The sequence below is a fragment of the Mus caroli genome, unplaced genomic scaffold (assembly GCF_978045245.1).
Source record: "Mus caroli unplaced genomic scaffold, Mus_caroli_1 scaffold_1, whole genome shotgun sequence".
Taxonomy (NCBI): domain Eukaryota; kingdom Metazoa; phylum Chordata; class Mammalia; order Rodentia; family Muridae; genus Mus; species Mus caroli.
The window spans coordinates 169,781,199-169,853,287 of NW_028227256.1; the positions used below are offsets into that span (position 1 = coordinate 169,781,199).

Genomic DNA, 72,089 nt, shown 5'->3' on the forward strand with positions numbered 1-72,089 from the left:
GGTAAACGTAATAATCTTACTAACAGAAACCAAGACCACTCACCATCATCAGAACCCAGCACCCCCACTTCGCCCAGTCCAGGGCACCCCAACACACCGGAAAAGCTAGACACGGATCTAAAAGCATATCTCATGATGATGGTAGAGGACATCAAGAAGGACTTTAATAACTCACTTAAAGAATTACAGGAGAACATGGCTAAAGAGTTACAAGTCCTTAAAGAAAAACAGGATAACACAATCAAACAGGTAGAAGTCCTTAAAGAAAAACAGGATAACACAATCAAACAGGTAGAAGTCCTTAAAGAAAAACAGGAAAACACATCCAAACATATGATGGAAATGAACAAAACCATACTAGACCTAAAAAGGGAAGTAGACACAATAAAGAAAACCCAAAATGAGGCAACACTGGAGATAGAAACCCTAGGAAAGAAATCTGGAACCATAGATACGAGCATCAGCAACAGAATACAAGAGATGGAAGAGAGAATCTCAGGTGCAGAAGATTCCATAGAGAATATCGGCACAACAATCAAGGAAAATGTAAAATGCAAAAAGATCCTAACTCAAAACATCCAAGAAATATAGGACACAATGAGAAGACCAAACCTACGGATAATAGGAGTGGATGAGAATGAAGATTTTCAACTCAAAGGACCAGCAAACATCTTCAACAAAATTATAGAAGAAAACTTCCCAAATCTAAAGAAAGAGATGCCCATGAACATACAAGAAGCCTACAGAACTCCAAATAGACTGGACCAGAAAAGAAATACCTCCCGACACATAATAATCAGAACAACAGATGCTCTAAATAAAGATAGAATACTAAAAGCAGTAAGAGAAAAAGGCCAAGTAACATATAAAGGCAAGCCTATCAGAATTACACCAGATTTTTCACCAGAGACTATGAAAGCCAGAAGATCCTGGACGGATGTTATACAGACACTAAAAGAACACAAATTCCAGCCCAGGCTACTATACCCAGCCAAACTCTCAATTAACATAGATGGAGAAACCAAAGTATTCCACGACAAAACCAAATTCACACATTATCTCTCCACGAATCCAGCCCTTCAAAGGATAATAACAGAAAAAAACCAATACAAGGACAGGAACCACGCCCTAGAAACAACAAGAAGGTAATCCCTCAACAAACCTAAAAGAAGACAGCCACAAGAACAGAATGCCAACTTTAACAACAAAAATAACAGGAAACAACAATTACTTTTTCTTAATATCTCTTAATATCAATGGACTCAACTCCCCGATAAAAAGACATAGACTAACAAACTGGCTACACAAACAAGACCCAACATTTTGCTGCTTATAGGAAACTCATCTCAGAGAAAAAGATAGACACTACCTCAGAATGAAAGGCTGGAAAACAATTTTCCAAGCAAATGGTATGAAGAAACAAGCTGGAGTAGCCATTCTAATATCTGATAAGATTGACTTCCAACCCAAAGTCATTAAAAAAGACAGGGAGGGACACTTCATACTCATCAAAGGTAAAATCCTCCAAGAGGAACTATCAATCCTGAATATCTATGCTCCAAATACAAAGGCAGCCACATTCATTAAAGAAACTTTAGTAAATCTCAAAGCACACATTGCACCTCATACAATAATAGTGGGAGACTTCAACACACCACTTTCACCAATGGACAGATCATGGAAACAGAAACTAAACAGGGACACAGAGAAACTAAGAGAAATTATGAATCAAATGGATCTGGCAGATATCTACAGAACATTCTATCCTAAAACAAAAGGATATACCTTCTTCTCAGCACCTCATGGCACCTTCTCCAAAACTGACCACATAATTGGTCACAAAACAGGCCTCAACAGATACAAAAATATTGAAATTGTCCCATGCATCCTATCAGATCACCATGGACTAAAGCTGATCTTCAATAACAAAATAAATAATAGAAAGCCAACCTTCACGTGGAAACTGAACAACACTCTTCTCAATGATACCTTGGTCAAGGAAGGAATAAAGAAAGAAATTAAGGACTTTTTAGAGTTCAATGAAAATGAAGCCACAACATACCCAAACTTATGGGACGCAATGAAAGCATTTCTAAGAGGAAAACTCATAGCTCTGAGTGCCTCCAAAAGGAAACTAGAGAGACCACACATTAGCAGCTTGACAACACACCTAAAAGCACTAGAACAAAAGGAAGCAAATTCACCCAAGAGGAGTAGACGGCAGGAAATAATCAAACTCAGGGGTGAAATCAACCAAGTGGAAACAAGAAAAACTATTCAAAGAATCAACCAATCAAGGAGCTGGTTCTTTGAGAAAATCAACAAGATAGATAAACCCTTAGCCAGACTCACTAGAGGGCACAGGGAAAGCATCCTAATTAACAAAATCAGAAATGAAAAAGGAGACATAACAACAGATCCTGAAGACATCCAAAACACCATCAGATCCTTCTACCAAAGGCTATACTCAACAAAACTGGAGAACCTGGATGAAATGGAGAAGTTCCTAGACAGATACCAGGTACCAAAGTTGAATCAAGATCAGGTTAATGATCTAAACAGCCCTATATCCCCCAAAGAAATAGAAGCAGTCATTAATAGTCTCCCAACTAAAAAAAGCCCAGGACCAGATGGGTTTAGTGCAGAGTTCTATCAGACCTTCAAAGAAGATCTAATCCCAGTTCTTCACAAACTATTCCACAAAATAGAAACAGAAGGTACTCTACCCAACTCATTCTATGAAGCCACAATTACTCTGATACCTAAACCACAAAAAGACCCAACAAAGATAGAAAACTTCAGACCAATATCCCTTATGAATATTGATGCAAAAATCCTCAATAAAGTTCTTGCTAACCGAATCCAAGAACACATCAAAACAATCATCCATCCTGACCAAGTAGGTTTCATCCCAGGGATGCAGGGATGGTTCAATATACGGAAATCCATCAACGTAATCCAGTATATAAACAAACTCAAAGACAAAAACCACATGGTCATCTCCTTAGATGCGGAAAAAGCATTTGACAAGATCCAACACCCATTCATGATAAAAGTCTTGGAAAGATCAGGAATTCAAGGCCCATACCTAAACATGATAAAAGCAATCTACAGCAAACCAGTAGCCAACATCAAAGTAAATGGTCAGAAGCTTGAAGCAATCCCTCTAAAATCAGGGACTAGACAAGGCTGTCCACTTTCTCCATACCTATTCAACATTGTACTTGAAGTCCTAGCCAGAGCAATTCGACAACAAAAGGAGATCAAAGGGATACAAATTGGAAAAGATGAAGTCAAAATATCACTTTTTGCAGATGATATGATAGTATATATAAGTGACCCTAAAAATTCCACCAGAGAACTCCTAAGCCTGATAAACAGCTTCGGTGAAGTAGCTGGATATAAAATTAACTCAAACAAATCAATGGCCTTTCTCTACACAAAGAAGAAACAGGCTGAGAAAGAAATTAAGGAAACAACACCCTTCTCAATAGTCACAAATAATATAAAATATCTTGGCGTGACTCTAACTAAGGAAGTGAAAGATCTGTATAATAAAAACTTCAAGTCTCTGAAGAAAGAAATTATAGAAGATCTCAGAAGATGGAAAGATCTCCCATGCTCATGGATTGGCAGGATCAACATTTTAAAAATGGCTATCTTGCCAAAAGCAATCTACAGATTCAATGCAATCCCCATCAAAATTCCAAATCAATTCTTCAACGAATTAGAAAGTGCAATCTGCAAATTCATCTGGAATAACAAAAAACCTAGGATAGCAAAAACTCTTCTCAAGGATAAAAGAACCTCTGGTGGAATCACCATGCCGGACCTAAAGCTCTACTACAGAGCAATTGTGATAAAAACTGCATGGTACTGGTATAGTGACAGCCAAATAGACCAATGGAATAGAATTGAAGACCCAGAAATGAACCCACACACCTATGGTCACTTGATCTTCGACAAGGGAGCTAAAAACATCCAGTGGAAGAAAGACAGCATTTTCAACAAATGGTGCTGGCACAACTGGTTGTTAACATGTAGAAGAATGCGAATTGATCCATTCCTATCTCCTTGTACTAAGGTCAAGTCTAAGTGGATCAAGGAACTTCACATAAAACCAGAGACACTGAAACTTATAGAGGAGAAAGTGGGGAAAAGCCTTGAAGATATGGGCACAGGGGGAAAATTCCTGAATAGAACAGTAATGGCTTGTGCTGTAAGATCGAGAATTGACAAGTGGGACCTCATGAAACTACAAAGCTTCTGCAAGGCTAAAGACACCATCAATAAGACAAAAAAACCACCAACAGATTGGGAAAGGATCTTCACCTATCCTAAATCAGATAAGGGACTAATATCCAATATATATATAAAGAACTCAAGAAGGTGGACTCCAGAAAGTCAAATAACCCCATTAAAAAATGGGACTCAGAACTGAACAAAGAATCCTCACCTGAGGAATACCGAATGGCAGAGAAACACCTGAAAAAATGTTCAACATCCTTAATCATCAGGGAAATGCAAATCAAAACAACCCTGAGATTCCACCTCACACCAGTCAGAATGGCTAAGATCAAAAATTCAGGTGACAGCAGATGCTGGCGAGGATGTGGAGAAAGAGGAACACTCCTCCATTGTTGGTGGGATTGCAAGCTTGTACAACCACTCTAGAAATCAGTCTGGCGGTTCCTCAGAAAATTGGACATAGTACTACTGGAGGATCCAGCAATACCTCTCCTGGGCATATATCCAGAAGATGTCCCAACCGGTAAAAAGGACACATGCTCCACTATGTTCATAGCAGCCCTATTTATAATAGCCAGAAGCTGGAAAGAACCCAGATGTCCCTCAACAGAGGAATGGATACAGAAATTATGGTACATTTACACAATGGAGTACTACTCAGCTATTAAAAAGAATGAATTTATGAAATTCCTAGCCAAATGGATGGACCTGGAGGGCATCATCTTGAGTGAAGTAACACAATCACAAAAGAACTCACACAATATGTATTCACTGATAAGTGGATATTAGCCCAAAACTTAGGATACCCAAGATATAAGATACAATTTGATAAACGCATGAAACTCAAGAAGAATGAAGACCAAAGTGTGGACACTGTGCACCTTCTTAGAATTGGGAACAAAACACCCAGGGAAGGAGTTACAGAGACAAAGTTCGTAGCTGTGATGAAAGGATGGACCATTTAGAGACTGCCATATCCAGGGATCCATCCCATAATCAGCTTCTAAACGCTGACACCATTGCATACACTAGCAAGATTTTGCTGAAAGGACCCAAATATAGCTGTCTCTTGTGAGACTATGCAGGGGCCTAGCAAACACAGGAGTGGATGTTCACAGTCAGCTATTGGATGTATCACAGGGCTCCCAATGGAGAAGCTAGAGAAAGTACCCAAGGAGCTAAAGGGATCTGCAACCCTATTGTTGGAACAACATGATGTACTAACCAGAACCCCGGAGCTCTTGTCTCTAGCTGCATATGTATCGAAAGATGGCCTAGTCGGCCATCACTGGAAAGAGAGGCCCATTGGACTTGCAAACTTTATATGCCCCAATATAGGGGAATGCCAGGGCCAAAAGAATGGGAATGGGTGGGTAGGGAAGTGGGGGGCGCTATGGGGGACTTTTGGGATAGCATTGGAAATGTAATTGAGGAAAATATGTAATAAAAATATTTAAAAAAAGAAAAAAGAATATTTGAGCCCAGGCCTGTCTGGCTATGGAGCCAGATGCTGGCTCAATCCACTCACTGTCTTATAAACAAAGATTTAGAGGATGTTTGCAAATGTGGAAACACACTGTGACAAAGCTAGGAAACTATGAAAATGATATTTTCTTTAAAAATTTTTCTTCTAAATTAGATTGTATTTTTAGTTTGAAAAGAAGTAGTCTCCATCGGGACTCTCCAGAGTCATACAACATGCTATAGAAATATATATATATATATATATATATATATATATATATATATATATATATATATAAGACAGATTCACTGGCTTTTGTTATTTTGGAAGCTGAGAATTCCTGTGATCTCAGTCTACAAAGTGGTGACCTGTTGGCAGTGGGTGTGGGGGAAAGAGGGAGTGGGAGAAAACCTGAGTTTTGGTGCTCTGGGTGGGCGGACATGGAAGACTGCCACACGCTTTCCACGTGGCCCTGGGTGGGCCTCTGGCTGAGTGAAGCCACTGGACTCCAGCTCAGCGGGTAGTGGACGAGGGCAGTCTTGGGTACCAGGTTCTCAGCCTTAGGCATCCCAGGCACCTCTTGACACCTCAGAAGAGCTGAGAACAGAATGGGGGCTTAGGGGAGGCTCAGTCAGCCCTGGGACCAAAGGGAGGAGGGGGCAGAGGGAGAGGGGACGCTGGGTGGTTCCCACTGGGTGAGAGTCCGTGGCTGGAGCGCAGGAAGGCCTTCGGGCCAGAGGTTAAAAGCGGCTCGTAAGGGGAAAGACTATCCCATCGTTCAAGCACAGCAGGCCTTGATGAGCAGAGACAGTCTATGGTTTTAGAGCTTTATTGCAGAAAGGCAGGGAGAAAGAGAGAAGGTAGAAAGAGGGAGAGAGGCCGATCATGACCACGTTGCGGGAGGGGAGGAGGGAGGGAGAGAGGGAGGGCTAGAGAAGTGAGTAAGAAATGTGAGAGTTTAAAAAGAGAGAGGAGGGGCCAAGCAGCTCCTTTTATAGTGGGCTGGGCTATCAGGTAACTGTGGGGAGGAGCATACCTGGGTATAGTCTGGTAACTGTGGGTGTGGAGTCCAGCCAGAATGCCAGGAGCTTGGGACATTGTCTGATAGTCACACACCTCTCCTGTGGGGGCTGTGGGAGCAGTAACTTTGACAGGAGCCAGGGGTCCAGGAGACGTGATCGAACACCTTCTGTCACATGTAGGTGGAAATCACCACCCATCGGTTCCCCGGGTTTCAGACCTTTGCTCGACTGGAGATGAGGCTGTCTGTACACAGCCCACTGCCCCACAATTGACCCAGCAAAGCCAGTGGTGTAGTTCAGTTTTGACCTGAGAGTCTGATGGTAGAAATCCAGTCTGAGAGCTCGAAAGGAAAGCATATGTCCCACATCAAGCAGCCAGTCAGGAAGCTACAGGGCTCAATCCCTGTTTGCTCCACCTTTTATCCCCTAGCGTACTCTGCAATGATTGTCATATCCACCACTTGGCTACAGGAGGCATTCTGCTCGGAAATGGCCTGCAGCTGGTGAGTCAGGGTGTGTCCCTGGTTCCTGACTGCCACTCTTTCCTAGAAGGAGTACCATGACACAGGCATTTCCCCTTCTCTAAGGATTCTTTCCAGTACAAGGAGGCCAGGAAACTCTGTGGTAAGGAGCAGTAGGAAGCACCGAAGCCCTCATAAGAACGATTCTAAAAGTGCCATGGGAGGAGTCTGTGAGGTAGTGGCTCTCAGCCAAGTGTTCTTTGATGAACAGAGAGAGGCCAGTCAGTCCAGGCTGTTCCTCCTCTGTCCCCCCTCCCCGCCCCCCACCCCAGAGGGGAAGATTTTTCACACCACATTGGCTCTGGGGTCTGCTGGCTGAAGCATCAGTGAAAATGAAAGATGTCTTAGAGAGGAAGTCCACAGTGTCTCTCCATCCCCATACGTCAGTGCTCTGACCTGAGTTTGAGGTACACTGATGTGAGAAACTGTGGTGAGGAGCATGTAGTGAGCTATCTTAGTCCCCACAGATGACATAAAGGCTGTGGAATGCTTGGGCCTGGATCTAAGCCACGGCTCCTCTCATCCAGGGTCTTTATCAGCTCTCTCTTTATCACAATCCTCTCCTGAGCCACCCTCTACCCCATATACACACAGCCCAACAAGGAGGGTTTCTGACTGACTGATCCTGTGTCAGATACATGGCCCCCTCTACCCATTGACAGCTTCCCCATCTTACCCAGCAGGGCAGACACAGGGGTATTTTTTCCCAGTGTTTTCCCCAGGCCAGTTTTAGACTCTGCAATTAGGTCTCCTAGGAGATGTTCAGAATTTGGGGAAATTTTGTACTTTCATTTTGCCTTTGTGGGTTTTTTTTCTCATCCAGATAAATGTGTTCATTGTGAGCCCCACGTGGCTAGGTAATCTGGTCCATCCTTCAGTGACTCTTTATTTGCCAGAATAGTTTGTGTAATAGAGGACTTTTACTTAGAAGTCATGTTGAAGATGGTCATTGGTTGGAAAACCAACATGGTCAGAGGCATCAGCCCCAGAAACTGGCAGGCAGGCAACTTGGCCACTTGTAGTTATGCATCAAGAGAAGGAAAGGATAGCAAATCTTAGAAGACAGCATACCATGGATTTCAAGAGCCCGAGATTGAGAAGATGGCTCAGACAGTAAAGTGTCTGCTCCTCAAGCTTGGGGGCCTGAGCTTGAGTCCCTGATGCCCACATAAAAGCCACATGCATACACAACACATTCATATACACACATGATACAGACATTACTAGTTAAAAAAAAAGAATTGGATATGGGTTCACTGCAAAGCCCATGTGAGTTTGGGAGAGGTTGTTCTTTGTATAGTCCTCCTCACTCTCAGAGTGAGGCACTGTGTACCCAAAGGGAGGAAGTGGTACTGTGCCACAGATGATGGAGGCTAGGAACGAGAAACCACACATATCTAGGATTCTTTCGCTGCTCGTACTAGAAGACATGTTCTATAGATAGTAAGCTATTGGCCATCATGAGTCTAAAGACTGGCAAATCCCTCCCCACTCTGTGTGTGTGTGTGTGTGTGTGTGACAACTCTTACACATCCATCAGTAAAATAGGGAAATCATACCAGCATCTTATTGTTTCAAAGATTTATGGAATAATGTATATGAAAAGCCTGACCTGCAGGGTCTACCGTTAATGACACTCCTTTCTTTCCAATTTCTGGATTCTTCAAGGAATTATAAGTGTCTTCCTGGAAAAGGGGAAACACCCTTTACTTAGAGGCTGGATTCCCAGGTTTGGCCTAGGGTCAGTTTTATACTCCTATGAGCCCTGTCTGCTCCTGGGCTGCTGTGAGGATAAAACAACATAGTAAATGGGTTGGCTTCAGAAAAATGGCTTTGTCAATACAAAATGTGCTCAACTGTGTCGTTCCACATTGGTCTGATCTGTCAGCATCCGCTCTCTACATTGAAGGAACAGCTCTGCCAAGAGCTGTATAAATTCTGAAAACTGAATTAGCCACATGGCCTGTCTTAGGGTTTCTATTGCTCTGAAGAGACACCATGACCGTGGCAACCCTTATAAAGGAAAATATTTAACTGGGACTGGTTCAGAGGTTTAGTCCATTATTGTTATGGTGAGAATCTTGGCAGTGTGCAGGCAGACATAGCGCAGAAGGAGCTGAGAGTTCTTTGTTCAGCTCAGTAGGCAGCTGAAAGAGATTGTAAGCCACTGGGCCTGGCTTGAACTACTAAAACCTCAAAATCCAAAGAATGCCACTCTCTATGAACCTGTGAGACCCATTCCCGTTTAAACCACTAAACTCTCAGGCTCCCATAGGCTTGTAGCCATATAATAATGCAAAATGCATTTAGTTCAACTTCTAAAGTCCTCATAGTCTATCACAGTCTCAACACTGTTTAAAAAGCCACAGTTCAAAGTCTGTGAGGCTTGTGGACAATCTCTTAACTAGAACCCACTGTAAAATCAAAATGAAGCAGATCACATATTTCCAACATACAACAACACAGGATATACATTATCACTCCAAAAGGAAAGAACGGGAGCATAGTGAGGAAATACTGGACCACATCAAGACAGAAAACTAGCTGGGCAAACTCCAATTCTGTATCTCTATGTCTAATGTCAAAGTGTTCCTCAGATCTCCAACGCCTTTCAGCTTTGTGGACTGCAACACACTTCTTCCTCTCTTGGGCTGGTCCCAGTCCCTGTTAGCAGCTTTTCTAATGGCTCTGGCACCTCCAGCCTCTTGTGGTTCCAAGGCAATCCAGGCTTCACCTTCACAGCTTCACACAATTGCCTCTGTAGGCCCCCATGCAGAGACACCCACAGCTTTCCTTAGCCATGGAGGGGGATTCTGCAACCCCTTTCTTTTATCTTTTACTATAAAGCCAGAGCCATGTAGCTAAAATTACCAAGTTCTGCTACTTGCTGGGGTTAGAACACACACACACACACACACACACACACACACACAATCATTCGGTTATATCTGCATCAGCTTTCTGGTTTTGATGGTTTTCTTCACTGCCTAAGCTTGGCTGTCCCGGAACTCCATCTGTAGATGAGACTGGCCTTGAACTCAGAAATCCACCCGTCTCTGCCTCTGGAGTGCTGGGATTAAAGCTTTTCTTTAATTCCTTCTCACAGTTCATTAATTGCTTTTCACAAATCAGAAGCTTAGCTGGCTCCAGTCCTGTCCTGAGGTCACCGCTCCCTCTATTCCACTTAGCATTAGGCTTTTCTTTAAACTTTTTATCTTCTTGAGCACTGGACTTGACTCTATTGCAATTTTTGGTGCTATTTTCTACTCCCCCCAACTGTACATTTTGCATTTTTCCTTTGCTCAGCTTGCTCCTTTTCATTATAGATCTGCATTCTCATGGAACATCTATACTGGGCCCCCTTATCCCAAGAGTGGGGTGGAGAGAATGTAAGAGCCAGAGGTGGTGGGCGACTACAGGGAATCAGTGTCTTCCAGACACAGCGGGGCACATATGAATTCAAGAACATAGTCCTTGGTAAGTGAGCCAGGCTCTGGTGGAAGGTCACACATCCAGGAATATTGGGGCAGCACATTTTGATGGGCTAAGGAGGAAAAGACACAAAGCTGGGTGGATGTCCTTGGAAGATTAGGGGGCATGAATATAATAGAATTTTCAAAGAACTAATAAAACTATTATTTTTTTTTAAGTAAAGAGTTCATTCTAGAAGAATAAAGTGACATGAGTCTAAGTCTTTGAAGAGAGGGCGAGGCCTGACCTAAGCACAAAGGATGGAGCGTGCATTCCAGGAGTTGTGTGACTCAAGGGCATGCATTATTCTTGAAAACTCTGATTCAATAGCCAGGTGTGGTGGTACACACTTTTAATCTCAGCACTTGGGAAGCAGAACCAGGTGAATTTGAGACCAGTTGAGTCTTCATAGTGAGTTCCAGGCCAGCAAGAACTACATAGTGAGACCCTATCTCAAAAAACAAAACACAATAAAACCATCAGACAAACAAACAAACAAAAAGGGAAAAGGAAGGAAGGGAGGGAGGGAGGAAGGGAGGGAGGGAGGGAGGGAGGGAGGAAGGAAGGAAGGAAGGAAGGAAGGAAGGAAGGAAGGAAGGAAGGAAGGAAGGAAGGAAACTCCAATTTATATCATGTGTGAATTTCTCTGATGTTAACCCCTTATGTGGAGTTAATTCCTAGCTACCACAGTGAGGACACATCTAGGAACACACCATGCCTAATACATCATTATGAAGTTGGATACAGGAGGCAGGAGAAGAGAAAACAAAGAGAACTACGGACCAGTTTTCCTCTAACACCAGCTCTTTCTACCCCATGACCTTTGGGGTCAAGAGGAGATTATCTGTGATTATGACAATGGATTCTAAAAGCATTAGCCTGGGGACTAGTAAGATAGCTTGGTGGATAAGAACACTTGCTGCATAGGCCTGGCAACGTGAGTTTAATTACTTGATCCCACATGATGGAAGAACAAAGCTGATTCCTAGGGGTTGTTCTTCGACTTTCACACACGCTCGCGAGCGCGCGCACACACACACACACACACACACATACACACACCCTCACCTTTCAAAGTCTCCTTGTGAGCTCCGATTCTAGTGTTCTATTCGTAGAAGTTCTTTCTTCCATCCTTTCTCCATAGCAAACCTTATAAACAAGTTCTAAATTGAAGGCAACAGAGAGCTAGCTTGATTCTGCCCCACTGTGCCTGTCAGGAAAATGGGCTGTTGGTCAGAGATGTCTATGCCTGTCTACTTTATCAGTTTGTGACTATAGCTCCAGGTCTGACTTGCACAGGTATTCAATGAGATTATGGAACGAATCAGAAGTAACAGTCCTGTCATCTCATGCCAGGTAAGTTACAAACAGAAGTTGAGCTCTAGATTCCCTAATTTATAGGTGGTCTACCCAATGTCCACTTTTTTCTTAGGACCCAAAAAGAGTTTACCAGACAGATCTGCTCAGAGAACTTGTGACACCCATTTCCTGGAAACAGCTTAGAAAAAAAGAGGGGTGGGGGGTGGTGTGTGGGGGGGGGGAATCACACTTCTTCCCCAAGCCCGGGTTTGATTGATGTGACATCACAGCCCCTTTCCCAACTCCCATGGGTCTGAACACCTGACTTTGGCTTCTCAAGAACAACGAAGTGATAAAGTGATTTAAGCCTGATCATAAATGAGCAATCCTGGAGGCTCAAGTAGAAAAAAAAAAACCCCACTTGAGACAGGAAGCTGGTTCAGGAACTTGTCAGCAGAGGCAGCACTTCGATGATCAGAGCTTCTTCCTTGGGGGTAACAGTAAGCAGCTGCCCTGCGGAGCTGAGCTGAGCTCGCAGCTGGGGACCCTGTCTGCGATTGCTGGCTAATGGATCCCAAAGGATCCCTTTCCTGGAGAATACTTCTGTTTCTCTCCCTGGCTTTTGAGTTGAGCTATGGAACAGGTGAGTGTCCATTTGATTTGAAGGATTTGAGTCTTATGTTTAGCAGTTTGGAATCAGCAGAGCCTCATGGATGGAGAAGCCAAAGGCTGGGAGGTGCTGTTCAGTTGCCTCTCCTTTAAGGAGAGTGCCTCTGGGTTTCCACTGTGCCTTTCAAAGAGGAAGAAACCTGTTGAGTTCCCTGAGCCTCTGGTTCCAGGGATTTGTCCCATCTACACTAGTTTCTATGGAAACCAGAAGCTAAAGGCACCTGCTATGTCCATAGTCAGCTTCCTGAGGGATGGACTCAGGCTAAAATTCTGAGTAGCTGGTTTATGTGGCTACCCTTCTGGCAAAGACGCACGCTAGGGACCAAAGCTCTGGGAACCTTGACCTACACTTCTGCTGAGGAAAATGACTCTCACACATACATTGTACATTGGCAGACAAAGAACACCGGTCCAGTGAAAAGCAAGGGTGATAGGAGCAACAGGTAGAAGTGGGAAACCTCAGACCTTAGGCTCACACCAGACAGTGGCTGGCGGTGTGGTCATGCTTTCTTATAAGAGATGACTCCAAAGCACCAAGAAGGGGAAACGTTGGTATTTTGGAGCCCAGGGTTGCTTACAGAATGTGGAAAGTGCAATCAGGAAACTTCAAGGCTCTGCAGTGGGCTCGTGATGGCAAAGGGTTAAAGGAGCAGGACTTCTCTCCCATCCCTCTGGTTCTTCTCTTTTCCAAGGCAAGCTGTTGTTTTCTACTTAGTGGGCGGGAACTGTAAGGAAAGGTATTGGAGAGCAACCGTGCTAAGCAGTGCATGCTGGGCTAACCATGTGAATGAATGGTCAACTCCATTGTAGGGTTTAATTAGATTGTGGGAGACAGCCTGGCAGAGATGACTCTAGGAAGCGGATCGGGGAAATCCTGAGAGCCAGAGCATTTTGGTCGTGGGGGATTCATGACTGTAAATCCATTATGGACTTTTCTAAGAAAAACCCTGAAATGTGCCAGGGATTGGGGGTGGGGGGCTGTACCTAGAATCTCTTATTCAAGTCTCAGATGAGGAGACCCTTGTCTAGGTCCACTTTGAGATAATCAGACTGAGCATCTTTGGAGGTAGAGCTAAGCCCTTCTTGTTGTATACCATTTGAACCCACCATTGCTGGCTTACTTGGTGACTGTAGTAACTATGGAATGAACGTTTGGTTTTCTCCTTGTCTAACCTTGTCTGTGGCAGCTCAGATGTAGCTAGCAAATGTTCTGCTTAAGAGTAGGAGGTCACTGGCTAGTGAGCGACAGCCCAGCCCCAGGATACATACATGTCTCCCCACTTGGCAACTATTCTTTCCTTGCATTCCGCGTTCTAAAATAAGCTCAATTTTTGTCAGTGTTTCTATTTATAAATGTGTACTCTTTTGTGAAACCCCATTAAAACCCAAATAGAAATACTTTGCAAATGAGACTTATCAGTCGTGTCAGGGCAACCCAGAGGAGCTTGATTCTTGTAAAAAGAAGTCTGCACCTTCCCATTTCTGTTCGATTTTCAGTTCCTACTCAGAACTATAAGATGCGAAAAGTGCACACGTCCCTTCCCAAGAAAAGCAAAGGCTCCTAAAGGACAGTTGATATCTTTATTTACAGTGAACTTCACATGTGAGTGTGTGATGTTCAAGAAGCTATGCAGCTTCTATACGGCATCTTGACTTTAATCCAAGAGGCAGAATAAAGAGTTGCTATCTTTGGGTAAATAACTGCAAGGCAAACTTTTATCTCTTTTTCCTTTAAAGTTTACTGGGGGAGAGGTGTCATCTTTAATTTCTTGCAGACATATTGTGGCTTATGTTAACATTTATTAGGCTATTTATTATTATTTATTATTTATTTGTTATTTATCAGGAAGATTTATTGTCTTTACAATAGATACACCCTAGGCTGGGGTTCCTGCAAAGCCAGCCTCAGTTTTTTTTTTTCAGTTTATTATGTGTATTAATTTGTGTGACAATATTAATTTTTTTATCTTTAATACTGCTCTTTCCCTCATTACTCCTGCCAGAACATTATGATTCTCATCTACATAGACTATTAACTCCAATTCACAGATATTTCATAACATGTGCCTAGTGTTTCCTTGAATGCTTGAGTTAGATATAAAGTGCCAAGTTCACATCCTGAAAAATCCACACTAAAGACCAAAGATGATGCTGCATTATGTCTAGATGTCAGTTAGATCCTTCAATTTATCAAGAATCTTTTACACTAGACTTTATTTCTAGAGCAACTTTGGGGTCATAGCCGTGTTGAGTAGGGCTTGCTTACATTCCCTTTGCATAGCCTCATTGTCAGTACTGACCATCACAGGGACATACGCATTATGATTGATGACTCTTACCAAATGGAGTTGTTCCTCCATGTAGGTCCTCCCCACCTCTTTCATCCATGTCGAATAAAGTGAGGGGCAAATTCTTGGGTCATAGGCTCGGACCAACCTAATGCAGCCGTTGGCCCATCCTCTCAAGCTCTCTTTGATCTCTCCATCCTCTTACCTCACCCTCCCTAGTGCTGGATTATAGCTGTCTGCCTGCAAGTCTGACTGTACTTGTTGATCTGAGTGAGTCCAGAAGTTTACACCCAAGTGTGTCCATACTGTGTCCTGTGAATCTGAGAGCAGATCTAAATGGTGGGAAGGAAGCATTTGGCAGACCTCTTTTTAAACAGCTTATGGAACAGTGTTTCCTGACTTCTTCCATCATCAGCAGCCAATATACTGATCTAAATATGTCATCAAAAAATTTAATATTATGATATGAAACCTCACTTTTCTCTATCTGCAGCATTGGAAGAGAGTTCAAAGCATCAGGGATTTGGGGGTATTTATAGACTGACTTTCAAAGATTCCATTCAGCATTGATTTACTGAATGTATTTGAGTGTATAAGGCCAAGCGACATGTAAGGTTAGAGAGCAAAAGTAGCAAGCATAAGCCCCTGAAAAGCATCTGGTATAATGTCTGGTATATGTGAGCTCACTTAAAAATTAATGTTGAATAAATAATAACATAAAATACCATATATTTGCTTTATAGAAGGCATTGTGTTAAGTGTTTTATCTTTCAAATTCTCATACCAGCCCTATGAGATTGGTGCCACCATTGCTAGAACTTTGTCACTGAAGAAAGATAAGCAGACTAGATTAACTGTTTCTCTGTACTCATGAGGCTGGATGCTAGACATTTCAGTGAATGAAACTTGATATGCTCTGTTTGAGGACTGGGAAGAATGATCCAATGTGTTTCTCAGTCCCATGAGGAAAACTAGGCTACGATGTCTGTGATTAAGGTGTATATGTTGAATTAAATTGAAACTAATTGAGTATGGGATTTTCCAAAAGGAGAGAGGCCTCGCTGAAAGGAAGGAAAATGTAAGAGGCACGTAGGGAGCATTTGATGGGGAGCTGGGAAGTAGAGACTTTGTTGTCATAGTGGTTTTTGCTTAACCTTTTTTGTTTATTAGAGGAAAGTTGCATGTGCATTTCTGAAACTTCAACAAAACAAAACAGATTAGAATGAAGACTTGCCTTCTTCCTATAACCCTTGCTATAGATGACACTCTGTCCGTGTTTCGAGTATCCTTCACCAAGTAGGTTGGAGTCTACTAGAGTTGGGAAGGAGAACTTTAGATGGAGATACATCCCAGGCTTCAGTGATGTGAGTGTTTGGGTGGAATGGCAAGGGGTCTGTTGCAATAAAACACCCATGGTTTGTGGCTGAGGAACTTGTAAATCTTCACCAGGAAAGTGGGAGGAACACTCTCTCATCCCACATTGAGGATGTTATAGAAAGAAAATGGAATTCATCTTGATTGTGGGAAGGGAGGAATTTAGATTCATGGTGACATTCATTTATTCATTCAACCCATTTAATTTCATTTATTGACTTTGATAAGAAGGATTTCTTGGGCTCCCATTGAGCCCCAGATACCAGTTAGAACAGTAGTTCTCAACCTGTGGGTCACATCTTCTCGGAGGGTCACACATCAGATACCCTGCATATCAGATATTTACGTTACAGCTCATAACAGTAGCAAAATTACAGTTAGGAAGTAGCAGTGAAATAGTTTTATGGTGGCTACAACCTGAGGAATGAAGTGTCACCAGATTAAGAAGGCTGAGAACCACTGTGTTAGAATACCACAGTGAATAAAAGATACAATCCCTCTTCTTGAAAGCTTCTGACTCTGTGAGCACAACAAGTGCTACTGTAGATAAAAATTGTGCTGAGAAGCACAAAGGAGGGATGGAGAGATAGAGGAGGGAGGGAGGCGGCAGGAAGCCTACCCTAAACCTGAAGTCTGGAAAGTCTTTCCTCATCAGAAGACCTGGAGGGTGGAAGGAACTGGACAGGCAAAGGGTGGGCCAGGCTTTCAGGCTGGGGAATGAGGAGTGCAAGCAGTGTGAGCAATGAACACCCAGCCCTCTCAACCTTGGACTAGGCATCTTAGTAGGTTATCTAGGTTTAAAAACAATCCTTAGACCAGTTGTTTTTTTCCTTCCTGAGTCTGCATTTACCTCTAGAACTGTGAGACCCATGAGACCTGTCTCTTTTCTTTTCTTTCTTTCCTTCTCTTTTCTTTTCTTTCCTTTTCTTTTTAAAGATTTATTTATTTATTATATGTAAGTACACTGTAGCTGTCTTCAGACACTGTAGAAGACAGTGTCAGATCTTGTTACAAATGGTTGTGAACCATCATTTGGTTGCTGGGATTTGAACTCAGAACCTTCAGAAGAGCGGTCAGTGTTCTTAACCGCTGAGCCATCTCTCCAGCCCCCTGTCTCTTTTCTAAAAAAAAAATAAAAAAGAAAAGAAAAAGAAAGAGAGAAAGAAAAGAAAAAAGAAAGAAGTAAGAAAGAAAAGAAAGAAGAAAGAGAAGAAAAAAGAGAAAAGAAGAATGTAGCGAGATAATAAAAGAATATGTAAAATATCATAATGGAGCCAAAAATAAGGTCCTGAGGTAGAACCCCACTTTGTCAAAGGCTTAGCTAAACCCTGAATGTATCAGGCCACTGTTCACCTGCCCGAATGAATCACTCCACCATCAAAGCAGAAATACTCGTGAAGGAAAGTGAGTTGGTGTGAAGTATAGAAATGTTCCTTCCCAGTCTCTTCTAGTAAACAGGGCTAAACTGAATCACAGGCTCGCTGGAAAACCCTCATCAGGCAGGAGGATGTTTCAGGAAAAGAGACTCCACTTGAAGGCTTTTACAGCCCCGCATGTGTTTCCATTTGAGCACCCTCCAGACTCAGAGGTCATGGGAGCAATGACGTCATCTTTCTTCTCCTGTGTTTGGGTGTTAGGGTCTCCTTCTGGTGAAACTTTGACTCCAGTCCTTATGTGTGGACTGTCTTCATCTGCCCCATCAGTTTCCTTTCATCCTTTCTCCTCTCGACTTCTATCATTTGTTTGTTTGTTTGGCTACTTCCTACCCTACCTTTCTCTTCCTTGTACCAATTCTGTACTCTGAAAGTACAAAAACAAACAACAGCAGCAACAACAACAACAAGCCTGCAGCGTCTGGTGACAGGAAAAGGTGTGGGAGACGTGTGGGAGAGTGAAAAAGAGTTAACAGTCTTAGAAAGGGTTAATGTCCCCATTTCCCCCTTCTTCTTCATATCAAAATTAGTTTAAAATGTCAACAGTGTGAGAGTGATTCTGTTTTTAAATGTTCAGCTCTCTTTGAGAAATGGTGTTTATGGAAGTGGTCCCCGAAATGTATGTTCAGGGGTCCATGGGTGGCTCTCAGTCTTCCCTGTTTCTTTTACATAGAGAAACTTGGGTTCAGGACCCAAAAGGCCAAACTGTATCTTGGGCACATTGTTACAATTCAGGTGTAAAGCCATCAGAGGAGGTGTGGAACTGTCAGGCATTCCTGAGTGTGGCTGGAAAAGAAAGGCCCAGTGTTCTTCCCAGGGTACCACTGGGAAAATTGCACCAGACAACCACAGGAAAACCAAGCGTCGCCACCTTAACCGAGAACTGGCTGAGCACTGTGTTTTCAGGGAAAATATTAGCAACGCCCCAAAGACCTAGTTCCTTAACACCTACCGTACTTTCCTGTAACAGCCAAGCACCAATGAGTACAGTCAAGTACTCATCTTGACTGTAGCCGGTGTAGAAAGCATTTTTCCCCCAAAATCACTAGTATTTCATTAATCTGGGCCGGGTCATTTAGTAGACAGTATAGGGATTTCAGAGCACATTGATGTCAAGAATATTTTGGCCATTTTACCCAATTTCCAGCAGCTCGTTTTTACCACAGTTGAAATGGGGTCTTTTCTAGACAGACCTGTTGCAGAAGCAGGTGGTTTTCTACCCTTTCGAATCTCTTATCAGCTAGAGCAATCTATGCTCATAGAGTCATGTGTTCCTAACATGAACATTAACTTAGGGTTCCTAACATGAACATTAACTTAGGGTTAAATTCGGTTGTATACATGTCAGGCTAAGGTAAACAGGAGCTTGCCGAGGGTAATATGGCTTTCAGTGCCTGCTAATTGAACAGATATTTATTTCAGAGCCTGTCTGTGCCAAACACTGTATCAGGACATCAGACACAAACACTGGTATGACATTTGTTCATTTGTTCTCTAGAGAAGGACTGTATTCAAGTGGGACAGACATCAATACAAATGAATAACTGTGCATTTAACACCAGATAGTGACAGCAAGGGCAATGGGCAGGAGGTATGTCCTGGGAAATCTGTCAGAGGAGGCACCTAAAATAAAGTAAGGCACTGAGAAGTTCAGGTTCATAAGGAAAGAACTCTCCAGGGTCAGGAAAGTTCTTGATGAGGTTCTGGAGCAGGGAAGTTCTGTGGCCATAATGCAGTGAAAGCCAGAGAGTGGGCAAGGAATGGATTTGGAGCAAAGCTAAGTTCGCAGTGAGCAGATTCAAAGACTGTGAAGTTTGTAAGGGCTAGAAAGCCCAGGAAGATTAAAAGCAATTGAAAGAAAAACCTAAATCAGACATGGTTTAAAGGATCACTGTGTCCGAGGTATAAAGGCTGGGCGATTAGCTGGCAGAGTGGTAGCAGGTAGGCCTGTGGTGACGGTGTCAGGAAGGAATAGGTGGCAAGGACTTCTGTGTCAGATCAACTTGGGAATTAGAGCCAGCAGGATTTTCTGTCAAGACGAAATGTGGAGTAGGAGAAAGGACAGGTTCAAGGATCCTCCAGTGTTCTTGGCCTGAGAAACTGGATGATCTGTCATGCCTGAGCAGAGTTCTTTGCTAACAACATTGGACGCTGTTTAAACTTCCAAGTGCCCTTCTATGTAGGTGGTGGAGTCTACAGTGAGAGGATTAGCGATGGCCTACAACTGTAAATACTGCAGTTATGTCACACTGTGGAGCTAAGTGAGAAATGAGGTGTAGATAAGGAAGAGAAGGAAACCCGAGCCCAGGCATTCTCTGATACTTAGAGATCTCAAAGAACACAAGTTTCCCCCAAGGAAACTAAGAACGATAAAAGAAAAAAAAAAAAAGCAAGTCATGGAAGTGTAGTATCTTGGTGACCAAATGCAGACTGTGTTTAACGGAGGGGTGATGAACTATGTCATGGGTTCCTGAGAAACACAAAAGGCAACGATGGAGAATTAACGGACTTGGCTCAGTGTGACAGACTGACAAGTGTGATTCCATGAGAATTTGGAAGAAGAATTGTCTGGAGTGGATACAGGGAAAATTGGGTCAGGAAGCAAACGGAGAAAACATAAACAGACGTGCAAGAACCTTCCAAAAAGAAAATGAAAATAACCAAGTGACTAAGGATAGACCTGGGGTGGGAGAATTTCTCTCTCTCTCTCTCTCTCTCTCTCTCTCTCTCTCTCTCTCTCTCTCAGATAAGGGCAATTAACTGTTTGTATGTATGTGTGTGTCGGTGAAAGAATTCCAGGAGGCATCAGGGCATCCGGTAGTGCAGGGCTTGGCTCCGGAGGCAAAGCCTGAAAGCCTGAGAGTACTCCTCTAGAAGACACTAGTCTTGGATGGGAGCACGGGCCAGTCCTCCAGGTAGATTGGCTGATTAGGATCTCCATAGATTGAAATCTGCCTTTTGTTTCTTGTCTATTTTTTTCTTTTCAGTGAATCCGAAAGGGAGGTAACCCCTGGGAGAGGAGGCAGAAGGGTTTAGGGTTAGGCTGCGGCTTTGAGAGAAGAGGAGGTATTAAATACTCAGCACTAGAATCCCTGAGAGTGGTTTGAAAGAGCTTTGAGTTTTCGTTGGGGTTTTCCCCCTCTGTTCTTGTTGGTTCAGCATTTTTAAACAAGGGAAAGAAAATAATCTCTTGTCCTTACCATTATTAACAATCGGGGATTGTTGGGGAAGCAAAATTCCAGTTTGGGCACAAAGAGCATCTCCGTCCTAGTTCTCACAAGTCTCAGACCCTTCTCTGCTTCTTCTCACCTGACTTGATGCTTCTAGGCTCCTCCTCACTGTCACTGCTCTTCACCCTGCATATTGAACCTTGGCAGAGAATTTACAGCCTAAGGTTCTAGTCTTTGACTGTGGCGCTCACTACTGTCACATTAAGGAAGTCATTTACTTTGCTTCTGTTGTCTGTGCCTTCGCTGTTCAGTCTGAGTTGAGAGAACCCTGGTATTCGTGATTTGAGGATTTCCACTGGATGCTCTGAGATGTTGAAGTTTACAGTTGGGATCCTAGTGGGAATCCTGGTAGACCACCACCTGATAATATGATATCGTTCAGGAAGTGAGGAGAGTCTCAGCCTGTCTTTCTCTATCCTCAACATAACACATGTCTCCAGTTCTTCCATCATAAGTAATTATCTTCCCGTCCTTCCCTCAGGTGGAGGTGTGATGGATTGCCCAGTGATTCTCCAGAAGCTGGGACAGGACACGTGGCTGTCCCTGACAAATGAACATCAGATAGATAAGAGCGTGAACAAAAGTGTCCGCATCCTCGTCACCATGGCAACGTCCCCAGGAAGCAAATCCAACAAGAAAATTGTGTCTTTTGATCTCTCTAAAGGGAGCTATCCAGATCACCTGGAGGATGGCTACCACTTTCAATCGAAAAACCTGAGCCTGAAGATCCTCGGGAACAGGCGGGAGAGTGAAGGATGGTACTTGGTGAGCGTGGAGGAGAACGTGTCTGTTCAGCAATTCTGCAAGCAGCTGAAGCTTTATGGTAAAAATGGGAATTTTTGTACTTAGCACAGGAGGGCCTAGAAGGTTCTCAGTCCCAGAGTTCAGGCCGTTCCCAGAAGTAGGATGTCTGGAATTGGAAGCAACTTGAAAGACATGGTCCAACAGGTATTTAAGTTTAAGGGAAGCACTTTGACAAACAGATCTTTATGGTTTTTTTCTTCCCATTGGTGGAAGCTGATTTGATTACTGTTTTGAAAGAGAGGGAGCCTGTTGTGTGGGGACCAAAGGACTGGCTTAGTTTGCATATTAATTTTTAAATAAACACACACACACATATATTTATTTATCAAACTTGACTTTTACAAAGTTTGACTACAACTGAACAGACCCACCTCCTCTTACATTTGCCAGGGAGCCAGACTCCAGTGGCAAGCGATTTCACGTGTGCTTGCTCACACATGTGTGGGATGTTTGCTACAGCAGAGGTTCTGGGTAGAGAGCTGATAGTCCACCCACAGTCACTTCACCAAGCCCCAGAGCCTTGGAGGGGGGGGGGGTAGGGGTTCCACCTACACGGCGAAAGAAACACCTCTCTTCTCACTTGAACCAGGATCTGCTTACGTAGTTATTTAGTTGTGGCCCGGTAGAACCTACATTTTGGCTGAATTCAGTACTTGTCTGACCCCCTTTAACCTCCATGCCTGTCCTTGAAGACACCTACAGTTCCTGCCCCTTAGGCCCTGAGGCCTGTCTGCTTTCCAAGGCTTCCTGACAGCTGTGTGGGGACTTCTTTCAAAAGGATGTTTTACATCTCCAAGGATGGGATGGGAGTCCACAGCCAGCACATTATTGGAAGCTGCAGCTTTCTAGGAGAGAAAGAGGAACATCTTGGCTCTCTCCTGCCCCAGCAACCAGAGAATGCAGAGCTCCCATAGCCATCTGCTGAGTGTGCATGGAGGCCGCACATCATGTGTTTTTTAAATAACGTAAATATTATATAATCTGTCCTTTTGTTCTTATGAGTTTACTGATTTCGTCACACCTTATATAATCAGCTGGATGTGTTGGGAAGTGCTGTCTCTGCAACCAGGACTTTCTTTGAGGAAAGAGAGAAACAGAGAGAGGCAAAAAGAGACAGAGAGAGAGAAAGGGAGACAGAGACAGACAGACAGAGAGAGACAGAGACAGAGAAACAGAGACAGAGGCTGATTTCTGAATCAGACTAAGGTATTTATCTTAGCCTGGCCACTTAGAAGTTACATAGTCATTCAAGTCATGCTGTTTCTCTGAAGACTCAGTTTTCTCACCTACAAAATGGGAATAATTACTTTTAGTTGTAATAGTTGAGAGAAGTAATACCAATGATGTGCTGATTCTGTAGTAGTTGAATTAAACATATAAACGGCTCCTCCCTTTTTACCTTACCTGTCTCATGGCATTGGAATTGTATAATTGATAGGACTTGTAGCTAAGATTAAAAACCCTACCACTGCTTTAGACCCAGAAAGCCCCTGCCTCCCCCCCCCCATGCACATGCAGGCAGGCACGCACGTGCACACACACACAAGCACGCACTCAAGTTAACACACAAACATACAGGCATGCATGCATACACGCACACACATGCCTGATGAAAGCCGACCATTGAAAGCTCGTGCTTCTAGCTCATCGTCTAGGATGTTGTACTTACTCATAAGCCAGTCAAAACCTATCTTATTCCTGATAGAGTGAGGCAGAGCAATCTAGATGGTGAACATCAGGAGAGGCATGCAGTATCCTGACAGTATTAGCAGAAAGGAACTATCTATCAGCCAGATGCGTCTCTGTTCTATCTGAAGAGGCTCCTGGAATGAGCAGTGCAGCGACAACTCACACTTAATGTTTCTAGTGAGGGGAAAGTGACATTTGGCTAGACTTTCTTTGCACAAATAAGTCAGTCAACAGTTCCGGGACCTTTGTTTCAGTGATGGTTCCCTTGCTCCTCCTCCTGACAGAGCAGGTCTCCACTCCAGAGATTAAAGTGCTAAACAAAACCCAGGAGAACGAGAATGGGACCTGCAGCTTGCTGTTGGCCTGCACAGTGAAGAAAGGGGATCATGTGACTTACAGCTGGAGTGATGAGGCAGGCACCCACCTGCTGAGCCGAGCCAACCGCTCCCACCTCCTGCACATCACTCTTGGCAACCAGCATCAAGACAGCATCTACATCTGCACCGCAAGCAACCCTGTCAGCAGTCGCTCTAGGATCTTCAACCTGTCATCGCAAGCATGCAAGCAGGAATCCTCCTCAGGTGAGCACTGGGTTACCTCATCAATGGCAAATCCACTGCTAACTAGTCCATTAGCTCTGCTCCAACAGCTAAGCCTTGCCCATGATATTTTACGTTGGCTTTATATTGTCAAAGCCTCCAGGTACATTCAACAAGGGTGCTTCCATGATGGCCCTAGGTGGCATTATATTACATTTGATTCACAGATAAGGAACAAACAGGGAAGGAGGGGGGACCCAGAATTTGAGCCAGACTCAGGTCTCCAAGGGCAAGACTCTCTGTACCTTCTGCCTTGGATCCAGTGTTCAAGGATATGTAGGAAAGGGACTGCAGGTTGCAGGTCCGAAGTCCTACATCCATGCTCGGTTATGATGAGCTACTTCTTTGCCATCAGTACATACTTCTGTATTGCTGTTCTGGACTGCCAATAAGTACTTATGCTGCAAGAGAGGGGAGTCTGATCTCTGCACCTCGGCAATGCATTGTAAATATAAGATATGAGACCTTTGCTCAATAATGATGTACAGGCTATAAGGGAGGGGCTCGTGCTATGAATGGACTGTGAATCTGAGAGCCAGTTAGAAGACCGGAGAAATCAGAGCGATACTGGCAAGGCCTCGTTGGTTCACAATAAATTTGCCAGGCAGGCACTACTACCCGCTTCATTTTAAAGATGAGGAACTTGAAGTTCACAGAACTTAAGTATCTCTTCAAGCTTCTTTAATTTCAACTAATGGCATGAATACCTAAACCTAAATATTGTAAGTAGGTTTTCTCCTTTCCGGGGTAGAAAGCATCGTTGCTCTGTTAGAGGAAAATGCTGATTACATAAGCCAGTCTAACCACAAAGATACAGAATAGACCACTGCTCTCTTGTGCCAGGCTGTGTGATTCTGTACAAGAAGGTTCAGGGAGAGCCCCAAAAGGCATTTCTTACACCCTGACCTTGTCCTTTCTGGGGAATGGAGCAAGAATCACCCCAAGGAGACTCCAACTGGAATAGCGAATTCCATGGGGATGGGTGGGGAGAGAGGAGCGGGGACTGTAGCTACAGTATGTCTTCAGCATAGCACTTCCTGTGACAGAGACTTCCCACTGCCTCCCTCCCCCAGAAGACTCTCAGATAGGAAATACCCCTGCTGTACCCCAGGATATTCCTTTGAATTCTGTCATGAACCTAATGTGGCCAAATGTGGCCATGTCATGGAAATAGTCAATCATCTCTTTACTTTCTAAATGTGGCCTACAGACCTTGTGTAGGCTCTTCTATCCAGGCCCCCGCTACCCACAGTCATTCAGAGCATCCTGGAAAAACCAAGCAAACAGTGCTGTAGAGTGGCAAGCTTCCAGAATATGATCCTAGGGGTCTCTTTCTAATTACAGTTATGAAAAAGCTCAGCTTTCTCGGAGACGTTTATTCTTCATCAATAACAGACAGCAGACAGGCTTTGATTGTTCCCTACATACTACCTGCACGTCCAACCCTCACAGAAATCAAATACTATAGTTAGTGTGAACATCTTCATACTATGAATGAAGTAAAAGAAAACAAGAAAACCAATGAAAGGCTTGAGTAAGATCATACACAGAGCCAGAGGGAGAACCTAGATCTCTGGTACTGAAATCCTCATAGGTAGCCCTAGAAGAGTTGTTGGGAACTAAAAAGGGGGGCCCTGGGGGCAAGGGGGGAGGAAAAGACCCACACTCCACCAGAGTTTTACCTATTCTCTGGCCTGAGTGGGCATTCAAGCCTCTGACCCATTCTTCAGGGGGTGGCCAAGGGGCAGCCCTACCTGGGAACCCTGGAGCTACTTTGCTAAAGCCACTGGGGGTTATAGGAGAGAGGGATGAGGGAAGAGAGGTTCCTAACACCTGCAAGAGTGAGCGCAGTGGATCTTGACTGGAGCACAGGAAGGCCTTCTACAAGGCTCATTAGGAGAAAGCCTGTCCCATCCTCCAAGCGCAGTGGGCCTTGATGAACATTCTATAGTTTTAGAGCTTTATTATAGAAAGGCAGGGAGAAAGAGAGAAAGAGAGAAAGAGAGAAAGAGAGAGAGAGGGAGAGAGGGAGAGAGAGAGAGAGAGAGAGAGAGAGAGAGAGAGAGAGAGAGAGAGAGACACTGCGCTTGGAGAATGGGGCAGGCTTTCTCCTAATGAGCCTTTCCTAATCTCCCCTTAGAAGGCCTTCCTCTGCTCCAGTCAAGATCCGCTGCGCTCATTCTCGCAGGTGTTGGGAACCTCTCTTCCCTCATCCCTCTCTCCTATAACCCCAGTGGCTTTAGCAAAGTAGTTCTGGGGTTCCCAGGTAGGGCTGCCCACATCCCTGAAGAAGTGGGTCAGAGCTTGAATGACCACCCAGGGGGCTGAGTAGAAAGTGTATGGCAGCCCTCCCTCACCCAACAGACCTGAGAATAGGTAAAACTCTGGCAGGGCATGGGTCTTTCCTCCCTCTTCTTCCCCAGGCCCCCCTTTTTAGTTCCCAACAAAGAGTGTCTACATTTAAAATACCTTAGAAATTATGGTGAAAAAAAAAACTAGTTATTTTCCTTGGAGACAAAGGAAAAAAATACCCATTGTGCCAGCTAGCTCCCTTTCATTGTAAAAGCCTGTTTAGGGACAGGGGAGCAAAAATTTTACATTAACCTATCTAAAAATGGAGATGAATACTCCTTCCATGCTTCCAGATAGCTTAACAAGAACATAACTAATGCATAATAAAATAAGCCATAAAGATTATGCTTGAGGGCATTTGGCTCAGGACATCCTAAGCTAACACCGAAGATGACTTTACTCATTTAAGCCATATGGAGGATGACTCATATACTAGTGTGTGTACATACATACGTATGTATGTATGTATGTACATATGTGTGTATGTGTTATGCATTATGTGTTATGTATGTATTATGAAGCAGGCTGCTGTACTGTATGGAGGGACACTAAGGGGACAAACATGGTGCTCTGAGTAGAAGTCTATGGAGACCTCGTCCAGTCAGGAAAGCTACTAGAGAGAACTTTCCTCTCGTGGGCCTCTGTTTTGCCATCTCGAAGAGGAAAAGGGTAAATGGTTAATGTTCCTGCTGGAGGAGGTGACATTTATGATTCAGTTCCTGAGTATGTCAACAAGAACGGTTAATAAGGGATGCTAGGGTGTTTAGTTTGCTGAGGGTTTCAATGTCATATGCTGGATGCTTTAAACTATTGGAAATCATTGTCTCAATGTTCTGGAGTCTAGAAGTTCAAGATCAAGATGTTGTCAGGTTGGATTTCTCCTAAGACCTCTCTTTGACCAGCAGATGACTTTTCTCCTCTGTGCATCTCTGTGTCTCCTTTCCCTCTTTGATACGGATACCTATCAGGTTAGATAAGGGCCATGCTAGTGACCTCATTTGAATTTAATTATCTTCATAGCAACCTGTTCCCAAATACCATTCTGGTAAGGCTTAGAACTTCAACATATGGGTTGGTAGGTGTAGTAATTAAGCCACAGTACTACACTAACACCCCCGTTTTAATTTGATTATTTTTGTAAAGCTCCCATCTTTAATTGAAGCCACATCCTAAAGACTTCCAAATATGGGTTTTAAGAGAATGCCAGTTAACTTGCAGTTCAAGTAAAGAAGGAGGAGGCTCTCACCACATCAAGTCAGACCCACGGGCACTTTGCAGTATGACCTTTCCTCCACACAGGGCTGTAAAGGAAATCACCTAAATTACTGAAAATCCACTTCTATTCATATATCACAGTGGCTGTCAACCTTCCTAATATTAAGACCCTTTGATACAATTCCTCATGTTGTGGTGACCCCCAATCATAAAGTTATTTTCGTTGAAACTTCCTATCTGTAATTTTGCTGTTATGAGCTGTAATGTAAATATCTGTGTTTTCCAAAGGTCTTAGGCAACCCCCATGAAGCGGTCAAGACCTACAGGCTGAGAACCACTGGTTTCTCACTTTGTAGTTGCAAATGGAAGTTGCGAACTTTTAAGGCATTGCTTTTACATTGATGAAACAGCTATTGAGGTTTTACCGTGTAGAGAATAGACTGGGGTCAGCAAGAGACAAAAGAAAAAGAAATTAGTTATAGGAGAACATTATGACAACAGTCCATCCATACGTGCTGGGACCTGGGTCAAAGCAGCAACAGTTAGTCTAACAAAGACTAAGAATAGGCAGTGTGCTCCAAGGGAGACCTCCGCCCTGGAATGAAACTGCAGGGTAGGCTGACTGTTCATCAGGCATTGCAATCAGTAAGTCAGGAGAGTTGGTTTTGAGGACATTTTCAATTTAATGAAAGAAAACCTCAAAGTCACTCATGATACTCTGAGAACAAATATAGTGTGATATTGGCACACCCTTTTGATGTGAGGCTGAGCTGTGCATGGGCACGTTTGTTCCTTGGGAAGAAGTTTCAATGACATTTATCTAGGCCCACAGACAGATGATATAATCATTCCTGATCCAGTGGCCACTTAGAAATTGTGTACATCGTCAATGTCCATTATAATATAGTCTCTTATGCCAAGGCCTACATCCCTGGGCTTTACCTTTATGTGAAGCATGCAAACATGGGTTGACAGTGTGTGGGACTGTGTGGGGCTTGCTGCTGTCCTTAATCAGTATGTTTTGAAAGTATTATGTCTGTGTGAGGATGATTGATTCAAAATCTTAAATATTCAGCTAGAAGGGAATGCCCCTGGAGGCCCACACTAAAAGGAAGACCTTTTTTCAAGAAATTATCAAAACACTGGCTCAGTGGAAGAAAAGGCTGACACTGGGGCTCCACAGTGTCCCCCACCCCAGTCTAGCAAAGTCTCATTTCCATAGTCGCCTAGACATTCCATGGCCATGGTTATGTCCTCTGCAATATCAGCCCCATCAAGCAAACCTGACAATAGTAGTGAAAGGTGAAGGCGGGACACTTCGAGTCAGTTACAGCCTCATTATGTGGCCATACCTCTTACCAGGAAAGCTAAGCAGTACAGTTATTAGCTGGGCAACTGTGTGTCCAGAGCTGACTCATTCTGCCAGGAAAGGACAGGAGAAATGGTTGGCTGGTATCCTTTGCAACATTATCTAGGTAGAACAGGCTGCTGTGGAGGGTGTTTCCAGAAGGTTTGGGTTCTATATAATAACTTTCTTAGATGTTCCCAGACTTGAAATTGGTATCCTCCCCCATCCCCCAATTCTCACTGGAAACTACCACTAAGAAGGCATCTCTTAAAGAGTGTCAACTTCTTCAAGGAGCTGTGCTCCATGCCAGAAACCTTGCTGAGAAAAACCACATGAAAGGCCGGAAAGAGATCCGGTACTCTCAGACCGTTATGTGAGCATCTCAGAGGCTCCTGGGATGAACTACATTCGTTTCTTGGGTTCTGTTTTGTTTTCTTTTTCTCTTCCTTAAATAATATGATTTAAGGACTTGAAGGGAGAGAAGCTTTTGTGTTGCTGTGACAACCAATTTTCAAAGACAAAAAGGAAAAGAAGATTGCTAGCATTTCCTTGGAGGGAGGTGTGGCTCTGTGCAGGTTTTCTTGTTCAACTCGCATCTAATGCCGCAGAAGGACTACAGGGTAGAGATTCATGTAAAGTACTTGCTCCTCTAAATAGCACAGGTGTTTTCAGTCAGCCCACTTAGCTGACTCTGAGGGGTTTCTGCAGGGAGAAAGGCATCATACTGTTGGTAGAAAGAAAGAAAGAAAGAAAGAAAGAAAGAAAGAAAGAAAGAAAGAAAGAAAGAAAGAAAGAAAGAAAGAAAGAAAGAAAGAAAGAAAGAAAGAAAGAGAAAGAGAGAGAGAAAGTTAGTTGAGATACTGTTTCTTTGTGGATGAAGGGCCTGTAGAGCCAAGGACTTTTATCAGATTTCTGAGAACCACCATCCTGAGAGGCCTCACTATATGAATGAGCAACAGGAGAGAGAGAGAGAGAGAGAGAGAGAGAGAGAGAGAGAGAGAGAGAGAGAGAGAGAGAGAGATCTTCTGGTTTGGAAATGGGAGCATAAGTCATGTGTTGTGGGTGCCTCCAAAAAGCACATTTTTCCAGATTCATGTTGTTATTACAAAGCTATGTCAGATAGGTCATTGGTACTTCCTTTGTCTCAGAGCATTCAGAAAGTAACCCAGCATGCCTTCTGAGACCTTCATGTATTTAGCACTCTGATAATTTTTAACAAAAGAATACGTGTCAATTCTCTATGATCCATTTGTATTCAGTCATTTAAGTTCGTCAAATGTGTATAGAGTGTCTTCATATTCTATATCTGATGAAATGAGAGAGTGTATTTTAAAAAAGGACTAGACCCAGAGACTCCCTTTAAAGATTTTTTTTATCTAAGTGGGAGTTTGGTGACAAAGTGCATTTTACTAGATGAAAAACCATTATTTTAAAGAGACTACTACTAAAATTTCTAACTGGAAGGTTTACAGTACTTAAGACATAGGAATATAGATGTGGCCTGGATGATCTGAGAAATGGGAAGATACTGTTCATACAGAAGATGAGCAGCAGCTAAGGGAACAGGCACCTGCCTCTTATACCCTCACTGGGGAGGCTGAGATAGGATGCTTGCAAGGCTACGCAGCACATTCTAGGCCAGCCTAGCCTCAAAGAAAAAGCCCTCTCAGCAACAATGACAAAAAGAAAGAGGAAGGAGGGAAAGAAGGAAGGAAGGGAGGGAGGGAGGGAGGAAGAAGAGAGGGAGGGAAGGAGGGAAAGAAGGAAGGAAGGGAGGGAGGGAGGGAGGAAGAAGAGAGGGAGGGAAGGAGGAAGGGAAGATGAAAGAGAAAAAAGACAGAGAGAGAGACAGAAAGAAATAAAGAGAGAGAGAGAGAGAGAGAAAGAAAGAAAGAAAGAAAGAAAGAAAGAAAGAAAGAAAGAAAGAAAGAAAGAAAGAAAGGGAAAGGAAGAGAGAAAGGTCTGAGTCTATCAGGTGATGGATGGGAGCTTTTTCCGAGTTCACAGTAGAATTTGCTCCTTGAGACGTTTCGGATCTTCTGCAGATGGCTGAAACACAGATTCTTGGTGTAGAGTTCTTCCATTTTGCCTTTGTTTAGTGTAGAAATAGATGGAAGGATCAATCCTTGCACAAGAACAGCACAGAGAAAGGCAAGCAGTGCAATAGGAACAAGCCTCAGGAAAGCATTTCCAGAATTGGCAACTGTGAGCAGTCCAACCCAAACAACCTACAGAAGCAGCACAGTGTCCTTATGTGTCTGAGCTTCTCAGGGCTTATCTCATGGTCAATGAATAGCACCACGTGGGTGAACATTAAGTATAGGCACCTGGGGGCCTGCTACACAGATGGGAAGACTTTCTGGTAGTGACAGAGATGATCTCCAGCCTCCTAGCAGTTTGCTGGAGAACCAAGTCTGGCAAAAGCAGGAACATTCATTGATCACGTGATGGATTCTGAACACTTTATATACATTATTGTGGTTCATCAGAACAAGCTCGTGAACTAAATAATTTTATCCTCACTATATTGGTGATGAAACAGGCCTCAGGGGGTATGAAGGACTCTCTGAGGTACACAGTTATTAATTAGTACACATGGTGCCGAATCCATCTGTCTGGCTTGTAATACCATCATTTAAAATGATTTGCATTGCAAAGATAATGGTGGGAAAACACGGGTTATAAGCTCAGTGGGATGGCATCGACCACACGAGATGTTGAAGTCTTGAGGAGAGGGCAGAATGAGACTGGGATGTTCAGGAAAGGTGACACTGAGGAAGGAGGAGTGGCCTGAGCATTGGGGCCTGAGCAGGTGTGGTGGAGTTCCGAAGCATCATCAGGAAGGGGAGTAGAATGTGGAAGGGAGATGGTGAAGAGATGGGTTGGCCACCCAAAGGGCCTTGGCTCTCCCGGGCATCGGAGTCTATGGCTGCTTTCCTAGTGGGACTCCCATCTCCAGAGTCTATCAGAAACCTTAAACTCTACAGTTCTTCCCTTCCCAGCTGGGCCACTAATGTCTTCTAGAATGTTATACATACTTGTTTCCTCAACATGAAACCAGTGGGTCGTGTAAACTTAACACTATATATAGTTCCTTTAGCCAATGATTCTATTAAAAAATATCCACCAATATATCCATACATACCTTAAACAGCAAAGGGAAAAATTAGACTTGATTACACATCTTCCAAGTTAATGGCTGGATAGCCTCTCATAGCTGGCTGAAGCCGGTCCCTTATGTCACAGGAGACAGGGAACAGACTGATTTCATCCTCCTGAGATGTTGGAAAGAAAGACATGAGCCTGGTGTTACCACACTGGAGCCTCAGCCTGTGGTGTTGACTATGAATAGGTGATTAGTATGGCTGCCAGTAGGAGACCTGAGGAGGCAAGAAAGGTGGATTTGGCAGGCAAGTCTCCATGAAAGCCAGTTGTCTGTTATTTTACAGTTTTAGAGGCTTCACCTTGGTTTTTGGTCTTTTTTTTTTTCTGTAAATCTCATATGAAATTCAGAAGAAATATTATTGTTGGAAATGATATAAATGTTTGAGGTGTTTGTTCTTAAATTAGTGTTTGCTATAGACTTCCTCAAGATACATATATTAGAAGAAAGAGGAACTCAAAATAGGAAGTGCTACGATCATGATTTGCTGGGCCAACACCCGACGCTTCGTGCATGAAGCTCAGGCTGTGGTCTCTGCTTTTTACCTTGTACTGGGAAGCTTTCTCTGAGCATCCCTGGTACTGACGGCAACGAATCTGACCCAATTAGACTTGTGGTCAGACTTTCATGCGTGTACATACACAGAGAGTTCTTAGCCACCATAAACTCTTCAGAGAGTCATGCAGATTGAGTAGCTCACACACTGCCTTCCTCATTTTATGTGTTATATGAAGCCAACTCTCTGCTTATTCTTGGTTGTTCATTCATTCAGGTGGGGGTGGGGTGGGATGGGTCTTGCGCCACAACCCTTGAACTTTCAGCCCTCCTATTCAAGCCTTCTGAGTGGCGGGACTGGAGGCATAAGCTGCCAGACCTAGCTTTTCTCCTTTTCTTGACCGAGACTGTTGACGTTGGTGTTTGGCAGGGTTAAAACATGGTTTACTTGAGGAAGAGAACCTGTCACTGCAGTGAGGTGCCTTGGGACTAGCTATATGCGGAGCCTAGGAAGAAAAGAACTCTTTCAAGCCCAGAAGAACGCTTCTAGTAGCTTTGGGGCTGGAGCTTTTACCAGATTTCTATCTATATTTTCATCAGTTCTCCAAATATCCAAATGCTTGTAATCCACTTAGTTCTTCCTTTCAATTTCTGAATGGGTCCCTCAAAGATTCAACAACCAGGAAGTTTATATTTATATATATTTAGACTTCTGCGAAGGGCGTTTTTAAACCCCCATTTCTTTCACAGTCAATTCTATAGAGTGCCCCTACATATTAGTGTTAATGCCTGACACGGCATTTGTCTCACTAGTACCACTGGAGATTAGTGCCATTACTTAGAAACCTGGTACTTTGAGTGGGAGCTCACTGCCTGTTCTGAATCTAGGAGTCTCTCTGACTCCCAGGAAACCTGTCATGTTTCCTCTCCTATTGCCGGCTCTAGCTCTTGACTTTCTGATGTTTGCTTGCTTTTAAAATGGAAATAATTAAAGTATTCACCCCTTACGATTGTTCTGATTAAATACATTACAAGATTTGCTATCAAAAGCATCTGCCTGTAAGTACTTACAGGTGCCCAATTTTATGTCGCTGAGCCATATATATCTTGTTGAGACAAAGGCTGGTTTGACAAAGTGGTGTACTTGGTTCAAAAGGATTAAGCACAGTGGCTGAAGGAGAGAGAAAGCTACAAAATTTGGCTATGTGATTTCAAACCTCAGTTAGCTTTGCTAAATTAGAATACGGTAACAATTGCCAGGAAACATTACATGTGTTTCTTTTGGTTTGGGTCTGGTAGGCTCAACATAGTTATTTGCATTGAGAGACAATAATAGCACTGTTGTGTTGATTTTTTTTTAAGAAGAAAAGCAGATTTCCTACCACCACCACCACCACCACCCCGCCCCAGTTGTCTCATGGGAGTAGTTTGGGGCATAGGGACAAGTGCACGGGACCATCATATCCCTTTTACCAAAAATGGACACATAATACATTAGAGATTTTAAAATGGAGGAGCAGAACAAGAGATTGGCTTAGGAGAGACACCAATATGATAATTTTAGACAAGGAAAAAGAAAGCATTTTATTTAAAAACATCTTTGTGAAATTAGAAATGGGAGAGACAGGGCTGATAAGTAAAATGATGGTAAGAAGGTAGACATGGAAATCTTAATGCTTTAAAGCCATCTCTAAAGCCATGCAAACAAGGATCTCCCCAGGGAGACAGATACTGAAACAGAGACTCCCCTCTTTTCCGGGTGGGGTGAGGCTCACTCCCTTCACTTCTGGGTGGAGTATTTTTAAACCCACAGTGCATTTGCTATTGACCTTTGACTGTTTTTTTGTTTGTTTGTTTGTTTGTTTGTTTTTCAGAATCGAGTCCATTGATACAATATACTCTTGTACCACTGGGGGTCGTTATAATCTTCATCCTGGTTTTCACGGCAATAATAATGATGAAAAGACAAGGTAGGCTGTCTTGTAAGAAGGGTCTTATTACTGGGCTCAACAGTGGTAAGTGGAATAGATTTTATGCAAGCACAGACTCTTGTATACAGACAATGAGATCTTGTATGCTGTCACTCTATGCACAGACTCAATCTTACTACTTTAGCTTTCTGGCTGGGAGCCCTGTGAAGAAGAATAAGATCCTGTTGAGATCTTGTCCAGTTCAGTGCAATTCTAGTCTCTTGAGATCCTGTACCAGCTTAAAGGAGTCAGTAGAGGAAAGAGCCACAAGTGTCTAATGTAGAAGACATTGTGCAGATAATTTAAACTCAGCATTGAAGTTTGACTTGTGCAGAAGGCTAAAGGAATCAAAACAGGAGGTATACCGTACTGAGATTTACCAGAGAACAGGATTCAGAGGACTCTTAGATCCAGCCATGAAACGTGTCCCCGGATAGGCTAAAAGCAGCAAGACTGTGATTCTAAGTTGAAGCACTTTGTATGTCTTCCAAGTTGTCCTGTGGCTCACTATCTCAAGGCCATAGGCCCCTCAGCCTTACTGACTACCACCCATCTTGATCAGAGCATCCTGACTCAGAGGCCCTGGTTGGCCTTCCTTCAATAGAAGGCAGAACATGATGCTCTTCCCTTCTCGTTGCCGAACAGATGGCTCATGTCATTCTGAAGCCCATAAATGTCATCCACATATAGTCTTCTTAGAAAAGCCCTTACCTCAGCACCTTGATGTTGGTTTTGCTTGTATAAGATGTCGATCACAGCATAGCCACTTACCTCTATCTCATTTCCTCCAGCGAAAAGTTCGCTGAGGCGGTGGGGGCGGGGTGTGTTATTCAGATAAAAATTCTGTTGAGAGGTAAGGGTTTGGGAGTGGGTCTACTTAGCCTTAGCAGAAAACAGTGAGATAACGGAGGCTAGGAAAGCAGATGGAGTTTCCTCTCTAGGCCAGCTAGCGAAGCTATACTGTTTTCCTACACATTCCACACGGTGTTCTGCTCAGCACATGCCTGAACTCTAAGGGAGCAGCACTTCCCTTCCCCCCACACTCCAAAGCCCACTTCCACCCACCATCAAAATACAGATCCACCTTTTTCAGGCATCATTATGCCTTGCAAACCTGTGCCAAGATCTACATTCAGTTGCTACGCCCTCCACAAAATATTGCTCAAGGGATTGTGTTGGCAATGTCTAGTGGTATCTGCTCCAAAATGCCTCCTGACTCTGAAGAGTTTTAGGTTGGTTCCCATCTCCAGGGGAATTCAGGAGTTAAGGGTGTGGGCATTGGGCAGAGTGCAGTGAGACAAATCCATAGTAACAACTGCTTGCAAGTCTGAGGCAGGATGATCACTCCAACCCATGGATTCTAGATCAACCCTGAGCTACATAGTGAGACCCCATCCCCAAATAAGCCAATGAAAACGTGGGGCTTTGGCCTTAGACAGCATTCAAATGCACTTTGCCACCAATGAGCAGGGTAACCAAGCAAACTTCTCACCATCTGCAAAGCAAGGATATTATCCTCTTTGTGGTATTGCTGTGGTGACTGGCACAAACCAAGACACAGCAGCACCATAGTGGTTTTCCTGCATGATGCATATGTATACACATACATCTATAAACAGATACATCCCTTGATGTGAGCAGGTAAATGTTTAAGTCTTGAGGCTAGCAGAGAACTATGCTGGAAGATTCTAGAAACAGTATTAACAGCGGATTTAAAGTACTTGAAGATACAGTCACATAAGACAACTTCTTAGACACACCTTTAATCCCATCACTCAGAAGGCAGAGGTAGGCAGATCTCTTGAGTTTGAAGCCAGCCTGATCTACAGAGTGTGTTCCAGAACAGGTGAGGTTACACAGAGAAACCCTGTCTCAAAAAATAAAAATTAAAAAGGAATATAAAGTCTCTGGTTTTACAACTACAGTATAGCAAATGCTACTGCTACCTTTAAGGCTAAGGACTAGGGCTCAGGTCTTTTCCGTAACATTCTAAGACTTAGCTGACTTGGAGCCAAGTTGAGCTGGCTCCTGGAAATCTGTTTCTGAACTGAAAAAGAGGAGGATGGAAGAAAGGGTGGGATGGAAGAGACAGAAAGAAAGAGAATCTAAATTATCTCAATTCAGTGGTCTTTTTGATCATTTGGGATTGTCCTACCAATTCTATATTTTGAGGAGAGAGCCTGCAAGGTTGAAAGTCACTAAAAACTTGAGTACAGTTTCAATTTGTACCCTGACTGTACCTAAAGGGGACTGGGCAAGTAGGTCTAACTTTGCAAATTCTAGTGGATTTAAAATGAAAGTATATCTCATAGAAATACTTTGTACCCTCCTCCTATCCCCAACCTTTCTGAGAACCTATGGTCCCTATCCTCCCATTCTTACATGTTCCATTCACTGTGTGTCTGCTAACTCTGACTCTCTCTGTCTCTCTCTGTCTCTGTCTGTCTCTGTCTGTCTGTCTCTCTCTCTCTCTCTCTCTCTCTCTCTCTCTCTTTTTCTATCTTTCTCCGTGTCTGTCTCTATGTGTCTCTGTCTTTCTATCCTATCTGTCCCTGTCTGTCTCTTTCTGTATCTTTCTGTATGTGTCTGTCTGTCTCTCTTTCTATATCTCTCTGTATCTCTCTCTGTATCTCTCTCTCTCTCTCTCTCTCTCTCTCTCTCTCTCTCTCACACACACACACACACACACACACACACACACACACACACACACACACACTATTCACTCACTTACTCATTGAGATTAGAACCATTGGGCATGCTATATCCACAGAGGAAAATCACCCACTGACTTCGCTAGAATTCCTTGAACTTCCCCAGTGACTGCCCATTGTTTCCTCACCAAGAACCACACCCGAGATCAGTTCTTCCACCACACTCACAGCACAAGACTAGGCATTTCTCTTCCAGACTTCTTGGAGTGTACTTCTTGGAGCTATTCTCTCAGCGATACGCTCCCAGCTTTTGAAGAGGATAAATTAATCGACATTAGTAACTTTACTCTAAAAACTATGGCTTCTTCTGGGCTGAGCTTCCATATTCTAAAATCTATGGCTTCTTCTGGGCTGAGCTTCCATATTCGGCCTAGATTTTGCAGCAGTTCCCTGCTAGTCCTCCACAGGTCAGGACTTCCCACATGCTTGCTAGTGCATGCTGCATGCAAGAGGAGCAGTTCACTGTTAGAAAAACTACACACAGCATGAAAAGCCAAAAAAGAGAAAAACCTATAAAATATAACCAATACTAAAACTGCACCACCCAGTATTTAAACAAATTACTATTAAGTAACAGTATCTCAGTTTCACTGTTCACACAGTTCAAGTACTTGCCTGCCACTTGTGACTATTAGCCTACGCAGAGGGACTATCGGTGTTGTCACAGAAAACACTATATTGCCCAAAGATGGATATACAGGAAGTTTTTTAATTGATTACTTCTGGGAATGAAATGGGGTTGGTTAATGAGGGAGAAGGAGTTATAAGTTATAATCTTATGTGTTTCTATCCTACTTGAATCTTTATGGTGAGGAGTTTCTTTGTAACTTAAAATGAAAAATTGAAGTGTTGGCTAAGAACTAAAATGTTTAACAACTCATTAACGTACAGAGACCTCAGGCCTTGAGCTAGTTTTCTAGATTATGAGTGTAAGAGTGGCAATGCTGAGTTGTTTTCTGGACACTTCCAAGTGGATCATCCCCCTATGTCACCATCCCACACACACACAGCAAGCTCTTCAGAAATAGATAGAGCTGTGAGTGAAGACAGCTGGAGAATAAAAGACATGCTATAAATACTAAGCTGTGACCTCAGGAAACCTAGAACCCTCTTAGGAGAACAAATAACGCACAGAACTAAAGATTAAAGCAAGGGAATATCACAACAAAGAAATGGCGCCCATCGCCCATCGCCCATCGCCTTTTGGCTAAGATCAAGTGTAGAAATGGCGCCCAAAGCTGGAAGTCACAGTATCTGCTCCAATCCTGGCACTTGCGAGGCTGAGGCAAGGAGGATTTTGAGTTTGAAGACAGCTTGGGCTGTAGAATGAGGGTAAGGAGTAAGGTAGGGGAGAAGGAGAAGAAGGAAGAAGAGGATGGAGGAGGAAGAGAGAGGGGCAGAGGTATTGAGAAGAAAATGCTCAGCACATATTGGACATTTGCTATCTGCTGGAGTAACTGGTATAGGTGCTTTGCAAGTGTTGTCTTATTTGTTTTCTATAGTAATCCTATGAAACAGGCATTTCAAATTCCATTTGCTAGATAGGGATAGAGGTCTAGTTACAGAGGCTGGGAAATTGTGCCTCATTCCTATGGCAGTGGTGGGGGAGGTGACTTTACTACGGAGAGGAAAGACCAGACAAAACTGATCTAAGGGCTCATACTGAGGACTAGAGAGAGGTAACCACTGTGTTTCTTTCTCTCCAGGTAAACCAAATCCCTGCCAGCCACCAGTGGAAGAAAAAAGCCTTACGATTTATGCCCAAGTACAGAAATCAGGGGTAAGTTCTATGCTCTCCTTGGGGAGTGTCTGTCGTATTTTGCACAGGATTTCTGATAGGCTGCCTTGCACACATCCATGGTCCTGCAGGGATCTAGAGTAGATGAACTTAGGAAAGCAGAAAAGTCAAGAACAAGAGCTGCCCCAGTGTCGCTGGACCCCTATATTGTTTGAAATCTTAGAAAACACTGGGGAATCCAGTCGCCTGCTTTTTTTGTAGTAATGAGATGAAGTTGTAAGAACATGACTTTGGATGCTTTCCAGCAGTGGTATTCTAGGTTGAGAACTCCCAGAAGTTCTCAAACTTCCTTCTTGGAGTGTGTAGGCTTGGGGAAGAAGGGAGACTCATGACAAAGCTATTGTGTACTATACTGGCCTGATCCAAATAAAGGCATCTGCAGAGTACAGTCAGGAACAGAAAAGGAATATCTTGCTAATTCTAGTCAGAGAGGGTTCCAATGAAAGATGACAGCATGTTGAATGAGGAATAGGGAAAAATGCTGAAGTAACATGACCACTGAACTAAGCAGGGGGGGATGGGAAAACGTGAGACACGATGGAGTCAGGAAACAGTTGTGTCAGCAGCGAGATGGGGAGTTTACCCTGTTAACCTTGTTAGGCTCTGTTGTTTTCTAGAGGGTGGGAGGTTTAGTCCACAATCTGTCCATTTATAATGTGGGGTGAGCATATTCTTGAGTAAAAGTTATGAAAGTAAAAATAATTGTATAAGAATACAATAAATAAATTTCTGAAGACCAGGCGACAGTCCTGGGCAAATCTCTTTCCACTGCCTGCTCATGGTTGCTGGGTTTATTACATGATCCATAGACACCCATTTAGAACAAACCTCCATTTAAAACCATGAGAGTTCCAACAGTACTCTCTCACCCAAATGTGCACCTAGCTGAGTGTGTCTTTTAGAATAAGTTTCTCAAGTACTATAAAACAAAAAAGTAGCTTGCATCGCACCTATTGACCTACTTGAGAAAAACTTATCTTTCAGTTTGAGTCTCCTACCCATAAAACACCACCCACATGACCATTCCCTCCAGAACACCTCTGCACAACAGCCGCCCATCTCCTCCCCAGAGATAACCACAATCCTTCCTTCTAGAAATATAAATTATAATTTTCTTTTCTTTTTCATTATAAAAATAGAATTCATTAGTATTTTTTCTTGCATCTGGTTACAAAATTCATGCATATTTTTGAACTCTCCTTGGTTTATCAACCCTCAATGTATGAACGTGCTATTTTAGGATATGTTTATCAAGTTAACTATGAATGGGAATCTGAGTTATTTCCAGTTTGAGGTCATTATGAAAATTACAGATATGAACTGTATATGAACATGTCTACATGTTTGATGGGTACATGCTTCGAAGTAAATTTGCTGAATGATGAGAATATTTGGATTCCCCAGTTAACTGGTTAAGACCAAATTGTTCTTCAGAGTGGCGGTCAAATTACTTTTCCAATAAGTAAGTTTTATTAGTTTACATGCTAGCCAAAAATCGCTACTATCAGCCTTTTATTCATTCCAGTAGGGAGGTCTTATTATGGCTTTTTTCCTGGTAAGTAACATCTTCTTATATGTTTATTGCCATACTAAAATCACCCGACTTTCAAATCTCTTACCCATTTACCCTTGTATAAACCAAAAGCCCATTTTAAAAGTGAGCCCTTTGGAGGTTAGATCCATATCACATGTGGCTCAGAAGATGTACTGATAAAGAACGCTTCTTAATGTCAGGGTAGAACAATCTATAACCTCATCCTTTACAGTTAACAGTTCTTATAACATGTTGGAGAAACTGTTCTCAGTCCTGGGTAAGAAAAACACTCTTCCAGCATCTCACTCACATTTACTTGTTATATACCTAAGGAATATTTTTGAGTTTTGCATAGGAAGGGCTAAGTTTTCTTTTTCTTTTCCACATGGGTATATTCTATTTGTTATACCAACTGCCATGCCATGATCATTATAATTTGAGGTCCCGTGTATGTGTAGTTCTATTTGATGTTCTCTATTCTGCCCCATTGTGCACTGGTTGAACTGCCTTAATTAGAGATATAAATTGTGATATCTGATAAAAATGAGTCTTCCCATTTTGTCTTTTTCTTCAAGTGTTCTTGACCAATTTTGGTACTTCGCATTTGATAGATAGTCCAAAATCAATTTGTTAAACCCATCTCACCAAGTCTTACTAGGATGTTAACTAGCGCCAAACAGACCAATAAGGAGAGTAAACATCTTCATCATTTTGAATCTTTCCAATCCTTTAACTCTTATTTAGTTTCTCTATGTGACGTTTTATAGTTTTCCAAATAATATCTTTCTAATTTGTTGATTGGCATTTTGTATTTTAAAACATTATCAATATTACCTTTTTCAAAAAATTTAGTTCCTAGTTATTTGCTATGAACATATCAAAAACTAACTTTTGTATATCAACTTTGTATTTGCAACACTGCCGAACTGATTTGTAAGTTCTTGTATTTGTTTGTTGATGACTTGGGTTTTCTCCAACACCAGTGCATCATCTCCAAAGAATTAGCTTTTCTTTTCCAAACCACAGAGCTCCACCTGCTTTCCTTTGCCCTGTTTCACTGGCTGAGATTTCCCACATGGTGGTGACCAGACCCAGTAACAGAAACTCTCATAAGGTTCCAGACTTGGAAGGAAAGCTTTTGCTATATCATCATTAAGTATACATTTTGCTTAAGTGTTTCTAGTAAGCTCTTTTCCACATTAAAAATATTGTTGGGTATCTAGAGATCACGCAAGGGTTAAGAGTGTATGCTGCTTGTTTTAGAGGACCTGGGTTCAGTTCCCAGTTTGACAGCTTACATCCACTTGTAACACCAGCTCCAGGAGATGCAATGCCCTGTTCTAGCCTCTGCAGGCACTTGGTCTCCTGTGCCTGTACCTCTTCATAGTCAGTCTGAGCACCTCCATACACAGACACACACACACACACACACACACACACACACACACTTAAAAATAAGATAAATCAAAAAGTATATTGGCAGGCTAAGCACAGCCTGTAATCCTAGCACTTGGGAGGTGATAGCAAGATAATGGCAAATTCAAGGCTAGCCTGGACTATGTAAAAAGGTTCAAAGCAACATAGGCTACCTACCTGTCTCAAAAATTAAATGAAAAAAGAGAGACTATTGTCTGGAGCTGGTAATATAACTCAGTGATAAAGTACTGAGCATTCATGGAGACCAGGCTTCAATTCTAGTGCTAGAAAAGAAAGAAAAGAAAGAAAAAGAAACAAACAAACAAATGAACAAACAAACAAGGTAGTTGTTATCTTCTATTCCTGGTTTGCGAGATAAAAACATGTATCAGAAGCTGATGTTCTATTTTACCAACACTCTTCTCGCATCTGTTGCTCTAACCTTCCGGTTAATTTCCCCTCATTTATCTGCCACTGTAGGAGCCAAACATATTTTGCACTCTGGAGTAGAACAAATTTAGTTTGGTCCTTTAAAAAACAGGGATTTTATTTCCCTGTTGTTTTATTAACAGTTTTTTTTTTCCCTCTCCCCAGTTAGTTTCCTGGTGAAATTGGCCTGTCATCCTCCTTCCCCTCAATGACTTTGTGAGATTTGATATCACAATTATGCTAACCTTACAAATGGCCGAGGCTTGAATTCTTTCCCTCAAGTTGCCTGAGCAAATTATTACAAACTCAGTGGTATAAACAAGCAGAATTTTGTGTACATCAGTTTCAGAGACCACAGATCCAAACTGAAACTGACAACTTGGCGGGACCACAGCCCTCTGGTATCTGTTGAGAGACTCCTTTACCTCAGTGTGATCTGATGGTGCCAGGCAACCTTCAGCTTTGGTTGGTTTGTGGTTGTACCACAATTTCTGTCTCCATCCCCACCAACTTTCCTGTCTGTGCCTCTGCCTTCTCCTTTCCAGCTCCTAGGACATCACACACTGGATGCAGGTCCCACTCTGATCCAGTGACCTCACCTTGATGTTCTGGCCTTATCCACACCTGAGGAGGTCTTAATCCCTCACAGGGAGGGGCACACCACATTCTAGTGGTGTGTGTCTTTTGGGGGCTGAAAGTCAGCTCACCAACAGATGCAGTTTTCCCTGTAATTCTCTGGAATGTTTGGCTGGGATTTATCATATTTCTCCCTTTATATATTTGACAAAGCTTATTCGTGAGAGTCTCTGAGATTGGAGTTTCTTTGATAAAGGATTTTTTAAATTATATTTTTATTATTCCATTTTATTCTCTGTTGCATTAGTAATTAAATAACTATTTTCTTTATTTTTAGTGGATACTCCAGAGATTATAAAATACATCCTTGACTTCCTATTATTATCCTCCGATACAACACTTTAACTACACTACAATTTTGCATCTTGATTTATATTTTATTTTGTTGTTTTTAATTTATATATATGTTAAATATATAAAACATCATAATTACTTTATATATCAATATGTACAGACTCACATCCTTACAATTTCTTTCATGTCTGTCATGCTTATATTATTATATCATTATAATGGAAACAGAATTATTCAAAAATTAGCATTTTTCTTTTCATCATATTTGCTGTATGTTATCTGTATAAAGAATTTAATAACAGCCAGGTTTCATGGTGCATGGCTTTAATCCCAGAAGCCTGAGGCAGGAGGATCTCTAGGACTTTGAAGCTAGGTTGGTCTACATATCGAGTTCCAGTCTAGCCAAGGCTACACAGTGAGACCCTGTCTCAAAAAAGCAAAGCCAGAACAGAACAACATAGAAAACTAAACAGCTGTTGCATATCCTGTAGAACCTCTCCAGAGCTTATCATGGCTCCTCCATTGTACAGTCACTTCAGTTTGCATTCACAAAGAATATGCAGAAATAAGTTATACATCTGATGCTGTTCCAACTCCTGGAAATGTAAAAGTCAGCGACCCCAAATGAAGACAGGAGAAATGAAATCTGCTCACATTGCTAAAATTCTGTTTAAAGTAACTCCTTATAGCTAGGTAAAAATCCTAAAGGGGAATTCAGCAGTGTAGCTCCAGCACAACTCTGGTGGTTTTTATAACACTCTTATTCCTAAACTTTCCCTATTGGATGCAGAAAGTGTAAGTTATTTACTAGAGCCGTTCATTCCTACATCTAGGTCTGGTCATGCTAAAATTCTCCCAACCAGGAAGAGAAGTAAGGGTTGCATCGTGAATAAAAGTTGGTTAATAAACTGTTTTTATATGCTCCCTGCCCATCGCATCCCTAGTCAGAAATTCTTCATTAAATTAAATTTTTCTCCAAACTCTAATATCTTAAGAAATGTGTGGCAATTTTGGTAAACTTTTTTTTTTTTTAGAACTAACAGGGGTGAAGTTGCCTTGGGAGGTTGTGAACCCTGAGAGATAACTCGGAGTGGCTACAGTGAATTCTGGGGAAGTTTGGGAGGATTCTCACCAGGGAGGAAGTCAGAGCAAGTGGCTCAGGAGTAGCCTTTGAGCATGAACTGCTTTTCTGTGGGGCAAGTTGAATGGGACCCAGATTTTTGCTCAACTAATCTGCTTTCTTTACTTCTTGTATAGTTTCAAGAGAAGAAACTTCATGATGCCCTAACAGATCAGGACCCCTGCACAACCATTTATGTGGCTGCCACAGAGCCTGCCCCAGAGTCTGTCAAGGTGACATATCTCTCTGCCTCTCCTCACTGAATGTCTGATAAGAGACAGAGAAGGAGGGGAAGAAGGATTTTATTATTTATCTCATTTTATTTTTGAGTAGAGATGAAATGAAACAGATTGGGAAGTGGTGGACCAGGAAAGTGGGCTAGATCACATGGGGAGCAAGGAGCAGCTGAAGCCAGGGTTAGTGAAGACTTACACAAAACCCTTCATTCTGACTCACAAGCTTTGGGTCCCTATCTACTGTCTAGTATCTCTCTGAGAGTCATCCAAGGACCACATCTAAAAGACCTGGCACACTTGTTAAAAAAAAATAAATAATGAACAGGTACCACTTCTCTCATCCACATCTGGATCCTACTAGCCCCTATAAAAACTCAATAATCTAGACCTTTCTTGGCTTCTCCAAACTATACCCCAGGACTGACCATAAGTTGGAGTAAAGGAAAGGGAGAGGGAGAAAAGAATTGCTGAAGAACTCAGTAATGGTTATTGTTGGTTGTCAGCTTGATTGGATTAAAAGGTGCCTGAGAAGCTGATAACATCCACCATTGGATGTGTCTCTGAGGGCATTTCCAAGGGCAGTAGATGGGGAGGGTTCTGACCTGATTGGCAGGTTCCTGATCTAGGATGGCCTCATAATGCAATCATACTGTTAAAAGGTGGAAAAGCCGGGTTGTGGGGCCTCATTGGAGGAAGAAGCCCAGCCATGGTGTATTTTTGAAACAGGATAGATGTTGCTCTGGTTTCTTTTGGCATCCTGCTTTGATGTTCCCTATCTCCCATGATGTGAGCTTGCTTGTCATTTTTCTTTGACTCTCCTTGCCCTCTGGGAAGTCTGTTAACTATTTCTGGATTGCTATGACCAAAGTTCATAAGAGAACAACTTTAAGGGAGATTTGTTTTGGCTTACAGTTTCAGAGGATTCAGCATATTATGGTGGGGATCACTGAGCATAGCATGGCATGACAGAGGTCCTGATTTAAGAGTTTCTTCCAGAGGAGAGGGAGTAGAGGGAGGGAAGAAGAGTGAGAGGAGGAGGGGTGGAAGAAGAAGGGGAGGGAGGGCAATTCGAGTCTTCAGATAACTAGGGACAAATCTCTCTCATTTCTCCCTTGGCACACTTATGCTTGGAAGAGAGATATAACCACACTTGCAGACAGGCACTTGGAGACCCAAGTGCTGGCTCTAGGCAAAGTCCAGACAATGGCAGACTGTAAGCCCGATGCTGTGCTGCAGAACTATAAGCCTTTCCTCTCCCCATGGAATGCTGCTTTGTTGCCTTCCTGTGAAACTTCTCTGTGTTCCTTCACCCACGAACTTCTACTTTGCCCACAGGAACCAAACCCCACCACAGTTTATGCCAGTGTGACACTGCCAGAGAGCTGACCCATAGACCCAGTGAAAGGACTTTTTGAAGGAGGATAGAAGAACCAAAATCCACACTGAACTGGGCCCCAGGTCCCAAGTTCTCTGTGACAGAAACTGCACATCTGTACCCTTCTCCAATCAGTTCCCTGGTGACGGATCTGCACAGGCATGCCTGTGAAGTAGATGAGAAGTGAAGCTTCCTGGGTATGCAACCTGCTCTGCAGCTGACACAGACAGAGACAAGCAGAGATCCCTTGGTACAGTGTACCATCTTTGCTGTAGCAGATAATGTGAGTTTAGGCATCTCACTCTTTGTTGGACTGGATAACAGAACTCAGCAACAACAACAAGCCAAAGACATAGACTCCCTCTCAGATGGCTGAGCACAAGGTACAAAGCCATTTTGGCTCTCTGGACTTTATTCTGGAAGCTGATCCTGATCACCTCAAGGCCAAGGGCTCCGTGCCTCAGTTTCTCTCTCACCCTCTAGATGAAGCAGGAACAAAGCATAAAGAATGAAATCTTTGTTGTCTGAGATCATTCGATAAGCGAACTGACATTTTATTTGCAAAACTCAAGCTAGTAATTCAATAGACTTGAAGACGATTTTAGAGCCTCTTATGCTTCAAGCAACAGAATGAAATCCACCCAAGGTTCTTCAAAGTGTGGTTCTCAGCAAACAGCATTCTGATTAAGTCAAAGCAACACTGTTTGATAATGCTGTTGTAAAGTTTCCTGGAATACTCAGAGGAACTTGTCCCAGGGAGGTTTTTTTTTCACTTCTTCAAAGAACTTTTGAATTTAAGTTCTCTGTTTACTCCCGTGAGCAAAACTCTGGATCCTCAAGAGTCTCTCTCCGTTGGTTCTGAGGCCATTTTATAGCCTAGGCCTCCTGTGGAATTACATGTCTACCACCCACTTCCTATCTCACTGCATACCTCTGTGTAGTAGTAAATTTAACGTCAAGTAGAAAATTAAATTATTTTGGATGATCAGTTCCAAATGATTAGATGTTTAGTCTCTTATAATAGGATGTAGGTAGAGTCTGTATAAAGTCCTATGTTCTTCACATTGTCTGCCCTCAAAGACCAACTTTCAACCTATCTTCTTTTTTGCACAATTTTGGCAAATACTTTAAAAATAACCGTTGTGGAGATAGGGAGAGGTCTAAATGGATAATAGTACTTGCTTTGCAAACATGAAGATCTGGGTTCAAACTCCCAGTGTCCATGTAAAAAGATAGGTGTGGCTGAGTGTGCCAGTAACATAGACACAGATAGGTCCTGAGACTTTGCTCCCTAGCCTTCCCAGTCAGGCATAAATGTCAAGTCCCCTGAGAGGGACAAAGGAAGACACTCCCCCCCCACATATACATATATACACATATACATGTGATACACATATACATGCATACAAAAAAAAAAACCCTATTGTATCCTTGTGTAACAAAGAACACCAACTGCCTGGCTCAAAACTCTCATGTCCCATTACTCTGTACCTTTCTGTATTTAGATAATTTACAGTGTGAGTTCTGCTGTTCCATGTATCCTATTTGTGTTACTAACTTATGTCAAAATATTTCTAATTATAATTAACAAAAGCTAACTTTGGATCTTTTATGTAAGGAAGAAACTTATTGAAACTATGTCATTTGATTCAAATAACTACTAGGATATTCTGAAAAACCTTCTTTGTTAGGGTTCTCTGGAGTAACAGAACTTATAGAATGAATATGAATATACTATATATAAGAATAATTTATAGGCTGCCGTTAAGCTAATCCAACAATGGCTGGCTGTAACCTGAAATTTCAAGAATCCAATATTTTCTCAGTGCACAAGGTTGGATGTCTCAGCTGGCCTTCAGTAGATGCTGGAATCTTGAAGAAGTAGGCTCTAATGTCAGTGAAGGAATGGGTATGTTAGCAAGACGAGGGCAGCCAGGCAAAGAGCAAAAGCTTGCTTCTTCCATGTCCTTATATAGGCTTTCAGCAGAGGTTTGGACCCGGTTAAAGTTGTATCTTTCTGCCTCAAGGTCCAGATCAAAGACATATGTCTCCCTGCCTTAGATCTGGATCAAAGGTGTGTGTCTTCCTACCTCAAAGGCCCAGACTAGAAGTGGACTCACCCAAGCAAATATAATCTCTCACAGGTGTTCTCCATTTCTGGATTGTAGTTCATTCCATATCTAGTCAAGTTGACAGCCAAGAATAGCCATCACTTACCTTCTCTGAAAGCAAGGAGGATAAAGGAAGAATAGACTGTGGCCAGAACCATGACTAAAACTGCTACCCTAGGGTCTATGATGTTGGATGCCACTGTTTTGTGACCATTGCCTACAGCACTAGGCGTAGACTCCACCCCTGCCAACTGCATCTGCTGTGCTTAGTGACATGATAATAGTAGTTGTCATTTTTGCATTGTCCACCACCAAAATAACTGCCCCCCTTCATCTTTTCATCTCCAGCATCTAATTCAATGTTTGATGCTTCAAAATGGTCAACCCTAGGTCATATATCCACATCTCACATCTCCAGGGCAGGTTACGAATTTGCTATCTGGAAACTTCTACTTTTGTAGTGGCTGGTAAACTCTATTTTTATAAATTAAAAAGTTCCGCAAAGAGAAGCAAGACTCAGGTGCCAGGCAAACCAAAAAAAAATTCACTACATACCCTTGTATAATTTTAGACCAAAGAATTTTATTATTTCTTTGAAAATATCATATATGTACAACATCTTTTGATCTTATTCATCCCAACTGCCTTCCTACATGTCCCCTAGGAATCTACCAACCCCTTTACCTTCTGACTCAATGCCCTCTTTTTTATTATTATTACACTATTAGTAATATCCCTTTGAGTCCAGTAACCATGTGAGAACGGGTGTGGGGTCATCCACTAGGGCAAGGGTAATCTACCAGTGGCCATGTGCTCTAAAGAAAAGTAACTCCTCCCTCAGCAGCCATCAACTGTAGGCAACTCATCAGCTAAGGATGGGGCTTCAAGAGATCACTCTCGAAATGATGGAATTTTGATGGGCTTGATCTTATGCAGCTCAAATGCAGACAAGCACAGCTGCTATGTGTGCATCAACTATATCTTGTCTGGAAGACTAGCTGTCTAGTCTTGGAACCATAGAGCTACTTAGAACACACATGTATAGAGCCAGGAGTTACAAGATCTCATTCATTTACTGCAATTAAGGTGGCTCTACAAGATCAGCTCCTAACACTTGGGTTTTTCTTGTGGCCAAATTTTACCTGATGAAGATACATAAACCAAAGAGAGGAGATTCTACCCTCAAACTTTCCTGAATCCCTAAGCTGCAAACCTCACTTACAATGGGAACTTTGTCTTAGAGGTAGTCTTTTCAGCCACCCATCCAGCCATGCTTAGCTTTTTTTTCCCCTGCAATCACACTCCTGGTTTTTAAGGAAGATGGAAGAGAACCCTTTCCAGTACTACACTTGTGTGCGTACGTCAGTCTTCCCGACAAGGCCCTGAGTGAGTCAAGCTCACCTTTCCCTCAGGCTGACAGCATTGGAGAAGAGACTGCGATGTCAGAATTCCCCGTGTTGCTTTTCCAATGTTGTTTTCTTTTGACCAAGCATTTCTGAATTCTGCAGAAGTCAGGAGGAACAGATCCATTCTCAGTTTTAAGAGACTAAAGCTCTGGGGCCTGGGTGGAGTCCTCCCATTCTTTAGGAGTCACACAGCCTGTGTGTGGTGGTTACAGGGTGCACATGTTGCTGGGAAGACATTGGTTGCTCATTCCCCTCCTAACATGTATAGTTTGTTTACTTTTTAAACAAGAACAGAGGTTTTCTATGCAGCCCGGGTGAACTCCCAGTCCTCTAATTCAGCCTTCCAATGGCTAGGATTATGAGTATGTGTTTATAGTTCTACTTATGAGAATTTAATAAAATTCAGTCAACCCACCAGGAAAAGCTCACTTCAGGTTTGCATTTCTTAACATAGCAATGAGGCTGGATATGTGTTGCAGCCATGTCCCCACAGCCTTATCGGTGAACACCTAAGGTGGCTGCTTTGGTGAGATGAGCTGAGAGGTTTTGCTTCCCCAAGAGAGTGGACAAGAGTGAGCCAGGGCCTCTCCCTCTAATAAACCTGGGATCCACCTTCCTCACATGGGACAGAACTGGGTCTAAAGAGTGTTGGACTTTTGCCATTGCCACAGTAATTCCCTTTGCTGAATTTCCCCCCAAATTCCCCTCAGACAGAAATCTGGAGCTGGACATCTTAACTGACATTTGGGTCTGAGTAAATTTTTGTCACAATGGATTATTCTGTTCATTTAACAGACCCACTACCACGAGCACAACCTCTATCCCCCCTCTCTATGACTGAAGATATGGTGTGAAGCCCTGAATTTGAACCCCAGCAATGAAAAAATTCAGTGTCCCCAGGACTTACCAATTTTTGCCAAGTGGGAAAATTATCCAGTTGGGACCCACTGACCCCTGGACCTTTACTTAGCTTCTAATAAACTAAACAGGGTTCTCGAGAGTGACAAAACCTATAGAATGGATCTCTCTCTGTCTCTGTTGCCATTTATGTCTCTCTCTTCCTCTATACATGTATGTATGTATGTATGTATGTATGTATGTATGTATGTATGTATGTGTCTTAGTCAGGGTTTCTATTCCTGCACAAATATCATGACCAAGAAGCAAGTTGGGGAGGAAAGGGTTTATTCAGCTTACATTTCCACATTGCTGTTCATCACTGAAAGAAGTCAGGACTGGAACTCAAGCAGGTCAGGGAGCAGGAGCTGATGCAGAGGCCATGGAGGGATGTTCTTTACTGGCTTGCTCAGCCTGCTCTCTTATAGAACCCAAGACTACCAGCCCAGAGATGGTCCCACCCACAAGGGGCCTTTCCCCCTTGATCACTAATTGAGAAAATGCCTTACAGTTGGATCTCATGGAGGCATTTCCTCAACTGAAGCTCCTTTCTCTGTGATAACTCCAGCTGTGTCAAGTTGATACAAAATTAGCCAGTACAGTATGTATGTATGCATACATATATATGCACATATATATGATTTATTAGTATTATTTATGGGGTACAGTCAAGCTAATCCAACAATAAAGTTCAAGAGTCCAGTAGTTGCTCAGTCCACATGGTTGGATGTCTCAAACTGGTCTTCAGTAGATGCTGGAGTCCCAGAGAAGTAGGCTCTAATGCCAGTGAAGGAATGGATGTGTTGGCAAGGCAAAGGCAACCAGGCAAAGAGCAAAAACTTCCTTCTGCCATGCCCTTTATGGGTTTCTAGCAGAAGGTGTGGCCCAGATTAAAGATGTGCCTTTCCTCCTCAAAATCAGGATTAAAAGGGTGTGTGTGTGTGCGCGCGCGCGCGTGTGTGTGTGTTTTCCTAACTCAAATATCCAGATTAGAAGTGGATTTTCCTACTTCAAATTAAGCAAAAAAAAAAAAAAAAAAAAAAAAATTCACAGGTGTACCCTCCATCTCGGGGTTTTAGTTCTAGATATAGCCAAGTTGACAACCAGAAATAGTCATCACAAGTCCACCCCTTGTCAATTTGACACAGAATTATATCTCATTGTCATGATTAATTTTCAAATAAAAACAATAAACAGATCATAATAATGCCTAAACATAATATAACTATCATATTTACAGTCCCAAATACATTATATGTTTAAATAGGTCATAATTACACCTAACATGATATAACTACCCCTCATGTTACCAGAAACACTATAAATTTAGAGTAGGTGGCAATGTCCCTTGAGAGACATTCTTTTAGTATCTCAAACTGAAATATGATAGTCATTGACATGTTCTGACATGATGTTAGACCACATAATAAAGAAAGTGATGAAAAGAAGCACTGATGTCTATACAAATGGATTCTTAACAAAATACAACAAAACCACTCATGTCTACTATAATCCTTGTTTCTGCAGCACATCACATGGCCTTACCTGGTATTTATAACTACCTTCTTCTACTACCTATTCTGTATTTCCTCCACCCTTGGCAAGAATCTCATCAGGCCTTGACTCTCTTCTTGAGGAAGTGACCCATCCTTCATTCCTGATAGGTCTGTGCCCTTTGTCATCCTGCCTACTTAGGCTGTTGTAGTTTCCCATTGACTTTAATCACAACATACAGTAGCACCTAGAAATTCCCTAAAGGATCTCCTGTAGTCCAGATAAAATTTTTCTTACCTCCATTGTGGAAAAGCAATCCAATATTTCCATGGTAATCTGGGTCAATCATCTCTCCTAACACTGTTATTCCTTTCTTAGCCTATTGGTTTAAGGGCATTAGAAGCCCAAAGTGGCCAGGGGGTGAGGGGAGGTGTCTGAGCTTCAGTTCAAGGAAATATTTGTTGTGACTCCTGGTAGGAGCATTCCTCCCTCTGGAACCAAAACTTCTAGACCAGCAAACTTAAGGTCAAAGTCACAGGAACAGAAAGCAAAACTTTTCCTAGTGGGTCACCAGCGGGGATAGTGAGTGAAACTATTCTTTTTTCCACCCTGTGATTCCTGTACCCAATATATTGGACACTGATTCGAAGTATATACCACCTTCTACAGAACGCTGCTTCATCCAGCCCTCTAATTGGCTGCCACCTAATTGGCACTCTAACTGTGTCTTTAAAAGGTCATTCCATCGTTCTATCAGGACATCTGATTCAGGGAAGTGGGAAACATGATAAGACCAGAGGATTCCATGACTGTGGATTCACTGTCGGTCGCACTTTTCTGACTATGAAGTGAGTTCTTTGGCCAGAAGCAATACTGTGTGGAATACCATGACAGTGGATAGGGTGTTCTGTAAGTACACAGGTGGTGGTTTTGTCAGAACCATTATATTCAGGAAAGGCAAGTCCATAGCCAGAATAAGTATCTGCTCCAGTAAGGACAAAGTACTGTCATTTCCATGGAGTTGGTAGTTCAGTGTAGTCAACCTACCACAAGATGCTGGCTGGTCACCCTAGGGAATAATGCCATATCTTGGGCTCAGTGTTGGTTTCTGTTGTTGACAAATCTGACACTCAGCAGCAGCTGTATCCAGGACAGTCTTGGTGAATGGGGGACTCTGTTGTTGAGCTCATGCATAACCCCATCTCTGCCATATGTGGTCCCTTGTTCATGGACCCATTGGAAAATGACAGAAATGGCTGGAGAAAGAGGCTGACTGTCCACAGAAAGGGTCATCCTATCTACTTGATTACTGAACTGCTCTTTAGCTGAAATCATCCTTTGATGAGCATTTACATGGACCACAAGTATCTTCACATCCTTAGACTTTTTTCTTCCCCAGATGTCTTCATGCTATTTCCAAGTTCCTGACCATCCAGCCAATCCATTGGCTACAGCCCAGGAATCGATGAACAACTGGCCATTTCTCTTAACAAAATGTAGAATCATGTGTACTGCCAGAATTTCTGCCTACTGTGACAATTTCCCTTCACCAGTGTCTCTCAGAGCTATCCTAAAAAGGGGTTTTAATAAGTAAACTTGACCAAGTCTTTTCTTCCTCAGTCAGCTGATCATGGGGAATGCCCCCATGGCTACAGCTCATGGGCCCAATTAAACCCATTATACTTAACTTGTCCAACTGAGCAGTAGCATCTCTAGCCCTAAGGTCTGGTCCAAAGAAAAGGGCTACCACAAAACTCTTCAAATGTGCTGGCACCTCTCTCACCATTTTGCATTTTACAGGATTAGTAAAGGTCATGTCTTCTGGGCCTTCCCACTGTGAAGTATTAGGTTTTACACTGCATGTTCACTCTAGCATTAATTTTTTCCTGATCCTTATGATCCTTCCACCAACACTACACCAAGGGATATCACACATCTGCAACTCCTTTTCAGAGGCCATCTTTTAACAAATGCTTCAGCCAACCACTCAAATACATTTTAGCACCTTTTCTTTTTAACTTTGCAAGCTTCCATATTAAACCTAAAATCTCTACTCTGAGAACCTATATGAATAAACTCAGCCTGATCTAGTTTTATGTTCCTTCCCACCATTATCCCACACTCTTAAAATCCATTCCCACATATATTCCCCAGACTTCTGCTTGAATGAATTGCAAACTCATTAAGCTCTTTAGTAGTGTAGTGAACCTCCTTATGGACTACACTTTCTACCTCCCTTCTAGGAGCATGCTTTAGACCTATTTGGCTATAGGTCTAAAGGCAACTATTGGTGGGTACTGAAGGACATCAGTATTGTCTAGCCTGGCATATTGTCAGAGAAAGTCACCACCACTTGGTTAGCAGACAATGAATAATAAGCTTAAACAAAGGTGAAAATGGCAATATTTCAAGGTGTGGGATACAGGGTACTACTTCCTCAGGTGAAACAAACCCTTGAGAATGTGAGGGTTCAAAGCTCGCAGCTTCAGTATGATCCTCATATACACCCCCCATCCCAAGTTCCAGGTTCCTATTCTTTACTAAATAGTGCCCCAGTTCTATACCAGTTAGTGCCCTTACTTTAACCACTGACACACCCCAAGCTAGGACTTGAATATTTACTATAATTCATCCAAACATAATGAGGGCTATGCAATTTGAGCTTTTTGGCTGTGGGGGAGAAGAATGGATATCCTAGGAAGTCGAGAGCAGCCAGGCAAAGAGCAAAAGCTTCGTTCTGCCTCGCCCTTTCCAGGTTTCCAGCAGAAGGTGTGGCCCCAGTCAAAGGCTTCCTCCTCAAGATCTGGATGAAAGGCATGTCTTTTCCCCCAGCTTGAAACATCTGGTTTAGAGGGGTGTCTGTGTGTGCATCTTCCTAACTCAAAGATCCAGATTAGGAGTGGATTTTCCTGCTTCAAATTAAGCAAACAATTCCTTCAAAGATGTGCTCTCTATCTGGGAGTTTTAGTTCCAGATGTGATCAAGTTGATATCAAGAATAACCAACACACACCTTCAGTATTACCAAGGTTCTCAAAGTCCTAAAAGCACCCAGATAGCTGGAAAGGAAGGGAGGGAGGGAGGAAGGGAAGGGAGAGAGGGAAAGAGGGAAAGAGAGAGGAAGGAAGGAAGAAAGAAAGAAAAATGGATGGAAAAATAAAAAGAGGGGTCACCTTGGGTGCGGAGTCAGAGGACACCCCCAAGGTCCCCTAGAGGACTCTCCACATGATCTTAGGACCAACAGTGAGTGGAACACAACTTCTGTTCCAATCCAATCACGCACACGGGTCCTGAGACAGCAGCCAGGCTGACCAGGGTCACAAATCCCACCAGGTCACCAGGGCGCGGAGTCTGTGGACACCCCCAAGGTCGCTAGAGGACAGCTTCTGAGGCAGACCCAGTTTCAGGCTCCAGACATCCAGGCACCTTCCCTGCCAGAGGAGAGGTGTCCGACCTGCCAAGGAGGGCTTTGCCGGAGCACCTGGGGGCCCCATCTTGGTTCCTGGATCCATCTGAGACTAGACTTGCGCAGGTGAGAGTGTGGACTACAGAAGCTAACAGCTTCTGGGACAGACCGAAGTGACACAGCTTCTGGGACAGGCCCTGTTTCGGGTCTTCATCTTCTGCCAGGAGGAAGGTCTGAATGCCAGATATCTGTGCACCTTCCCTGTAAGAGGAGAGCTTGCCTGCAGAGAGTGCTCTGACCACTGAAACTCAGTGGAGAGAGCTAGTCCCCCAGGTCTGCTGATAGAGGCTAACAGAATCATGAGAGGAACAAGCTCTAACCAGGAACAACTATAACAACTAACTCCAGAGATTACCAGACGGTGAAAAGCAAACACAAGAATCTTACTAACAGAAACCAAGACCACTCACCATCATCAGAACTCAGGGCTCCCACCTTGCTCAGTCCTGGGCACCCCAGCACACCCGAAAAGCTAAACCCAGATTGAAAAGCATACATCATGATGATGGTAGACAACATCAAGAAGGACTTTAATAATTCACTTAAAGAAATACAGGAGAACACTGCTAAAGAGTTACAAGTCCTTAAAGAAAAACAGGAAAACACAACCAAACAGGTAGAAGCCCTTAAAGAAAAACAGGAAAACACATCCAAACAGGTGATGGAAATGAACAAAACCATACTAAACCTAAAAAGGGAACTAGACACAATAAAGAAAACCCAAAGTGAGGCAACGCTGGAGATAGAAACCCTAGGAAAGAAATCTGGAACCATAGATGAGAGCATCAAAAACAGAATACAAGAGATGGAAGAGAGAATCTCAGGTACAGAAGATTCCATAGAGAACATCGGCACAACAATCAAAGAAAATGCAAAATGCAAAAAGATTCTAACTCAAAACATTCAGGAAATCCAGGACACAATGAGAAGACCAAACCTACGGATAATAGGAGTAGATGAGAATGAACATTTTCAACTTAAAGGGCCAGAAAATATCTTCAACAAAATTATAGAAGAAAACTTCCCAAAATTAAAGAAAGAGATGCCCATGAACATACAAGAAGCCTACAGAACTCCAAATAGACTGGACCAGAAAAGAAATTCCTCCCGACACATAATAATCAGAACAACGAATGCACTAAATAAAGATAGATTATTAAAAGCAGTAAGGGAAAAGGATCAAGTAACATATAAAGGCAGGTCTATCAAAATTACACCGGACTTTTCACCAGAGACTATGAAAGCCAGAAGATCCTGGACAGATGTTATACAGACACTAAGAGAACACAAATGCCAGCCCAGGCTACTATACCCAGCCAAACTTTCAATTGCCATAGATGGAGAAACCAAAGTTTTCCACGACAAAACCAAATTCACACATTATCCTTCCACTAATCCAGCCCTTCAAAGGATAATAACAGAAAAAAAAAATACAAGGACAGAAACCACATCCTAGAAAAAGCAAGAAAGTAATCCTCCAACAAACCTAAAAGAAGAAAGCCACAAGAACAGAATGCCAACTCTAACAACAAAAATAATAGGAAGCAACAATTATTTTTCCTTAATATCAATGGACTCAATTCCCCAATAAAAATACATAGACTAACAGACAGGCTAAACAAACAGGACCCAACATTTTGCTGCTTACAGGAAACCCATCTCAGGGGAAAAGACAGACACTACCTCAGAATGAAAGGCTGGAAAACAATTTTCCAAGCAAATGGTCTGAAGAAACAAGCTGGAGTAGCCATTCTAATATCGAATAAAATCGACTTCCAACCCAAAGTTTTCAAAAAAGATAAGAAGGGACACTTCATACTCATCAAAGGTAAAATCTTCCAAGAGGAACTCTCAATTCTGAATATCTATGCTCCAAATGCAAGGGCAGCCCACACTCATTAAAGAAACCTTAGTAAAGCTCAAAGCACACATTGCAGCTCACACAATAATAGTGGGAGACTTCAACACACCACTTTCATCAATAGACAGATCACAGAAACAGAAACTAAACAGAGACACAGTGAGACTACAGAAGTTATGAAACAAATGGATTTAACAGATATCTACAGAACATTTTATCCTAAAACAAAAGGATATACCTTCTTCTCAGCCCCTCATGGTACTTTCTCCAAAACTGACCATATAATTGGTCACAAAACAGGCCTCAACAGATACAAAAATATTGAAATTGTCCCATGTATCCTATCAGATCACCATGGACTAAGGCTGATCTTCAATAACAACATAAATAATAGAAAGCCAACATTCATGTGGAAACTGAACAACACTCTTCTCAATAATACCTTGGTCAAGGAAGGAATAAAGAAAGAAATTAAAGACTTTTTTGAGTTTAAAGAAAATGAAGCCACAGCATACCCAAACATATGGGACACAATGAAAGCATCTCTAAGAGGAAAACTCATAGCTCTGAGTGCCTCCAAAAAGAAACTAGAGAGAAAAAACACTAGCAGCTTAACAACACACCTAAAAGCTCTAGAACAAAAGGAAGCAAATTCACCCAAGAGGAGTAGATGACAGGAAATAATCAAATTCAGGGACGAAATCAACCAAGTGGAAACAAGAAGAACTATTCAAAGAATCGACCAAAGGAGGAACTGGTTCTTTGAGAAAATCAACAAGATAGATAAACTTTTAGCCAGACTCACTAGAGGGCACAGGGTCAGCATCCTAATTATCAAAATCAGAAATGAAAAGGGAGACATAACAACAGATCCTGAAGAAATCCAAAACACCATCAGATTCTTCTACAAAAGGCTATACTCAACAAAACTGGAGAACCTGGATGAAATGGACAAATTTCTAGACAGACACCATGTAACAAAGTTAAATTAGGATCAGGTTAATGATCTAAACAGTCCTATATCCCCTAAAGAAATAGAAGCAGTCATTAATAGTCTCCCAACCAAAAAAAGCCCAGGACCAGATGGGTTTAGTGCAGAGTTCTATCAGACCTTCAAAGAAGATCTAATTCCAGTTCTTCACAAACTATTCCACAAAATAGAAGCAGAAGGTACTCTACCCAATTCATCCTATGAAGCCATAATTACTCTGATACATAAACCACAGAAAGACCCAACAAAGATAGAGAACTTCAGACCAACTTCCCTTATGAATATCGATGCAAAAATCCTCAATAAAATTTTAGCTAACCGAATCCAAGAACACATCAAAACAATCATCCATCCTGACCAAGTAGGTTTCATTCCAGGGATGCAGGGATAGTTTAATATATAGAAATCCATCAACGTAATCCATTATATAAACAAACTCATAGACAAAAACCACGTGATCATCTCTTTAGATGCTGAGAAAGCATTTGACAAAATCCAACACTCATTCATGATAAAAGTCTTGAAAAGATCAGGAATTCAAGGCCCATACCTAAACATGATAAAAGCAATCTATAGCAAACCAGTAGCCAACATCAAAGTAAATGGTGAGAAACTGGAAGCAATCCCACTAAAATCAGGGACTAGACAAGGCTGCCCACTTTCCCCTACCTATTCAACATTGTACTTGAATTCCTAGCCAGAGCAATTAGAAAACAAAAAGAAACTAAGGGGATACAAACTGGAAAGGAAGAAGTCAAAATATCACTTTTTGCAGATGATATGATAGTATATATAAGTGACCCTAAAAATTCCACCAGAGAATTCCTAAACCTTATAAACAGCTTCAATGAAGTAGCTGGATATAAAATTAACTCAAACAAGTAAATGGCCTTTCTCTACACAAAGGATAAACTGGCTGAGAAAGAATTTAGGGAAACAACAAACTTCACAATAGTCACAAATAATATCAAATACCTTGGCATGACCTTAACTAAGGAAATGAAAGATCTGTATGATAAAAACTTCAAGTCTCTGAAGAAAGACATTAAAGAAGATCTCAGAAGATGGAAAGATCTCCCATGCTCATGGATTGGCAGGATCATTATAGTAAAAATGGCTATCTTGCCAAAAGCTATCTACAGATTCAATGCAATCCCCACAAAATTCCAACTCAATTCTTCAACAAATTAGAAAGAGCAATCTGCAAATTCATCTGGAATATCAAAAAACCTAGGATAGCAAAAACTCTTCTCAAGGATAAAAGAACCTCTGGTGGAATCACCATGCCTGACCAAAAGCTGTACTACAGAACAATTGTGATAAAAACTGCGTGGTACTGGTATAACGACAGACAAGTAAACCAATGGAATAGAATTGAAGACCAAGAAATGAACCCACATACCTATGGTCACTTGATCTTCGACAAGGGAGCTAAAACCATCCAGTAGAAAAAAGACAGCATTTTCAACAAATGGTGCTGGCACAACTGGCAGTTATCATGTAGAAGAATGCAAATTGATCCATTCCTATCTCCTTGTACTAAGGTCAAATCTAAGTGGATTAAGGAACTCCACATAAAACCAGAAACACTGAAACGTATAGAGGAGAAATGGGGAAAAGCCTCAAAGATATGGGCACGGGGAAACATTCCTGAATAGAACAGCAATGGCTTGTGCTGTAAGATCGAGAATTGACAAATGGGACCTCATGAAACTCCAAAGCTTCTGTAAGGCAAAAGAAACCGTCAATAAGACAACAAGGTCACCAACAGATTGGGAAAGGATCTTTACCTATCCTAAATCAGATAGGGGACTAATATCCATATATATAAAGAACTCAAGAAGGTGGACTCCAGAAAATCAAATAACCCCACTAAAAAATGGGGCTCAGAGCTAAACAAAGAATTCTCAACTTAGGAATACCAAATAACTGAGAAGCACCTGAAAAAATGTTCAGCATCCTTAACCATCAGGGAAATGCAAATCAAAACAACCCTGAGATTCCACCTCACACCAGTCAGAATGGCTAAGATCAAAGATTCAGGTGACAGCAGATGCTGGCAAGGATGTGGAGAAAGAGGAACATTCCTCCATTGTTGGTGGGATTGCAAGCTTGTATAACCACTCTGGAAATCTGTCTGGTGATTCCTCAGAAAATTGGACATATTACTACCGGAGAATCCAGCAATACCTCTCCTGGGTATATATCCAGAAGATGTTCCAACCGGTAAGAAGGGCACATGCTCCACTATGTTCATAGCAGCCTTATTTATAATAGCCAGAAGCTGGAAAGAACCCAGATGTCCCTCAACAGAGGAATGGATACAGAAAATGTGGCACATTTACACAATGGAGTACTACTCAGCTATTAAAAAGAATGAATTTATGAAATTCCTAGGCAAATGGATGGACCTGGAGGGCATCATCCTGAGTGAGGTAACCCAATCACAAAAGAACTCACATGATATGTACTCACTGATAAGTGGATATTAGCCCAGAAACTTAGAATACCCAAGATACAAGATACAATTTGAAAAACACATCAAACTCAAGAACAACGAAGACCAAAATGTAGACACTTTGCCTCTTCTTAGAATTGGGAACAAAACACCCATGGAAGGAGTTACAGAGACAAAGTTTGGAGCTGAGACGAAAGGATAGACCATCTAGAGACTGCCATACCCTGGGATCCATACCATAATCAGCCTCCAAACACTGACACCATTGCATAAACTAGCAAGATTTTACTGAAAGGACCCTGATATAGCTGTCCCTTGTGAGGCTATTCTTGGGCCTAGCAAACACAGAAGTGGATGCTCACAGTCAGCTATTGGATGGAACACAGGGCCCCCAACGGAGGAACTACAGAAAGTACCCAAGGAGCTAAAGGGGTCTGCAACCCTATAGGTGGAACAACAATATGAACTAACCAGTACCACCCGGAGCTCGTGTCTCTAGCTGCATATGTATCAGAAGATGGCCTTGCCGGCTATCAGTGGAAAGAGAGGCCCATTGGTCTTGCAAACTTTATATGCCTAAGTACAGGGGAACACCATGGACAAGAAGTGGAAGTGGGGGGGGGGAGTGGGGGAAAGGGCATGGGAGACTTTTGAGATAGCATTGGAAATGTAAATGAAGAAAATACCTAATTTAAAAAAAGGGAAAAAAGAGAAAAAGAAAAAGAAAGCAAGACAGAAAGAAGGAAGGAAAAGAAAGAAAGAGATGGAAAGAGAAAAAGAAAGAAAAAAGAAAGACAGGAGGAAGAAGAGAAAAAAGAAGGAAGGAAGGAAGGAAGGAAGGAAGGAAGGAAGGAAGGAAGGAAGGAAGTAGAGAAAGAAAGGAAGGAAGGGAGAAGGAAAAGAAGGAAGAAAGGAAGAAAGAAAGAAAGAAAGAAAGAAAGAAAGAAAGAAAGAAAGAAAGAAAGAAAGAAAGAAAGAAAAAAGAGAGAAAGAAGGTGGAAAGATAAAAAGAAATACAGACAGAAGAAAGGAAGAGGAAAAAGAAAGAAGAAAGAAAGAAAGAAAGGTGGAAAGAGAAAAAGAAAGAAAGATGGAAGGAAGAAGAGAAAGAAGGAATGAATGAAGGGAGAAAGGAAAAAAGAAAGGAAGAAAAGGAAGGAAGGAAGGAAGAAGAAAAAAGAAAGAAAAACAGAAAGAAGGAAGGAAGATCAATGTTCTAAATAAAAACAAGCTCCACACATTGTCTCTATGAGAATAGTGGGACAACGGTGTCTAAAAGACCCCATGGCTTCACCATTATCTCTCCTACATCTGAAGGATGTGGATTTAGTCATGTACTTGTTGAAACTCTAACTAGGTTCATCTTAGCTCAAGACACTTAACAGGCAGGGGAGAGGTAGCTGTCCTACCCCCCTCCCCCCGCATATAAGAAGGCCTAATATGGGTTGGTGACAGGATCTAAGCATAGTTAACTGAGGTAAGTCAATTCACTGAAGAATTCTATCTGTGCTCACTTTACATATAGTTTCTAATGTCCTGCTTGTCGTAATGGGTTGTTCTGCTCATTTAACAGCATCCCTGTGTTCTACCACTAGGTGTCAGTATCACAGCCTCTATTCTCCCTCTGTATGAGTGAAGAAACCGTTCACTGCCTAAGTGTGAGGCCCAGAATCTGAGCCCCAGCAATGGAGCTACACTGAGCACAGACAGTAAAATAGTCACGTGGCACTTAACAATGAAAATAATTACTTAGAAGTGTATAATTGGACAATTTCACTGTTTTTCAACAACCTTAAAATATGCTTTCACAAGCCTAAATGGTATAGTTGACTAGATGTCTATGGTGTGTGTGTGTGTGTGTGTGTGTGTGTGTGTGTGTGTAGCTTATTGCTCCTCAGCCCATACTGAACAAAATAGATTAGATCAAACACAAGAGAAAAGCTATACACTCAAGAAACACAACACAAATAGATGAGTGGCTGTTGCTATGCTCTGTGCACTGCCTGACTGTTGATAGCAAAACTGCTTAACAAGTGAAAGGCAGAAATGCTAAAACACCAACCAAGAATTATAGTAGAGTAAGCACATTAACTAGTATCACACTTGTTATCAACTATAATGTGCTGCGCATGCATGCATCACTGGATTGTCTCAGACCTGCCAGCAACCTAAGTAATGACACAGAGACCTTTTATTAATTATGAAAGCTTGGCCTTAGCTTAAGCTTGTTCCCAAGTAGCTCTTATACTTAAATTGGCCCATTTATATTAATCTACGTTCCGCCTTGAGGCTCGTTACTTCCTGTGTACTTGGTTCTTCCTCTACATCTGGCTGGAGAATATCCCACATCTGACTTCCAGAGTTCCTATCTCTCTGCCCGGAAGCCCCACCTATCCTTTCCTGCCTTGATATAGGCTGTCAGCTCTTTATTAAACCAATCAGAAGTTATTGAAGGGAATGTTTACAAAGTATATTTTGCACCCAAGAGAAAAACAATACCAAACTGTGCCCTATAATCATGCTGGTACAGAAATCAACATTTGAATAATATCAAGGCAACCTTTATGCAGTGCACAAAAAGATTACTCCAGCATGCATATGTTCTATAGGACTTACAGTGTGGTGGGTTTGAGTGCACCAGGATCTTTGCAAATGTGTGAATAATGTATTGTGCTACTATTAATAGGGGTCCTTCTGCAATCTTATGGGGCCACTCTTGTATCTGCAGTAACTTGACCAAAACCTTGTTATGAAATATGTAAATTAGTTATTACAAGAAGGTCACTACAGTGTTTTCTGGGACTCACTAGAAAATAAAAGCAGAAGTTGATAACGTTCCCACAAAGACCATAGCTGCAATGTGCAGTCACGTCAATGCTAGGAAGTGTGGGGACCTAGGTAAGCAGAAGTCAAGAAGGTAAGATTGTTTCATGTGTGAAATTTGGTCTGGCTATGGAAATGCAGAGAAATTTAATGAAAAGACCAAAGAATCAGAACTAGAACCACTATATGGCATTCCCTTCATTATAAGATCACTTGAAATCACAGAAAGTAAGGAAAGATCCAAAGGAAATAAAATCGTTACCTGCCTACACCTCACTGACTGCAGCACTCCGGAGAGCAGCCTGCACCTCACCTGGGCAACAAAGTAGAGATGGCCCTGGTAGTGGGGAGATGGGTGAGCTGGCCCCAAGGGTGTAAAAGCCAGAGAGCTTGCCCTGGCACAGGAGAGGTGGCAGGTCAACTAACATAGCTTCCACCTGGGTCCAGATCCAGAATTCTGAGTTAGTCCACCCCAACATCCTCCCCATCCATGAACTGTTGGAGCCTGTGAAGGGACTGGTCCTACAGATCCAAAGCTGCAAGATCTCCTCTATACAGGATAACAACAGAGCATCCAAGAGAAGCTCGATGAGGAATCAGCATTGATAGTGTAGTAGAAGTCGGATACCTCAACCAGACCAAAGACTCACTGTAATGAACATTTGCAAGTTAAGCTGTTTGGGTAAAAGTGTGTGCTGTGTGATACACCACAGCTTCCAAGGCAAGTTTTGTTTGTTTGTTTTAATTTTCTTTTCTTTTTTTTTTTCTTGTGAGGAGTGGTTGCAAAGGCAGAGAGAGGGTGGGTATGAAGGGACGGAAGCTGAGTGGAATTGGGGTGCATGGTGTGAAATTCACACACACACACACACAAATCAATAAAATAGTCATCTGTAGAAGAAACTGCCCAAGGAATCTGATACGATCAGATCATAAAGAGACTAGAATTGTATGATATGATTTGGAAGATAAGTAAATGAAATGGGAAAATTAAAAATCAATAGAGTGTTGGGTTAAACAAATAGTGGTACCTTGTCAAAGTTCTTGCCTTTATTTACTTATTTTGCCCCGAAGATCTTCATGCTCATAGATCAATCTTTAGGTATAGACAGTCAGGGTTGGGAGGGATCATAGAGGCAACCAGGGCCTGGCTAAGTTCCTCAGTCTTGTCCACAACATCGCTGACATCACTGCCTCTGGTAGTGAGGAGACCTTCACTCTCCAGTAGCCCTGATTCCATTGCTGACATGTACCAAATTCGATAGGCTCAGCTGACAGTGAGGGTAAAGTCAGTAAGCAAGAGTAGGAGATAAAGGAGTAGAGACAAGTGTGCTGAATGAGAGAGAGAGAGAGAGAGAGAGAGAGAGAGAGAGAGAGAGAGAGAGAGAGAGAGAGAGATTATAGTACTGGCTAGCCTAGAACTCAGTCTTCCTGTCTCAGGCTCCTGAGTGTGAGATTATAAACATGTACCACTACATCTGTCTTGAAAATATCTTAAGAAATGTCGGTTGTGGAGAGTTGGCTCAATGGATAAAGCGTGCTTTCTGCACGGGCATGAGGATCAGAGTTTTGACCCCTAGCACTCGGATGATAAAGCTGGGTGGGCATGTTGACTTCCCTGTAATCTCCACACTGGGGAGACAGAGTCTAGGATCCTCAGGGCAAGTCAGCCTGCTAGCTATACAAGCTGAAATCTAGGTTTAGTGAGAGACCTGGCCTCAGTAAATAAAGCAGTCAGCAATCAAGGAACCTGATTGACCTGGCCTCCACACACTATGAGTACCTGCTTTTACACACACACGTACCCCCATATGTACAGACACCGGTAAATGCATGCATGTCTCACATCACACATGCACACTTGCACGCACACACATGCATACACATAGAGACTGATAGCCTCAATCCCTTAAATAAGCAGTGAAAGTCTTAGCAGTCTTTATAATCTAACCCTGCCTGACTCTATGTAGTCATCTTTTACAGCGTAGAGTCATTCCATCAGTAGAGACTTCACTGACAGCTCTCCTATCCACCCCTCACTTACTCCAACTCAGGGTGAGAATCACAGTGCATGCCTGGAAAGACAACTGAGCACGCTCCGCTCAGTCCTTCTGTGCTGTCTGCCTCAGAGCCACCTGCATAGACTCCTGTCTACTTACTACTACTTGCAAAGTCAGACTGTACTCACGTTGGGCATCTTGTGAACTATTCCCCTGAGTCTCCTCTCCCCACCTCATCTTATTCATCGGAATGAGAAGGATGGTCTAATAGTTACCTGGATCAGTGGTTCTCACAATCCTAAGGCCCTGACCCTTTAACACAGTTTCTCATGTTGTGTTGACCCCAATCATAAAATTAATTTTGTTACTACTTCATAACTGTAATTCTGCTATTGTTGTGAATCTTAATGTAAATATATGACATACAGGATTTCTGATAAGCTACCCTCGTGAAAGGGTAATTCTACCTACAAAGGGGTCATACACACACACACAGGGTGAAAACCACTGACCTAGACGGGTTTGTTGTTTGGTTGGTTTTGTTTTTGTTTTTAAATACCAGGCACGGTGCTGAGTGCCAGCTACATCTATTTCCCCTCACCTAGTCTTATTTGACAAACATTTTTTTTTTTATTAATAATGGAGTTGAAACTTTTTCTCTACCTAGGTGATTCTTCTATTTCAAAAATCAATTCCAAACTCAGGAAGAGTAAAGACGGCATCATCATTTAATGCCCTCTTTCCTGCAACTGACTTTGGCTAATGGGTTAGCTTGTCTTTTACAAATTTAGTATTAAATTTTCTTTCTCTTAGCTAGGTATTCTAAATTCTTAAGAAAAGTCATATATTATTGAGATAATCACTGTTGTTCCAGGACAATGGAACAAGAAATTGTCCTTAAGGATTCCTAATCAGTAGTATTTCTTTAAGTGTATGGAACTGAAAGCATCTGGTAGTCTTCAGATAACATTAACACTAATAACATTAATGTACACTGAAGTCATAGACACTGCAGGCTTGGTGATTATTCTGATGGCCAATCATCAGGTGCTGGAGATACACTGTTTAGATTTCTATATAAGCATCACTTGAGGTTCTTAGCTAAGGTGGATCTTAAGACTGAGCCTTAGAGCAATAACAAAACTGTTGCACACTCTCAAGTTCTCTATCCACGCATCCTCCACTCTTCCTTGGACTGCCTTTCAACAACAGTTTCTCCTGTTCTATGTGTTATAACAATGCTTCCTAAAGTGTGCCTGCTCTTGCCTCAGCTATTTTTGATAATAACCTAACTTCTCTTTCACATGAGAAGTTTTCAAATATTTGACAATAGTTGTCATTGTTATGTGACCAGTGATCATGAATAAGTGGAGTTTCTCCAAGTTCATGTCTTCCATTCTTAAAATGCACTTGTGAGAGCTAAGCATATAATTCCTGTGGCTTTCTTCTCCCTTAAAATCTGTTGTTTGTTTAACTATCCAATACATGTACAGATGTCTTTTCATCATTTTTTTTCTGAAGATCATATTTTATAAACACATCCTGCTTGCCAATGTGTCTCAAAAATTACTATTTAAGACTGACAGTGTTTCCAGTGTAAAATATGTTCAATTTTAGGAGGTTGTGGAATCTTGATGAAGTAGAGACTAGCTAACATAGGCCATCAGAGGCAGGCATCATGAAATATAGCCCATCCTTGCTTCTAGCCCAAGTCCTCTACTTCCCGAACTATCAGAAGAAAAATGAATCCATGTGCTCTGTCTTAATAATCCCTGCCACGATTTCCCTACCATGACAGACTGTGCTTTCTCTTAAATTGTTTCTGTAATATTTTATGACTGAAATGGGAAAAGAAAATAATAGGGGAAAATGGTACCAAAAGTGGGGTTGTTTCTGTGACAAGCTTAATGAATAAAGCTGGTAGACTATCAAAAGACTAGAATGCTAAATAAAGATAGTAAATAAAGATAGTAAAGTCTAACTCATAAAATTTCACATGGGGCCATTGATGTTATATTCTGTCAAAGAACATGACTGACTACATTCTTCCAGTGCCCTGAAAAATCTGAGTGAGGCTAAAGTTAAAAGTTGAACTAGTTGGTTTGGTAGAGGGAGTTTCAAAACAGCACAGCATTTGAATTGTGGCATTGTGGTTGTTTATAATTCAGCTCTTAGGCCAAATTATAGTGTGAAAGGGGAGAAAATATAGTGGAAAAGATGTGAAAAATGGCAGTTTGGTGAGGAAAGAAGCATAAGCAAATTTAAAGTTGCCAACAAAGCAGCAGCAGTGGTTAAATAGATGAACACAAATAGAGACACCTTGCTCTCTTCACCACTGGATGCCACCCACTGAGAGCTCCATTGTGTAACTGTGAAAGCTCACTTGAGAAACTTTCATTTAAAAGGAAAGTGGCCAAACTGAGTTTGCTGCAGTAGTAATGTCACATGCCAACGGGGTCACCTAAGGAAATGCTTACCCATATTTGGCCTCACAGGGATTCAAAGATCACTACAGCTGTGATTAAAAGGGGGGGGGTTGAGGGAACTGGACCACATTTAGAACTTGATGGTGGCCACCACATAGTGATAGTCTGGCTAACATGAAGATGACAAGAGTTGTTAGATCATTGAGGCTTGTACCAAGATGTAAGAAAATTGCTACTGAAAAGATGGCTCAGTGGTTAAGTGCACTGACTGGTCTTCCAGAGGTCCTGAGTTCAATTCTCAATAACCACATGGTGGCTCACAACCATCTGTAATGGGATCCGGTACCCTCTTGTGTGTCTGAAGACAGCCACAGAGTACTCATATACTATATATATATATATATATATATATATATATATATATATACACACATATATGTATATAATATATATATATAAATACACACACACACACACACACATATATATATATATATATATATATATATATATATATATATATAAAGAAAAAGAAAATTAGCCAGGCGTGGCGGTGCACACCTTTAATCCCAGCACTCAGGAGGCAGAGGCAGGCAGATTTCTGAGTTCAAGGTCAGCCTGGTCTACAAAGTGAGTTCCAGGACAGCCAGGGCTATACAGAGAAACCCTGTCTTGAAAAAACAAAAAGAGAAAAAAGAAAAAGAAAATTATTGAGACCAATGTGTCAGGGTTTGATTTCCTATGTGGAACTCATGAGTGGCCTGTGCATGGAACTGTGAAGAGAATCATACATGAGTTCCAATAGATCTCCACTGTTGTAGATGGATGCCAGGAACACGAGACAACCACTTAAGGAAGAATGTAAGCATCTAGTATATCCAGCTCAAGAGAGAGGGACACATGTACTGCAGACAGTAGGTCTATAAAGATGGGGCTATCTAAGCCCACTGGAGCCCAGATATTACCACCAGAAACCCAGGGTATTGGGCATAGAGTTTCAGGGTTTAGTATTGATTCTGTGGGGTTTCAGTCATGATTTGGTCTGGTATTGCCATTCTTTGGGGGATGGAGATGTTTTACTATGACATTATAAAGTGGAATTGTGTAGTGTGATTTTTTTTTTTTAAACAGGGGATCACAGATAAGGATTGCCTTGAGTTTCAGAAGAGATTTCAGACCTTGGACATTGTTGGGATTGGCCTTTTGATATTGATTTAAATACATTTTGAATTATAAAAGGGCCATGAGATGGGGGTGGAGTGGGGTGTGTGACCAATTGTTATAATTCAAGTTTAAAATGTCCCCTATAGGGGACACATGTTTGAAAACGTACTCCCCAGGTGTTGGGAATATTTGAGACGAATGAAGAATGTGGAGATGGGGCCTAACTAGAGTAAGAGCATCACTGGGGTAGGGGGTGGGGGCACAAAGTCAAGCCTGCTTCTGCTCTAAACTCTCTGCTTCCCCATCTATTAAGACGTGAGGATGCCCGCTGCTTGCTCTTTTGCTGTAAACTCTGCTATGATGGCCGTATCGTGACAAACTGTGTCCTTTCAAACTGTGAGCCAAAATTGACTCTCTTCTCCCTTACATTGTACCTGTCACAACCTCTTTCTGCTTTGTATCTCCCTATCATCCCTTCATAGACAGCCATTCACTTAACAGACATTCATCCCATCCCATTATGAGGACTTCTGGCCTAGAGATAATAGAAATAAAACCAAGCCCATGAATATGAAACAAGGCTTTAACTGGCAAGTTAGGCTTTATTTCCAAGAGAAGGAAGGCAAACTGAGAGAGAATTCAGGCTGTACTTCCCTCAGAAAAGCAGAAACAAGCCTGTTACTCATGTGCATGGGCTGTAGGACTAGAGTAAACTTAAGCATTTTCCACTGAATCTGGGAACTGGTCAGACAGCATCCTCTTTCTGCATAAACAACTTCAAAAAAGGGCAGTCAGATTATCGCAAGAATTGCTCCATTTCTTCTCTTGAAGAAAATACACATCATGCTTTTAAGGTTAAAGGCCTGGAAATTTGCTTTAATTTTGTCTTTTAGTGGTGTTTCCCAAGAACCATCCAATTTGCTCTTGGATGCTATCATGGCACAAATCTCTTCTTGTGGTAAATTACAATTACTGAAAGACACACATCATACTTTCAGTGGATTACAAACCATGGAGGGAGTTGCTGTAGTGCATCTGTCTTTTGCTCCCACAGTGACTGAGAAACTCAGACCATGCTTTCAAATGGGTAATAGGTCATGAGTTAAGGCCAGAGGGCATGTCTACTCTTTCTTTCTATGGCCATCTTTGTATTTATTATTTTTGTGTCCTATGACCATGATACATGGCAAAGGTGTTATAAGGAAAGAAATATTTATTTTGGTGCATTTTCAGAAGGGTTTCAATCCATCATGGCAGGAAAGAAATGTAAAATAACTCAGATCATGGTAGCAGGAGTAGGTTATGTGAACTGGTCACATAACATTGAACCAGGCGCCAAGAGCAAGGCAGGAGCTATGAGCAGGATATAGTCTTCAAAGGCTCCCTCTTAGTGACCACTTCAGCCAGGCGGGCCTCACTTCCTGAAGTTCAGCAACCTCCAAATACCATTACCATCTGAGAAACAAATATTAGCATGAACCTGTGAACCATTACGGTCCCTGACCATCTCATAATATGTGTCCTTTGGTTCATTTTGTATACATTTATTTATTTGTGTTTGCAAGTATGTGCATATCCAAAATTACTTTAAAGTTATATAAATAGATATGTCACTCTATTTCGCAGGTCTTTAGTCCATTATTCAACATGATACTCTTTAGACCTTTTCAAGTTGTATATCTGGCTTTAGTTGCACCTTTTTAAAAAAGAGTGTTATATTCTATGGGTATGTCATATGTTGTGGATACTCAGGTTTCTCTAACTCCTGGTTGTTGTGAAAAACTATTGTGAACAATTCCACATTCAAATTTTTATGCCTTTGTATCTATAGATGTGTTCTGACCAAGATGGAATTATTGTACAGAAAATTATGGAAATATTCAATTCCTGAGAGTATGTAGTACTTTTGCAAAATGTGTGTTCCCATTTTCAGTACATTAAAATTCTGCTTTCCCCACCTCCTCAACAGCACTTGGCACTACAGTGTCTGGGGTTGGCGGGTTGGGGTGGCGCTGTTAATTTTAGCTGATCAAATATGTGACACAGAAGAACACTTGTTTTCATTTTTGGGTCTCTGATACCTGGTGGTGTGGAAGGAGATGGCGATCCTCTCAATACTTATCTGCATTCTGGCTTACACTGCTAAGGTTTACTTACACATACTGTTGACTGATTCTCCTATCAGATGAGACTTTCTGTTCTTGAACAGACACAGTGTTTTGCTCTTTTCTGATAATCTTAGTCAGGGCAACACCCCTTTTGATGTCCTCTCTTTCATTAAGCATAAGCCAAGTTTGATTTAGACAATAATTTTTACATAATTACTCATGCTTTTGCATCTGTTTTGCATTTTTCTTCATTATTGAGATTGTTAAGGTGTTCTTTTACATCATCATCTGATTCGTATCTTTCTCACTGAGGAAGAGTGCCGTGAGCTGATTCCAGGGTCTCATGCATGCGAGGCATCCACTCTACTGCTCACCTGCTCCAAGCCCTTGCTTTACCTCTTACTCCTCTTGATTATGATATAGCATTTTAAATGTTTTCTTGGCATATATTAACTTTACATACTGATGGGTTTCATTATAGTTTATTCTGATCACGTCTACTCCTAGTTACTCTTTCATGCCTCACTTTCTCTTCCCAGCTGAACCCCACTTCTACTTTCCAACCTTTTTGTGTGTGTGTCCCTAAGAGTTTAATTAAGATGTGCAGGAACACGGATCGGAACACCCCTAAAAAAAAGCTTTCTCCCTCTACCCTCGGCTATTATGGGCATTTAGTGCTTC

At 42.1% G+C, this 72,089-nt stretch overlaps 1 protein-coding gene across 1 annotated transcript; it reads left to right on the forward strand.

Moving 5' to 3' along the window:
• Positions 1–12,553: 12,553 nt before the first annotated feature.
• Slamf1 (signaling lymphocytic activation molecule family member 1) lies at positions 12,554–46,231 on the forward strand. The gene is made up of 7 exons (XM_021169772.2): positions 12,554–12,669; positions 21,502–21,843; positions 23,798–24,094; positions 34,560–34,655; positions 39,076–39,149; positions 44,734–44,829; positions 46,168–46,231. Exons 1-7 carry the CDS (start codon positions 12,594–12,596, stop codon positions 46,216–46,218), a joined length of 1,032 nt encoding a protein of 343 aa, XP_021025431.1. The 5' UTR covers positions 12,554–12,593; the 3' UTR covers positions 46,219–46,231.
• The last annotated feature ends 25,858 nt before the right edge of the window (positions 46,232–72,089 follow it).

Bases quoted from the DNA above. Each gene is read 5' to 3' on its own strand.
- Slamf1 (XM_021169772.2), top strand. From the start codon at position 12,594: ATGGATCCCAAAGGATCCCTTTCCTGGAGAATACTTCTGTTTCTCTCC. The intron at 34,656-39,075 runs GTAGGCTGTCTT...CTTTCTCTCCAG, and splicing joins AATAATGATGAAAAGACAAG to GTAAACCAAATCCCTGCCAG. The intron at 44,830-46,167 runs GTGACATATCTC...CTTTGCCCACAG, and splicing joins CTGCCCCAGAGTCTGTCAAG to GAACCAAACCCCACCACAGT.